The sequence below is a fragment of the Coptis chinensis genome, chromosome 7 (assembly GCF_015680905.1).
Source record: "Coptis chinensis isolate HL-2020 chromosome 7, ASM1568090v1, whole genome shotgun sequence".
Taxonomy (NCBI): Eukaryota; Viridiplantae; Streptophyta; class Magnoliopsida; order Ranunculales; family Ranunculaceae; genus Coptis; species Coptis chinensis.
Window position 1 is genome coordinate 26,852,584 of NC_141462.1, and position 72,089 is coordinate 26,924,672.

The 72,089-nt window shown below is 36.2% G+C and overlaps 1 protein-coding gene, 2 long non-coding RNA genes and 1 pseudogene across 3 annotated transcripts; all 4 read right to left on the minus strand.

Annotated features, from left to right (window-relative positions):
- Positions 1–19,530: 19,530 nt before the first annotated feature.
- On the minus strand, positions 19,531–20,053 carry LOC147486866 (cyclin-dependent protein kinase inhibitor SMR4-like). The gene has a single exon (XM_086574997.1). The coding sequence runs from the start codon at positions 19,908–19,910 to the stop codon at positions 19,698–19,700; it is 213 nt and encodes a 70-aa protein (XP_086431123.1). The 5' UTR covers positions 19,911–20,053; the 3' UTR covers positions 19,531–19,697.
- Positions 20,054–24,346: 4,293 nt separating this feature from the next.
- Positions 24,347–25,885, minus strand: LOC147486867 (uncharacterized). The gene is made up of 3 exons (XR_015202452.1): positions 25,790–25,885; positions 24,728–24,827; positions 24,347–24,541 (listed from the first exon to the last, which is right to left on the minus strand). It is a non-coding gene; the product is annotated as an uncharacterized LOC147486867 (long non-coding RNA).
- A 155-nt stretch (positions 25,886–26,040) lies between these two features.
- On the minus strand, positions 26,041–29,599 carry LOC147486868 (uncharacterized). The gene is made up of 3 exons (XR_015202451.1): positions 29,307–29,599; positions 27,292–27,361; positions 26,041–26,814 (listed from the first exon to the last, which is right to left on the minus strand). It is a non-coding gene; the product is annotated as an uncharacterized LOC147486868 (long non-coding RNA).
- A 16,781-nt stretch (positions 29,600–46,380) lies between these two features.
- On the minus strand, positions 46,381–47,985 carry LOC147486869 (uncharacterized; annotated as a pseudogene).
- Between the last annotated feature and the right edge of the window lie 24,104 nt (positions 47,986–72,089).

Genomic DNA, 72,089 nt, shown 5'->3' on the forward strand with positions numbered 1-72,089 from the left:
GCTTAACTAATAGCAACGAATATCGAACTATAAAGCATGCGTGACATACTATATGAAAGATATAAGCTAGCTATCAATACATGAAACTAGAAGAATATAGCAATTTAAACTAACTGGAAATCATCGAAATTAATCCCAAAAAAATACAAACATTAGCCCAAGGTTTCATCTGCCCTAGACTTGGAGTTCAGCTGTACATAACAATGAACGAAAAAACGAAATTAAAAGAAGAGATAATCATCGCAAAATCGTAGTCCAGCAGTGGTGTCGTCTTCTCCCAATTCGGTTTGCCCAAGCTTCAATTCCGCCGGTGCTAACTCGAGTTTCTCCTCCCCCAAGATCTGATTTTCTGGATATTCTGGAGCGCCCCCTTCTCTTTATTTCCCCTTGTATATATAGAGGTTTGGTTAGAGCACTGTTTGATTTCGAATGGAATTCGAAGTCGGTCGCAAGAGTTTCAGTTTCGATCCATTCGGAGAATAACTAGTTGCTGTCTTATTAAGATTCTGTTTTCGTAAGAATCATAGTCGGTGATCGGGTGGGATTGGATGTATGGATTGCTAGACAGATGGTTTGGTTTCATTCGGTATTCCATTTCCATCACCGGAATTATCGGGATCTTTTCTTCTCTATTCGGTACTCCTGTTCGTGAGAAATGGGAGAGAAATATAAGTGTTGCTACGGTGCATCTCAGGTGGACTTGAACTGGTACAACCATTAGTTATTAACTGGTTTGGTCCAATCTTTATGTCTCGGTTCTTGTCTTTAACCCACTTGGTATTTAGCTAATGGGCCAACTCTTAGGCCCATATTCCACAAACAGATCCTGGGCGTGGCTCATTAACTATTTGATGGAAAGCAAGCCTCACAATTTTAACATCGATCAACTTCCCGTCCTTTTTAGCACTTTCCCGTAATCAAGTCGATTTCTGCAAAAACCATAAAACACACTAATCAATCGAAAAATATTTAAGATAAATAGACTAACTCATACAGATTTGGGTATAAATATGTAACAATTAGACGCTTATCAAGTATCCTCCCACAAAGACTGCAAAACAATAAAAGATCCTTCAATAAAACAAAACCTAAAATAATGCATGTAATAAAAATACCAAATTACTATATATAAGCCCTGACAATGGTGAGATTGCGTATTTCTGGATAATAAGATATTCTCTGTACTGAAAAAAAAAAAAGCTTGACTGAAGCTTTGAAGGTCTCAAATTAACATTGTAAGTGTTAAATAAACATTAAACCAAAACACTTCTTCACTAATTAGTTGACAATTTTTAATTGTTCCCATTCAAACTACAGAACATTTTGTTGTCATTACTATCACATTCCAAATCATTAACTATTGTAAGTTTTAAAATGCAGCTCATGGAGTATGAAACCAAACACAATATTTCACTCAAGACAACGTTGAGGGAAATTCTAACCAAGGAAAAAATTCAGGGAGAACAAGTTTACATATCAAAGATTGAAAACAATCAATACACTGCAAATGTCATAATAGATTTGCCGATAATGAGAGAAATCTTCAAAAATCCAAATTATCCAATAAGCCAATCATTCCCGGGGACATATCAAACTAAGAAAGTGGACTCAGAAAATGCGGCTGCAGGAAACGCTATCCGCTTTCTACAGCATATATACAAATTTGAGGTTTTAGACATCAACCACAAAGAAGTCATTACTAAACGTGAAAAGCTACATGAAGCAAATACTAGAGAAAAAAAACTTCATCAATAAATTGAACACTTGAGAAAAGAAATTGCCTATTTGAAGTCAATAAATGAAGCATTGCTTATCGGAGGACAATTGGGAAATGGACTACCTAAGCATCTCAAATAATTCATCAGATTTGGATGAAGATTAACATAGTGTTTTCAAGCTGAATTCTATATTGGATGAGGATTAGCACAGTGTTAGATCCATCAAATTTATGTTTTTGTTTTTTTCAATTTGAATTATCTATAGTTCATCATAACTTAATGAAATATTTATTTTTCTCTACATTTGCATTTACTTTTACAAAAAAATTAAGTTTCTATTTTAGATGCAAACACTAGAGACGTAGGCCAGAGTCCCAGACATACTCTTAAACTGTGTTTTGCTGGTACTGCAAAATGGAAGTCTTACCCAAGTCGGACACTCCATATTTTAACTGAAAATGTTGTATATCTGGAGTGTCCCCGGTGTGTCTCAGCCATACCTGTGCAACACAGCTCTTAAACCATTTTTACCAAACACAGATCAGGGAAATGTAAGAAGTACTGCACATTCAGGATTGGGTCATATGAGCATATAACTCTTATGCTCCATCTTTTTAATTTGTGTCAGTACAATGTGCATGTATGGATATAATAAACTGAACAAAAATGTGTTCAAATAACCATGTCCAAGGATCAGGTCGTGAAGGTCCACTGTTTGAGATTGAAAGTTTTCCACCTATGGATTATAAAGTATAAACCACCACAAGTTTCTAGGTAACTAATTAAAACCTATAAATCAGAAAAACGATGCTTACAGTCCTCATGAAGATAAGCAATACATCCACTGAAAGAAAAGCCATCACCAATAGAAACAAGTGCATCAATCAAATAATCCTGACACAAAATCAATAGCAATTTCAGTTTCAACAGCAGTAATAATAAAAATGAGTGAAAACAAATACTTCTTTGTCTTCTTTTTTCGCTTTAGAATTCAGTGTGGGCTTTTTCCTCTAAAACTTAAATTTCAATGGAGAAGCTGAGAATGAATGGAGAAGGAAACGATACATTAGCTTGAGCTTGAAACGCCATAAATGCTGAAACTTAAAGAGTCATGACGTTTCAAAAAATAGAGAATGAATTTTCATAGATAGAGGTGTTGTTGGAGCAATTTAGTGTGAAAAAGAGGTAGCATGTCAAATTTGAATAGAATTTGAAATACAATACCCGCTTAAAACATATGTTACCAAATTTGTTGGGCCTAGGCCCAACAGTAATAGTAAACTTAGAGGTTTCTAAAACCCAAAAGCTTCTACATAATTTTAAAAAAAATCTAATTTAAAATAAGGTGATTTAGCTTTAGGTCGTCCCAATAATATGGGTATTTGCGTTGGACCCACATTTTTACATTTCTTAGCTTTAGGTAACCCTATCGTTAGTTGACCATCATTTACCAAGTTTGACCGTCTATTGTGGTGTGTCTGGTGTTATGCCCTTTCAAAATGCCACAACTACACCTCACACGTTTTGCACGTGCCCACACCATAAAACTCAAAATCCACATTTCAAATTACCCAACATGTGTCATAATCGTGGGTCCTAATAGAGTGGACGCTGCAAAAAAGGAGAAGCTCGTTGTTCCAAAATATCAAAATTTAAGATATATACAAAACTAGAATCCTACAAAAAGTGAACTTCCAATCACTTAGTAAAACATAATCTATTAACCTAAAAAAAAAGAATTGAACTACACATATCGAAAAACCAGGTAGCCTATTTTCTTCCTCTTCCTCCATTATTTACAATTATTTATTGACTTCATTTTATTATGTCTATTGCAGATAATGGCGTATGAAAATTACAGCTTATGTAAAAAAAAATGTTAAAGGAAATTCTAGAAGCAGGACCTAACATTCAACAAGATCCGGTCTACAACACAAAATTAGAGAGCGGACGATTCAAAAGCACTATAACATTAAAGGTACCGAAAGACTTATTCTTTAACAATGAAGACATCATAGTTAAAGAAATTGATGGAAGCACCACATATTCTGTTGCAAAAGCAGAGGATTCAGCAACTTTTCACGCAATACAGTTTAAAAAGGATGAACGTGATATGGAAATTGAAGACTTTAATTTCAAAGAACTTATGAAGAAAAGAATAGAAGTTGAAGAGAAACAGAATCAACTCGACATCCTCAAAAATATTATGCTAGATTGTTTGGTTGATGATAAACATAACAAAGATAAAATATATTATCTCGAAGAAAAAATTAAAGGAATGAAGGGCATGGAAAGTTCCATAATAAACAAAAGAAAACCATGAGGATTAGTACTTGAATACCAAAATTTTATTATGTTGGTCACATAGTATTTTTTCTGTTAAACGCTTATTTTAAACTTTAGATATGCATTAATTTCATTTATTTACTTCATTTGTAGCAAAATAATGTTGTTTTGAAATATATTTGTAGTTAATGTGCTATTCGAACTGCAGCATTACAAAAGAAGTCTTCTGATTTCATTGAAGTTCATGCCTGAAACGAATGAACCTAAAAATAGACGAACATTAATCCAAATTTATTGGAGGAAGCATTGAAAAATTAAATCTTATAATGAGTAGTTAAGTGGGTCAAACAGTGCATACTTGAGGATTCCGAACATCATCTCCCAATAACTAAAAAAATAACATATTTAGAAATATATATGGGCCTAAAATAATGCCTAAATATCAAGAATAGTGCTCTTTTATCTGTTTCGTCTTCAAAGATCCTGAGCAAACCATTTCCCATATACTTTACCAGTAGCCAAGCTATATCCAATAATATAAGCATATGCCATGGTATAAGTTTTTTTCAAACTTGCAAAGTATCAAGACATATTACATTTCAAAACATAAAAAAGTGCCCTCAAAAAACATAAAAACTAACACCAACTTTTTAAAACTAACAAAATAGCAGTTAGTATTTCTTAACAATATCCAAAGCTAGCATATGTACTTCAGCATTGGACTTTGCTATCCATTTTTGTGTTTGCAAAGCCACACAGTTGTCTTCCAAATCCATAATCTGAAATATTACTCCTGATGCAGGTCCACTACTAAACCTATCAAATCAAATATAAAATATTCAATTCAGCCAAAACATAAATTAGGATAAAGATAACACCCAAGTCCCCAACACATGCACATATAGAACTCAGCCCATTTTGTCTCTTAAGTATCTTAAGCAATTGGACTAAAACAATATTTGATTAAAGAAACTTACCCATCCATGGCGTCTACGGTAGTAGATAAGTAAGACTACAAAAAGATGATTAATTGTTTGGTATAAACTTCTATTAGGTATAACTTTCATATTTACGAACAAGCAAAAAAAAATGAAATAGATGCCACCACACTCACTCGAACTTGCTGAGGCAATGCACTTAGTCCAAAATCTAAGACTTTAAGAGCTCTGTTAGAATCGAGTAACAGATTCTCCGGCTGCAATAACCAAATAATGGAAAAGATGTCTAACTATGTTCCAACTAATCAAGTTTGTGAAAGGGAGGATCACAAGAAAAAAACAAGGGATAATATGGAAGGCACTAGAATCCAAAAAAAAATTCACCTTGAGGTCCCTATGAAAAACACCTCTGCTGTGGCAGTAATCCACGACATTGATGAGCATTAAACCAAACTGCTGAAGGGACCAAATGTATTGAACCAAGAGCTTACAATTTTGTCAAAGAGTTCACCACCAGTCACAAATTCCATAACACTGTATATCTTTGTCTTGCTAGCCATAACCTACACAAACAGCAGTCAACTATGGTAGCTAGAAGTAGAAGTAGAGTAAAACATTCTACAATCAAAATCTTCAACATGTAGAAACAAATGACTGAATTTAGCAAAAGAGTGCGGACTCAGGCAATGCAGTGAATTCCCAATCTACACACTAAAGAACGCACAACTATTGGTCACAGTTCACTAATGAAACAATGAACTTGTTTCGACAAGATTTGCCTAAACACACCAATTGGGTCGGAAGTGATCTTTTTCGGAGGAGATTGCGAAAGAGATGGTTGTTGGGGAGAATTGAGACTTGACTTCGGTTTTGAAGTTGCCTACATACCCAAATGTATTGCTTGGGATCAAGTCTCGATGGCGTAGTTCTAGGAAAATGACGAAGGTTGGATTTTATAGGTAGGATTGGTGATAGTTACTTTCTCGTTCTCTAATATTCCAATCGTGGGATGAAGTTGGAGAACTGTTCAATCGTGGGATGAAGTTGGTGAACTGGCGGGAGAACTGTCCAATCGTGGGATGAAGTTGGAGAATTGGCGAGAGAACTGTCTAATTGTAGGATGAAGTTGGAGAACTGTCTAATCATGGGATGAAGTTGGAGAATTGGCGGAAGAACTGTCACACGATATGAAGTTGATGGAAGTGAATCTTGATGTGGACGAAGTTGTAGAAGTTGTTTGACTCGCAAAACATGTGCGCAATTGATATTGATTTTACGTGTAGGTATGTAGGCTTTGAGTATAGGCTTTGAATATGTGCTCTGAGTGTGGGCTTTATTGTAGATAAGTTCTGAGTATGGGCTCTGAGCGTGGGCTTTTTTGTAGATAAACTATAGGTGTGACATTTTTGGTATCAGAGCCTAGGTTAGCCTAGAATGAGAAGGTCTAGGTGATTCTCGGATTGTGGTAATGGGTGGTAAGAGTGTTTTTATTGGTGTTAATTTTCCTTGTTGTTTTCCTGTTTGTTTTGTTCTTATTTTGGATTTTGGTCTTATACATTGTTTTTAAAGGGTAGTGTATCTCATTATATAGTTTGTATCTACGTATGTCTACATGTCAGATTATACAATATTGTATACGTGTATTCCTTTTAAAGTGTGTATACTTGGGTATACACTTATATCTCATTTCTGATATTTTATTATCATGACCGTTTTGTGCAAGCTGTAAATGAAGTGTAATTAATCTTGCTGGCATGTTTTAGATTATCACATAAATTTCAGTCGTTGAGATATGATCAATTACTTAGAAGAATTATTGATTGGCACATGTTTGTTTGGTTAATCTACTCTCTTTCCTAAATCTCGGGACGAGATTTCTTTAAGGTGTGTATATTATAACACCCCGTATTTTAATTTAATATTTTCTTAGTACAATAAATAATAATAATAATAAATAAAATAAAATAAAAATAATAATTATTAGAAAGAGATAGGATAAAGAGGATAAACCTCATTCCCTATTTTTTTGGGGGTTTTGATAAAAAGAAAAGAAAAGGGAGAGTTTTACGAAGAAAAAATAAATAGAGGCTTCTAGAGATACGGAGAGCGTATAACCGTTTTCTACGATTTGTTGGGTTTAAGGGTGTTTACACGAAGGGGGCTGTGGCTGTCTTGGAGATGCTGTTGTGGAAATGTGGTAAGTAAACTCATCGACAATGTTAAAGCCGACTTTGATCTATCTCTTCTGTCACATCATTGTTGCTCAGAAAATACTATGTTAGGACACGTACTTGCCAGTTCCTCAAGGTATGTCACGAATGCTGCTTATTTATTTTTGTGAAGTCGAAACTGGATCAGCAGGACCAATAGGAGTTTTACATGTGATTTGTGTAACACCGTTTGTATTAGTGTATTCCCATGAGACCATCTAAGATCTAACATTAAACTTTGTCATAACTGCTGTGTGAAATCGATTCCAATTTCTAACGTTTGGTATTTTCTACTAATATTCACCCTTTAAGACCATACTTCAAGACCTTAGTCGAATGATTATCGAAAATATAAAAAAAAGGGACTTTAGTTGAATATTCTCAACAATGCTTTATCCCACTTTATAAAACGTTGTATAAAATTGTTGTAAACAGTTTGGTAACGTTTGTAAACCTACCCCTATGTCTATATTCTTTCTGTTTTTGCTTGTAGAGTATGTGAGAAGACATAGTATAAGTCAGAACACTAGGAAGGACTGGGTTTTTCTAGCTTGTTCAGTCTGTTGTTAAATTATTAGCATTGCACATTTTAGTGTCGTTTTGTGGGATATATTTGTGGAAGATGGGTTTAATCAGTGGTGTTGGGTGGTTTATCTTGTAAGAGGACTTATTTGGAAGTCTTACTGAGAACAAACACTATTTCGTTCCTTGATGTGGTGTCATGGCCGGTAAAATTATTCCTTCTCTGTTGTGCTTTAAGACTCCTTAGACACTTGGTTTCTAGAAACAATATAGGCCAGAACTTATCAGAACCTCTGTTAGGTAAGGAAGGTAAAAAAATAAAATTCAATCACATTTGGGAAAGTCCAGTTTCATTAACCAGTTGACATTTTCTTGGTTGATAACGCTTCTTATCCAATTATATTGGTAGTCTGGTATAATAAGGATAAGTGTATAATAGATTAGTGGAACTAGTCCTTACCATGACTAATGGCGTGCCCATTAGTCTTTTATCCGACGTAGTGAGCCTCACTTAATTTGGATGAGTGACGGAAAAGATATGACTTCGAAAATTTTATGCATCAGAAATTCTATTTGTTAGAAAACAGTTTTGTGCATAGGGTTTGATCACAAATTTCATAAAGGTAGGGGGAGAGTTAGAGTTTTTGTAAAACATGAAAAAGTGAGTTTTATGAGTCTTCTTTCTAACTCAATTGGCCTTGTCCAATTCCGAGTCCTGTGGAGACAGCTATGGTGTGCGGACGTTTTGGTTGACAGAAAACAAATGTGGCAGAATTCAGTTTATGTGCACTGTGTTCAAGTCCAGTTTTAAAATAGTTAGACTGAGAGTTAGAATTTTTATAAAACATAAAAAAAATAATATTTGGAAGTCTGCTTTCTATTCCAATTGGCCTCATCGCATTCCGAGGCCTGTGGAATTAATTATGGTGTTTGGAAGTTTGACTGGTAGAAAATAGTGCGTCAGAAATCAGTTTATACGCACTGTGTTCGAGCTTAGTTATCGAACATTTAGAATGAGATTGAGTATTTTTGTAAAATATAAGAAAGTAAGTTCTGTGTGCTAGCTTTTTAACGCAAAAAGCCTTGATGCATTTGGACACATGTGGAAAGCGTTGTGTCATTCGGAAGATAGTCCGTCAGAAATCTAGTTTGCTGAAAATTAGGATTTTTACCGTTTTCAACTTAAGTTTTCTTCTAGATAGGTTGAGGTTGGGACTTCAAGTTCTACATGAAAAAGCATTTCTACATACCCTAGTTTCTAAATAATTAAGTTACATGTCATTTGGATGAATGTAGGAAAAACTATAGCATTGACTATGTGGCTGGTAAGAACTACGAAGGCTTGATTCCAATCTTAAAAGATTTGGATACATAGGCAGCTTTGAGCAAAAGTGTAGCCACTATACTACACTATATCTATAATTTATATATTAGTTTGTGTGATAACTATGTGATTGTGTTAGAAATTACTGTTGTTTTGAGACTACATAAATATATATATATATGTGAGATAGAAGTTGTATATGAATATAGACTTTAGTATATGTGGATATGTTTTGGACATTAGTGTGTGTGGACTTGAATTTGGGCTAATGAATTATTTGTTTACGATATTGTATATATGAGTGTGGTTAGATAAATTGTATTTGTTTGATTATATATGCATTTTACATTCAATGATATTTAAGTGCTTGATTTGCCTTGATCTTTAAAAAAAAAATGACTCTCTGCATGTGTGGTCTATTTTGACATGAGTAATGCTAGTATAATTATAAGTGATAATAATGTTTTAATGTGTCGCCCACATCTTTAGAACTCTCCATGCCTCAGGATTTGGTAATGAGATATTATGACTTGTGATGTCATGTGATAGATGGGTATTCATTGAATGTGCCATGAATGACCCGGGTATTCATTGAATGTACCATGAATGACCCAATAGTTTGGACTGCCCTAGAGAGGAACTAAGGTATTCGCCTTGCGGGTTGGTCGTATTCCTTGAATGTACGGGAATGTAGGTTTGGGTATTCCTTGAATGTGGCGGGAATGACTCAGGGTATTCATTGAATGTGCCATGAATGACCCATTAGTGTTATGATGGGTATTCCTTGAATGTGGCGGGAATGACCCAAGGTATTCATTGAATGTGCCATGAATGACCTGATATTTTGTTATGCCCAAAGGAGGCTTTATGATTATGTGTATGGAAAGCCCAGAGATGGCTGTGACTCACAAGTTACGAGTTTACAAGATGAAAGTATGTTTCCTGGAGGCGATATCCCGCTTGGGACATATGTCTTGTAGTGGTACTCGGTGTGAGTGAGGCGCACGGATATGTGTGATTTGGCAAATGTGTGTAGTGCAAATTGTGGAGTAGGAACTAAAGGTTGGGCTGTGTCTTTGAATAAAGGAGTCAACAAGATAATTAATAAGCAAAGTAAAAATATTGATTTTACGTGTGATGGAGTTATTGTATGTGATGTATATGATTTCTTATGATAAATATATACATGGTTTGTATAAGTTGATACTCACAAGGGATGAATGTACTCCTTGGTTGTGACTTTTCCTCGTTCTCATAAGTAGACAAGTGATACTAAAGTAAAAGTATATGAATTGTGTGATGTTATGGATATGAAGTGTGACGGTGAATAATACTAGTAAATGATTGTGAGTTCTAGGTGACCGTGAATTGACTATAACTTGATATGTTATTACGAAACTATTAATGACTTGTGATAGTTTGAGATCTATGATTATGCACGCAGAAACTTTATGACGTAATGATGTCATATGAATGACTACCCTTGCTATAAGCCGGTATTATGATAAGTGGTATTTCCCGAATATGCGGGACGAACCAGGTTATATCAATTAGACTTAAATGTCTTAAATGAGGTTTAGTTATGAATGGAGATTTGACTGGCTGAGATAAATCCTTTTATTGTGATGTCTAACTCTGTTTTGCAGGAGGGTAGGATCTATTAATCTTTTCTGCAGGGACGTAAATATCCTACCCTAAGACGACGTGTTGGTTTAAAGGTAAGGTATACCAAACTCAGATTTAATTAGGTTATCATATGTGCATTTAATAAATGAAATGTAAGTGGTATTTATGTTGTGAGTTATTTTGGAAAGTGGGAATGATGAATACTGTTATATGAGATATTTTTTGGAATTCGTATATTGGGGGTGAAATCTTACTTGGAAAGAAACTACACGCCGTTTTGGAAAACGGAACTATATTGTCTTCCAAGTTGAAATGGTGTGGTTTGTTTCACCCTGGGTTTCTAGATAATTAAATATAATTGTTTTAAATATTGTCTGGAAATTTGGGGTGTGACATTTTTGAGCGTGAGTTTGTATTGAATTGGGCTTTTATTGGGCCACATTTGTGGGGGCCAGAATAGGACTCATAAACAAGAGATCAATATATGGTGAAGATATATTATTGTGAAAACAATGTGATAGCCATCTTACCTCATACATTCGTATAACATTTAGGTATCTGATCACATGGTTGAAAATCCATTTTAAAATTCAAATTTTTAGCAATCCTTAAGTAAAGCCCAAAAAAAATATGAAACCATTTCTTCATTTTAGTCCCATATAGAATTTTGTAAAATTTTTTACTTCTCAAGGCAAGTTGGTATGGGTGGTAAGTCACTAAAAGTTCTCCGTAAGGCGTGGTTTCTTCATTTTAGTTTGGGGTGTTTTTCCTAAGGCTTGATTTGAATAGAAGTTCGATCATTTGATTACAAATGTGGTCTTAAAATATATATTATAAAATTTGTTAAAATATATATTATAAAATTTGTTGGGCAGAGGCCCAATAGTACACGACGTTTCAAAACAATAACTTCTACTAATTGAAAAAAAAAAAATCTAATTTAAGATATTTACAAATCACGTAGTACGTATTTTCAATTCTTTTCTGACTTCATTTCATAGTTTTTTTTTTTTTTTTTTTTTTGTTATAATAAAGAGTATTGGATCAAGTTATAAATTTCATTATGTATATTTCAGATAATGGCGTATGAAAATTACAACTTATGTAAAAAAAAAAATTGCTAAAGGAAATTCTAAAAGCAGGACTTAACGTTCAACAAGATCCAGTCTACAACACAGAATTAGAGGATGGGCGATTCAAAAGCACTGTAACACTAAAGGTACCAAAAGACTTATTCTTTAACAATGAAGACGTCGTAGTTAAAGAAATTGATGGAAACACTACATATTCTGTTGCAAAAGCAGAGGATTCAGCAGCTTTTAACGCAATACAGTTTATAAAGGATGAACGTGATATAGAAATTGAAGACTTCAATTTCAAAGAACTTATGAAGAAACGAAAAGAGGTTGAAGAAAAACAAAATCAACTCAACCTCCTCAGAAATATTATGCTAGATTGTTTGGTTGATGATAAACACAACAAAGATAAAATATATTGTCTCGAAGAAAAAATTAAAGAAATGAAGGACATGGAGAAAAACCAAAACAAGGACAAAACAAAAAAGAGAACAAGAACGGTTTTAGAATAAAGAAAAGAAAACCATGAGGATTAGTACATAATTTGGTTTGGTTTTGTTAGGATCGGATCCTGGTTTCGTGTTTTTTTTTTCAATTGTGTATGATGTGAAAGTTATTCACAAAGATGTTTAGAAGTAGGAACTTTCTATCATATTGTTTGCTACTATAGATATTTATGTTATTGGTTTATGCATTTTAACCCTCGATTATACCTCTTGTTTAGCCATCTTAGTAGACTAATAATGTTTGTAAGTTATGTTTTATGATTCTACAGGTGAAAGAGAGAGTTTTGTGGAATATTAGAGAAAAAGTGGTAAAATGGAGCAATTCGGAGCATTAAGGATCACATGGGAAGCTCGTGGACAATCATGGAGAAGGCCAAGGAATTGAAGCTATTAAAGATGCGACTTGGACCTATTTTAAAGCCTATTTGGAAGCCCAAGGCCAAAGGATTCGTTGCTTGGACCAAAGCCCGCAAAAGAGGATAGAAGGATAGAGCAGAAGAGACAAAATCGGCTAACGCGTCTGGGACGCATGGATCGAGCGTCCAGACGCATTGCTTGCGTCTGAGACACATGAATAGTGCATCCAGATGCATGAATCAATACTGTAGCCAATTCCTTCTCAGTTTTGGAGACGAAGTTGGACTCTGAAAGAAGTCTATTTGTATTAGGAAACAAATGACGGGTTGGAATGCTTCTAGAGCTCATTATAACCTCTATAAATAGAGGACCTAAGTGCTTCATGTAATTTGCTAATTCACTTATACCCTTATCTCCAGAACTTGAGGCAGAGAGAGATTAATAATAAAAGATCGGTTTTAACTAGCTGAGTCTTAATAAATTAGTCTTTCTAGTCTTATGTTCTTCGACTCTTCTTCTTCTCGTTCTTCGTGCTCTTCCTTCTTTATGGAAGGCTAATCTTCTCCTTCAAGGGAGGAGATGAAGCTAGTGCTTAAGGTTTAATGATTCTTCTGGTTCATGGTGTTCTTCAATCAGGTTACTTCTTTATGTTTTTAGTTATTAGTTTCATTGCCCAAACCAGGGAATGGAAGTATAGAATAATGTTTTTATTTATTACAATCGAATATCATGCTAGTTTAGGGTTTTATTTATTGCAATTAAATATTTGCTAGTGACATGCTTTTATTTATTGCAATTGAATATAATGCGACAATAGGGTTTTATTTATTGTAATTGAATATTATACTATTATTCTCTACTTTTCTTCTAGTTGTGTAGTATTTTAAAGTAAGGGAAATATTCATTGTGTTTGCCTTAGATGGTGATTCATTGAATAGCTGCCCAAGCTCACATAAAAGGAAAGAAGATACTAGTAACATGAACATAGGAACAACCTTAAGTAGAGTTAATTTGTTAATGATGTTTCATCCAAGAGGGCATCGGCACTCGCTCGATTGCCTAATTGTAGTCTACTTGTGAGAACAACCATGAAGTAAAAGGTCATTAAATCAAAAGTATTGGTGGATTCTAATCTCTTGAATTCCCTCTCTTATAAATTATCAATAGTTTAGTTTAGTTTAGTTTAGCATTAGAATCTACAATATCTATAATAATAGTTTTTAATCCCTCAAACCCCTTTTCCAGTCCTGTCCTTCATATAAACATACACTTAAAAGTAAAATGATACCCTACTCATCTTTTACTTATTGAGGGATAATTAGGTTTTGATACGCTTTTATTTTGTTCAACGACCATCATCTATCTACATCATCCATATACCATCTACATAACACAAAAAAGAATCTTGTCAGACAACATGGCAGATTGGCAGTGAACTTGTAACATAAGGACTAACGACTGAGATTATGAAATTTCCATCATTGAAATAAACAATTATTCGTTGTCAATATTTTTACTGCTATCTTTCATATTGAATTTTGGCTTTTTAACCAAAAACTAAAATAACCTACTCATTGAAAGGGAAAGCAATAAGCCCCAAGAGCAATCACTTGGTTTAGCATCAACCCCATGTGAAAAAGGTTATGATCGACTTAGCTTATGAGTAAGGCTGTAAGGACATCACTACAAAGGAACCAAAACTAACTAGAGTTTTTTGGCATGATGAATGCTTAATTGTGTAAAGTGTGTGATTTGTGTACAATGAGGAAATGATGTGGTTTTAGATACACTCTTGATTTACAACTAAGTAAAACTTTAATCAATTATATAATGGTAAGTCTACAGAGACAATGCTGCTTGAAATCAAACACACATTAATCCAAAATAAGTGGAGAAGAAAAAAAATTACTTCGTTGGGTTTAAATTGTTAAACTACAACATAAATTAAATAACTAAGTTTATGAATCAAGAGAGAAAGGATCGACATATGAAAGAAACGGTGGCTTCATCTCTCTCCTTGACAAGGAGAAAGCAAGGAGAAATTAGCTTTAATTTCCAAGGGAATAGTTATATGAACTCCATCTTATAGTGGCTCCAAAATTACTCCACTCTGAAAATCAGACTTTCAAGATTAATTGACGGCTAATATTTTTGGGAGAGATACATCACATGATGGAGTACATACACCCGTACAAAAAAATCAGCTCAATTGAATTTGTCAAAAGTTGTTATGAAATTAAAAAAATTCTTGGCCGTTGGATAATTTCATAACATTCTAATCGATTTTTGACGAGGTTGTACATCTTCAAATGAACCAATTTTTTGTGAAGATGATCTCTACTGTATGGAGAACATCTCCACCAAAAATAAGCTTCTAATTCATTGTATTTAGTAGTGGAGTAACTTTGGAGTCACTTTAAGTTGAGTTCATATAACCGTCCCCGTTTCCGAAAGACCAACCTTGAACGAAAATGTATGTAATTATTTCTAAGAGAAAAAATTACACTCTCTCAAACTCTCCTCTCTCCTTTTGCAATAATTCAAAACTAAAAAAATCAAGATTTGATATTGTTCTCTCTCATACTCTCAGACACAGTACAAAATATCACGATATATTACAATTTCTATCGAGAAATTGACAAAAAATACAATATGAGATTATCCAGGATATACAGGGGGCATTTTCTCATGTAAAAATCATCGTATACTGCGATAAATTCATAAAAAAAAAACACAAAAATTGATATATATATATATATCAATTTAGAAAACGTTTGTTTTTTTTTTTTTTTTTTTTTTTTTTTTAGCCTCAATGGTGTCTTGAATTACATACTCAAAACAAATCAAAATTAGTTAGTAGCACATAAAAAAGGTAAAATGGTATAAGAAAAACTATCAGGATTGTGATTGACTAAAAAGTAATTTTAGTCACATGTGAGCAAAAATAATTTCTACGCTACTATTTGAAAGGAAATGATATTTTTTCAACTAATATTCCTTTTAAGTTTTAATTATCATTAAAAGTTTATTAAATTAATTTTTAGTTAAATAATCCTTTTTTTTTTAGTAACCAGTTAAACAATCCTCTATAAACTTATTTTTTGTATAATCTTCTATAAATAATCTTCGTGAAGAATGTGTTTACAAAGTGGGACCCAAAGTTTAAGAAAAAGTATGTAAAAATATCCAAATTTAGGTGATTCTATTTTTGTAAGAAAGTATTAATCAATGAAATTGAATTGAATTCTTTGAACACACAATATGAAAAGCAAATCCTTTTAAATTAAATGGCATCGATTATTTTTAATTTCCATTAAATATGATTTTTTTTTTAAACATTGACATAATTCAATTTTTTGAATTGAGAGTTTTACTTTACTGAATTCTTAATTACTTATTTTAACCACAAAATATATTTTTGAATAATACAATACATTTGGATAAGATTGTGTTTACGGTATATATAAAAATCCTTGCAAAAACATTTTACACTTTTGTTATTTCAAATAAAAGAAATCAAGATCAAATAATGCGAAGTAGATTGAGGTGTAATGAAAAGGGTGAGAAATTATAACTAATGAAGAATTAGAGTGCTTCATGGCCTCATTGGCATGATTTTAAATTATAAGAGGAAAGAAATTATGGAATTGGTGCTTCGTAGTGTGGTCTTAATATGTTGATATTTGTGAATATTTGTGGGTATATTACAATATATCCACGATATTTGCAGTCATAAATAACCACACACAATCTATTGATATTTGTCGATATATCCACGATCTTTACAGATAACCTAATATAAAATATCCCCATATAGAAAAATATCTACAATATATATCCATAAATTAGAAGTCGATATATCGTCCTATACCGATATTTTGTACTATGCTCTCAAATACAACTCTCCCCAACCAAAAATATCACTGATTGGCTAAACGAAAATATTGATCCAACACGGCATTTTGTACTTTTGTAATATGTTTTTAACGTTTGAGATATTTAAAGTGGAGAATCATCATTTTCGCTTACTACAACGTTCGGGAGAATCTTGGCATCGTTAATGAGCTTTGACACAATGCTTGCACTGCATGAACTTGCAAAACTTGCTAGGACTGAACTTTGATAATTTCCAAATTCCAACCGTCCATACATAAACCAAAACGTAAAGAAAACCGAGATTTTATGGTTGTTAAATTTCTGCAAGGTTTTGAAGAACATAGAAAGAATTCTCTTCATCTATCTAATAAGATAGGGTGTTTTTTTTCGCTATAGGACAAAATTATAATAAAGAACGGTTGGGATCATTTCTATCACCATCCCACGGCTACTGAGTAGTGATTAACCTCGAGATACGAGTTCTAATTAGAATTTTGAAACAGGACACTGCCAGGAACAGATCCCATTTGGTTTTTATGGGCTTTTCGCACACAAGTCGCGGGTTCGAGCCGAGAGAACACTGACGAGTTTCGGTTTTTTTTTTATTCAAATCTTCTTAAAACACACAGTTGACTCCACTACTTACCCTCCACTCCGTCACCATCAACAAAAAAAAAACCCTCCACTCCAAAAGTGAGTATCATGCAGCATGTAGGTATCAATTTTATATACTTAATTAAATAAAGTTTAGCTCAATAGCTCTCAAAAGTTTTAGTCAACATTAGTTAAGACTTAAGAGTTTGCAGACCCGCACGAATTTCTTTCACTCCAAAGACATCACTTTCTATAAATTTTACTTCAGCAATTTGAAACAATGTTATTAAAATGTCTTAAATATCAATGTGAGTTTGTTATCTCAGTTTTTACAATTGCTTATCACTTAAGGATTTTCGATGTCAGGCAAGCTATTGAAGGGTTGATGGAGAGGCAAGCTATTGAAGAGTTGATGAAGACCAGCAGTGGTATGTGTACTGCAGGTCAGCTATAGGATTGTTGATCATTTTTTTTCCGCTAAACACAGGATTGTTGATCACACCATCTCGATAATCAAAGTTTTTCTTAGCTATATGCCTATAGGGGCTCAGCACCACAAATCCTGTTTGCAAGTTCAAGTCTGGTTTGAGCCACATTTAAATAACTCATATGACTTATTAACTCAGTTCATGCCTATGTAAGCCATTTGAATGTGGGAAATTGGGAATTATTCAACAGAGAATGGAATCTTATTTGTTAGTTGATTTTGGTGGGAGCGTTTGCCATTACTTTCATACTAACCCTAATCACCTCCTTCATTCGATGAGCCAGTGTGTTTCAGAAATATGTTAATATATTTTCTACATTCAATCGACCCTTTTATAATATTCTTTAGTGATTAAAATGCATATTTTTAATATTTATTCTCTTTTTTTTTCCAATGTTTAAACTCCTATAAGCGTGTATGAGATTACAGGTTATTAATCATCCTTGTAACACAAAGTCAATGTATACTAAAGCTGAATAATAGACTTAATTGAATTAGAATTTTATATGTTAATTCCTAAATATATATGAAAGTCAATATATTTCAATGTTTTTCAATTAGGTGTTCTACTATTTACTATTTTGAGTCTTCGCCGTGCTCTTTGATTAGAACTCCGTTTTGATTCTTTAACTTTGTGTGTTTCCAAATTTTTGTGGATCCTCAAGATAAGGGTTCGAATTTAATTGTTGGAATATGACATTAACGGGAAAGAATCCCACTTCGTTTTTACGGGCTTTTCTCACACCAAGTCGTGGGTTCGAGTTAGAGCCCAACATCAATTTCGTTTTTTTTTTTGCACTCCTTTTTTTTCACTCACTAGAAATATAAAAAATTTCCCTCAAACAAAAAAACACCTCCTGATATCCAAGCTTTGTTACAAAGTTTCAGGACTATTTGTTTGAGAATATTCAAGGGGTTGTAGCTAATGAGGCTAATAAGGTTAAGGTTTATGGGAAGGACTTTATAAGGTTGGCAACGGAGGAGGCGGCGGATGATTTTTTATTTGGGAGGGTGTAGAAGATGGGGGTGGGTCGGCGAGGCTACTCAAAATTTGATAAAGGAGTTTGAGGAGGCAGCACAAGGAGGAGGAATACAGAGTTTGGCATTGGGTGCTTGGAGAATAGTTTTTTGGTTGGTGGTTCTGGTGTTGAGGTTGTTAAGAATTTTAGTGATGGGATTCAAGGGAAGGGTGTTTATGTGAAGTTTAATAATGGGAGTTCTAGATTTGGTTCACATTTTGGCCATTCGGTTTCAACACCGAAATTAATACGCTGCATATGAATTCGACTATGGGTGAGGTTAGTTCTCATTCGACTGGGCTTCATCAGCTTGACATTGAAATGAGGAGGATAGTTTTGGAATGGAAGTTTGAGAAAGACGGGACTGATATTACAATGAGTGATATAACTAACAATAGTAAGGGGTCTCAGTTGGACCCTTCAGCATCGATATTCTTGGGTTTGGATGATAGGATTTGTAGGTGGGACAAGCGTGATCGAAAATATATGATTTAGAATCTCGCAAGTGAGAGTACATCCGTCGGACATCAGTTTTCTAGAGGGACGAACTTTCAGTGTTTTTCCATTATTGGTGGTGGTTCAATTGTGGTTGGATCTTTTAGTGGTAAAATTAGATTGTATTTGCCATTACTGGTGGTGGTTCAGTGTGTCATGAGTGCCGTCTGGCACGGGCATCAACTAGTAGTACAACATCCTGAAGTAAAAATTACCAATTGTCAAGCAAACATACCAATAAATACGTGAGCAATTGGAGGAAATATGCTACCGAAATAAAAGTTCACCACTACATACACCACAAAAATTGCAATTTGCCCACTATGATTTGGCATGAAGAATTGGGCAATGCCGAATAGAACCTTACCCATATTAGCTCAAGCCCAAGCTAAGTTGGGCCTCCAAAATCCAGCCCCGCCAAAGATGCTTCCTAAATGCAAACACCATAGAAGTGGTGTCAGGGCATTTTTTTTTTTAAGTTTCTAACATGGAGAAAGAAGGCAAGTTGTACCAATTCATTCAACTCCTCTAATTGCATTTCATAATACAAATAGTAAATTTGACAAAAACTAAACCAAGATGAAACAGATCTACGAAAAATTCAAAGACACAAAACTAAAAGTAGACTATTTACAGAAAAATGAAGTCCATTCTGACTCCTTTTTACGCAAAAGCTTCCGGTCTCGGCCGTATAGAAAACACGACTTCAAGATCAGGCGGCTGAAAATATCCACTCTTAGGCGGATCACGCTTTTTCCCATACAAGAATTTCTTCTTCTTTGGTGGTGGTGGGCAAACTAAATTACTTTGAATCTGATATTCACCATGTCTTGGCGTTCTACATCCTTCCTCGATAAACTCATACGCATCTCCCATCTTGAAATAGAAATTTAAGTAGGAGTGTGAGTTGCAAGTTTAGAAAGAGAAGTGAAGTGTGGGTGGGTTTTAAAATGAGGGGGGAGAATTCGTAGCTTGTTCGAGAAGGTGGTAGTGGGTAATGGGGATTAGTGGTGGAGCCGTGCACAACTCAAGAAGGCGTGTAGACACACGTGTCTTAAAAGTTATTTTAGAAGAAGTTACTTACGTGGGAAGACTTCTTGGTCCATGTTCGACCGCGTTTTTATAATTTTCAAATAAGACGGCGTGTTAGTTTGGCGGGAAAACTAGAAGCACTTATTTATTCGATATTTCGATGCTTCTCAAAAAGCCACTCTTCTCAAAATTTATAATTGGGCCCACTATGGGTATGTGGTTTGGACTAGGGGAATCTTATTCAAGAAGTGACAGATGTCACGCAGTTGTACACAACGAAAATGTGACACGTGTACATCCAACAACCAAAAACAAAATCAGAAAACTGGTACTGTTTCGAAATTATAAACTCTCCATCTTGCCCCTGCTTTCCACCTCCACTGCCTCCCACCAGTCTCCACCACCACCTCTTCTTTTTTTGCCGGTAAGAAAAATATAATTTTTTCTTCTCCTCCCTACCATTGCTCTCCTATAGTTAGTCCAGTAGCCAAATCTTTTTTCAAGTGCCAATTCGAAGCTTGACACACCTGTCTCCCAATTGACAATTTAATAAAAAAATCATCTTAATTCCATGAAGAGAAATCAATACCCGTTTTCTGGATAATTCATGCACCATGCAAGACTTCTAGAGGCTAACTTAGTTAACTATACCAAAGATAGAAAATCAAATTGTACATTCATTAATCGCTATGGAGAATTGAATTTTGAAGAACCAAATTGGACGAACCATTATTTGGGGTTTTGGGTATTTTAAAGTTGATGATGTAAATCTATTAAATGGGTTTCATTTTATAATTGGAGAGAATGAAAAAATGGGTGATGGTGGATGATAGTTGGGTTTTGAGGTGGAGGTGGAAGAAGAAAGCAAAAGAAGAATGTAAGTACCCTCCGTTCTGCACTACAGTACACGTGTCCACACACCAAGTCGTATCTCTATCGGTTAAGTACTACTGAGCCAAGACGTAAAAGCGAATCTGAGCATTCGTGTCGTCTCAAATCTCGATTCTGACCATAAATGGAAGTAAATAATCTAGCGCAATCCTGGAACTCAGTCAACGCACCAATCAATGAGACATTAACTTTGTAACATCTAGGAGTAATTACGAATCATCAAGATAGCACACAATGTGGATCTAGACCTGATAACGGCCTGGAGCAAATATGGAAGGTCAGCTTAAACATCTATAAGTATAGAGAGATGAACTACGTGAGGCTTGATTCAAGTTTACCCCAAGAAACTTGATACGTAGGCAACTCTTAACCCAAGAAGAGTGCAGTTATTCCCTATCAAACAGAACATCAGGTTGTTATCCCATAAACACCAAATCTCTACAAGGAAGAAGGGTAATTAAGAATAGTACTCGTTTTTGTTTCACTTTTTGGTTTTGTTGAATGTACACGTGGCGTGTATTGATTTGGCCAAAAAGCAAACTAAGCATTATAAAGATTGCAACAAAAATGAATTAGGGGCGGCAGTTTTAGACAGGACTTGCTAACCCGACACGTCAATAACGGGTTTCAGTTGGCCAAAATAGAATTCAGGTCAATTAAGGGTTGACCCGCAATACCCGTTATACAAACGGGTTGGGTTAGGATTCAAAAGGTTAACCAATAACTATACATGTTTAGTTGTGGGGGTCAAACGGGTTATGTCATCAACCCGACTACCCGTATAATATGTTTAGTTGCATATCATACGTATTTTGGACTTTAATTTCCGTTTCTTTGCCTCAAGAGGTTTAAATTCTTTTTTATTCTGGAATTATCTTGCAGTAGAGTTTGAAAAACAATTGCTATTATTTCTTCTATTGGTGAAATAGAATTATATTAAAAGTTATAGGTTGTTTAGATACAAGTCAAATAGTTCAAAAGTACATGTCTTAGAGTTTCATACTCAATTATGTATCGTTATTCAATTTTCATTGATATGTAATTCAATTATAGATGGTTTTTAAGACTTGATAAATGTTTTTTTTAATCTATTGTAAAGAAAATTGTAAAATACTACAAATTTTGCATACGGGTTATCTATGAACCCCCAATCCGAAATTGACCCATTGGCTTAGTGGGTCACCTGTTGGGTAACCCGTTATATAGGCGGGTCGGGTTTGGGTTTGAAAAATTCAACACGATTAGTAATTGGATCGGGTTTGAGTTTGATTTACTTACACGTGGCCCGAATATGACATGACACGAATGTAACTGATTGCCACCTCATAACTAAGTTTTAATAGATGTAAAAATAGTGTTTCTACAGTACTAAATCATGCATATCAAGTTATTATAATACTCTTTAAATATGTTGATATTGAGGAGCAATCGTGTTCTTCACTCTTGATTGCACGTACTTAAAACTTGTCTAGACTAAACTAACTATTGCATTAATGAGAGAGTAACATGATTTATGAAAATAGTATAAATAAGTGCTAAAATAGTAGATATAATGATGATAAAAAGGATTAGAGAGGGGAAATTCCACCACGCGATTCGATTGACTATTAGTTAGTTATTGAGTCGCTTATTTGATCCCTAGTGAACACCAAGTCATCTCGGATCAAGACTTCACTAGCATGAGAGTTTAGCTCCACCACAAATCACTTTGATAGTGTCTCTAAACTCTAGTTTTTCGTTATGAGCTCTATCTCTAGACACTTACAACGAAAAACTTGAAGTTCTTATACAAAATAATAATTAAATTATTAACAAATCATCCTCATGTGGCTTCATTAACCCCTTTTAATGGAGGTTTTAGCTTTGTGTCACTGGATTAATTAAACTAAGACAATAAAGTAATGACATTAAAGTAAAAAGAATAATTGAATTGAAGAACTAAAGGCTTTTATTGAAAGGTTTTAATGGTGGCTACAAACTAAACCCTAATTACTTAACTAAACTAAAGAAAGGGGAGATAGACCTAAATTACAACTAAACTAATGAGGGGAGTAGCCAAGTTTTGTTTAGCTTTAACCCTCTTTATATCTCTTTATATAGGAGAGGGTTAGGGTTACATTTTCGTGCATAAGAGGAACTTTGGGCCTCTAATGTGAGCCCAAAGTCTATTAGCTTAAGTCTACAGAGGCCACAATTGTTAGAAATTACTTCAGTGCCCTTTTCGTCCACTTTTGTAGCTTTGATTGGGGCAAGGCTAGGTCAATTGAAAAGCTTATTCCGAGCCGGTCGTTTTGACATAAAGTAGGCCCAATTACGAAGCCCGACTCCAAAGATACGCTTATTTGAAGTTCTGTTAACTTTTCTGTTCTTTTTATACCCGAATTGATTTTGACGTCCCAGCTTTGACTGGGCTTGAAAAAGCTTTTTCTTCTTGATTCTTGGGCATTAAACATAGAACTCTTCTAGCAATCATTTTGACTCGTTTTTCATGCAAAATGACATCTTTAAGCACATAAACAGCTTTAAGACCTGAAATACACAAAAACACATAAACTATACTAACTCTTATTTATTATAAACATAATTGGCCTAAATGTAATACTATTAAGGGGTTTAAATTGCATTTTTGGGTGCTTATCACCATCCCTACTTTCAGGTACTTGATGTCATCAGCCCCATTGAGTATTTGAATCATTGATTGATGGCACTACATTCTACACTTAGTACTATACATGTCTACTGCACAACTTAAAAGTACCAAATCTTATCACTCAAATTGAAATATGCTTGCATTATGCAAATCGAAACTTTAACATTATTACACACGTCGTACTTGATAAGCACATAAATGCTACACATTTGTGTTCATATTTGTATTAAGTTGTCTAGTTAATTGATATAAGTTCCTCTGATTAGTTTATTTCATTGGTTTTACAAAAATCAACATGAATGCGATGAAACAAGCTGATGAGCCCTACACCATAACAGGCTATTTGCAAACTGCAAAAACCGTTGCTAATAATTTTCGCAACGCTTTTTAAGCGTTGCAAATATGGCGTGGGTAAAGTGTTGAAAATGTTTGCAACAGTTAAAAAGCGTTGCAAACCAAATTTTCCAACGGTTATTAACCGTTGCAAAGTGACAACTACTAACGGTTAAAAAGCGTTGCATAGTTTGATTTGTAATGATTATTGATGATGTTTTAATATTTATTTTTTGCTTCAAGCGGTTTACAACCGTTACTAATGTGTTGATATGGTAAAAAAATTATTTTATTTATTTTTTTCGGTCCTAAACCTGCACCTCCTAGTTTCATATATAAGCAAATAAAATTACCAATGCTTTTTCATACCATTTAACAAGTAAAATAAACACCAAAGAAGCGCCTAAAAAAAAGTATTATATTCATTGAACCATATATATAACTTCAAAAGAGTTTTGAAGATTACAAATTCAGATTTACTAAGGGTTACAAATTTCTATACGATTTTCCAAACAATCCCGAATCTTCAAAATGCAATAACAAGCATTAGTGACGATGGCTTCAGTCAATATAAATCCTAGTGCCGCTCCACAAAGCTCATCTAATTCCAAAAAATTCACAAAATAAATAATGAATTCAGAAAAACAATCATACTAATTAAATTCATGCAATTAATTAAATACTTGACCACCACCACCCTCCCCTAAAGATAGAGCATTTGTTGTCTACTCCCATATCTCGACGACATAAACAATGATTACATAAAATTGGTGCTTAAAAAGAAAACCTTGTAGTAACTTGACGAGGAGCTTGAGGTGAGCATGACTCATCCGATTAGGAAGCAATTTTTTTGGCGTTCTTGTTTTTCTCTTCATAAAATTGATACCCTACACAATACACCGAACGACAACAAAATGATCTATCAAGCTAAGAAAGAACTTGCCCAACATTTCCCATACCTACCTATATATGATTCCTATCTCTTGAGAATTGCACTAAAATGTGGGATTCAATGGTGCAAATTCCCTCATGCAATCAAACACACCCTAATTCTCAAGCCACTTCATAAACAAATCAGGAGAGAATGACACAAAAGCAAGTAGATTTCTATATCGACTCATTGTATATTTAGAACATACCACTTTTTACCTTCAAACATAACTTCTCATAAGTCATACCAAACAACGTGTAACATTCATTCAATAAGCTCCTAGTGACTTTCCTTGTTATATATATATGCTTGTGTATATATTCAACTAGTTACTTCATGTTCCATATAACCATCAACTATGAGACCAGTAACACATCTAAATGCAAGCCATTGGCTTGAATCAATCCCATCCCACGTTTCGGTATCTTGAGGAGATAATATAGTTCCAAGTATCTACAAAAGAAGAAGACGTAGTCGATCACCAATCAAGAGAAGTCTTTCTAACTTGAGCCATAAAACTCTACTGTATCGAGTATTGACATGGACATTATTAGGATGATCTTTTGGAATTGCTACTGTTTCGGCCATGTTTATGTTAGTATTTTTATTTTCAGTTCTCAAAAACAGAATCGAAAATGTTAGCATAACGGATTAGGTATGTGGCTATATTTGTTATTTCCCTTCCTATTATGGAGTTAAATATCACTTGTGGATATAAAAACCAACTATACTTCCAAAGTAAAGACTATCAAGATTCCAAGTTAGAAAAATTCTAACACTCTTACAGATTCTTTATCAAACAACATTTATGCAAACATTTTAAAAATTATCTCAAGTGAAACCTTCCCTAAGGCATTAAATTCACAACAACGCCAATTGAAAACTTAAATTAACATAATAATGTAAAGAGTGGCATACCCGAACAATCTCCTCATAGGTTTCATCGTCTATCTCCACTATCATGATAGTTTCTTCAACATCCCCCGAGTATCATATTCAAATGCGGTCATAGGCCTGAAAATTAAAACCACCACCAAACCAGTGAAAGATAGTTAGTAAACCTCATGAGAGAGAATCATAAGTTTTGAGCAGAGTTCCCACGCTGCTTCTTTCATTTGTTCCTTAAAGAACCAATGATAAATGCACAAAAGGAGTAAGGGAGGAGCTGGTGAGAAGATAACACTCCAATTATATAAAGAAAACAATAAACAGCATAAAAAATGCCAAAAATAAAAACCCAGCACCTGATCTAACAGTCTTCCAAATGTATAAACCATACTCTCTATGTCATAAGACTTCTAACACCATTAAGCAAAAAAAAAAAAAAAAAAAAACTTTCTTTTAAACTATGGAGGATAGTATGCTAAACCAAAGACGGTTTATCTCTAAGAACCTTATCAAGTAATGATGCCAAAAAACAACATAAAGTAGTATAACTCCAACGCTCTCGAGACCATACAGGGGTTGTGGAACTTGCATAGGAGGTGGCTGACCTTTGACTTGATATCCAGTAGGAAGAGCTCCAAATTGAGGTGGTGCTGCCATTCCACCTTGTGGGCTGTACCCACCATGTCCTTGAGGACCGCCAGCGTATCCTTCTCAGCCCCCTTGTTAAGGTTGAAAAGGGGCACCGCCTTGAGGGCCACCAGCATATCCTCCTCAGCCTCCTTGCTGAGGTCCTCCCTGAGGGCCACCACTGTATCCTCCTCGCCCCCCCTGTTGAGGTTGAGAAGGTCCCCAACCTCTTCCACCTTGTTGCCCTGCACCATGACCACCTCCTTGCTGGAGTGGTGGATAATGTTGTTGCACTGGTGGTCCTTGACGTCCACCACCACTCGAAGGCGGTGCTTGGGCACCACCACGTCCACCACCGCTCGAGGATTGTCCCTCTTAGCTCTCCTCACCACGAGTAGCCTCAGTCCTCTTCTTTCTCACCATGATTGCTGCATAAAATCAACAAATTAAAATTCACAATGTGTATAGCCCCAATGGCTCAGCTACATTTAATCGCCAACTCATTCATGATTTAGTTCCCTCATATCCTCTATCACAAATTATAATACCAAAACCAACCTAGAAAATTCTCTAAATAAAACAAAACTCCTCCATAATTAAAGTCTAATTTGTAGTTTCATCCTAAATACTAAAAAAATAAATAAACAAAAACAAACCTCGTTACTGAAATAAGTTCTCCGACATGAAAAGACTTAACAGGTATAAAATTAGTAGAAGCTCTTAAATTCCCCGCCCTAAAATTAGCAGAAGCTCTTAAATTCCTCGCCCTAAAATTAGCAGGTATATCATCTAACAAATATTAGCTTCAAGGTATGTTATTATGATTCTGTTCACCTAACTTCTTTTTTTATTGGCTTATTCTAAATAAAACCCCGTGAAACGAAAATAAAGTACAATAAACATACCAGGCACCATTGGCCCTGATCTAAGATCACTTTCATAGTCAGGAAATAATGCTCCTTCTACAGGCCCAAACTGCAAGGGAGATGCAAAAGAGCTATTGAGAATTGAAAGACAGAACATAATGTTACCAACATTAAAGGTTCCAAAAAATGTTTCGATGACGGATGATCAAGACAGAGATAGCCTAAATGTATGCTTCTTAAACTCTGTTTGACAAACATATGACTACCACTTCATAAATAAGTCTAAACATAAGTTAATAGCTACTGCACATCATCCACAATATACAGAGTGCATGAACCACTGAAAAGGTTAGTCAATATCAGATAACATCAAGGGCACTAAGAACGCAAGAAGGATGTATGACAGCATGAACGAATGGAAAAGGTCAGTTAATGCTGATAACACAAAGGGCAGTAACTAGCAAAAACCTCTAATATAATCAATCATCGTGTTAGAATAGAGGAAAACCAAATACAAGAAGATAAAGACAACAAATTCATGGATTCTGATTAAAAAATGAGAAAAGTATACTGGTTTTCGTAACTCTAATGATCAATTCCACATTATTTTCCATCTATCCAAATAATAATCAATCAATAGACCATATATGTCAGTGTAAAAGAGTGTTCAAAGAAAATCACAGCTAAAAATTACACGCAGATACAAATACAAGTATGTACACATAGGTTCATAGACTTTAAGGTGTTAGTATAGTAGTAAATACAAAACAGATTACGTGTCAATGCTGATTCTACATGACTCGAGGAAAATAAGTAATAATAATAAAGACAGGATCAACCTTGAATGCATTCCTAAACATCGGAGTACTGTTGGTGATAACTCATAATATTAACCAGGTGAATAAAACCATGTAAACTGCAAGGAAACGCCACAATGAATAAACAGATGTAAAAAGTAAGGCGGGTAATCCAATATGAAAGCATGCAAGATTGGAAAGCAAAGGACACTAGGGTGACAGCTAAGATATTTACAACTTATTCGTGGTTACCTCACTTTCATGTCATGGGAACTTCCAAGTTCCAACACACACCAAGTTATGTCATAAGTGAACACAGGCTTGGATACAACAAAAGAAACCCAAACAGCAGTAGGTATAACACAAAAAGAATGGAACTAATACTAAACCTTTTGTTAAATGGTGATAATGAGGTTCTTTACAATTTATATCAATCCTACAGTTCTATCAAGGCCAATATATTATAGGTGACCAAAATCCTGTGCTTCACCAATAATTAGCAATAACTTCTTTATTTCTAGCTCGTGGAAAATTTGTATGTGATATCCATCAACAACCAGTTTTAAATCTAACTCGTTAAAGATAAACATCATTTGCATGAAAACAGGTGAATCACGTACAACAAACTAAATGATTATAAAGTCTTAAGCATTAATTTGATAATCACATATTCACAAACATCAATAACATGGAATAGCTCACAACAACATACACATAATAAGTTCAATAAATTTCAATCAAATAATTGGCGTGCAACTTCATCCAGTAGCTAGCCTCTTAATTATATATATATATATATATATATATATATATATATATATATATATATATATTATATATATATATATATATATTTTTTTTTTAACTAAGCAAACATCAATTGTACACCCCCAATCAAACAAGTAATCACAAATAAGCACCTACTAAAATTTTTAAATTTCAGTTCTTGCATAACAACCCAAAGATTTATCACAAACAAGAACTCACTAAACTTCACAATTTTTCAGTTCTTGCAGAGAAAACCCTGGGATTTATCACAAATAAACACATCAAACTCAATTTCCCAAAAAAGACGCAAATTTTGCAATTCATCAAACAAAAAAAGATATATACAAGTTGTACTTGTTAATTCAATAATTGAGTGAGGGAGAGAGACGTGTAGGATCTTTGGAAGAACCAAACCTGATAGCAAAAATTGAGAAAAATCTCCAGCGTCGAACGAATGATTGAAGGTGCAGAGAGAAAGAGAAAGATTACCTGATCGAAAAACTGGAGCTAAAACTGACGATATATCGAAGTGAGAGCGAGAATATTAATCGATTTTTTCTGCCCTAGAACATACAGTTTGGTCTTTCCCCTCACATTTCTGTTTTTCTCCCTCAAAACTAAGCGCAGCATATTTTAAGTTTTCCCACCAGCAAATAGAGTTAGGGTTCTTACAGTGAGAGTGCGTGGGCAGAGATAGAGAGAGAAGGAGGAGACTGGAGAGTGTAGCGGCGGTGAGAGAGAGAGAAGAGAGAAAGTAAAATTATGTTTTATATTTCAAAGTTTTTAATTTGCAACACTTCTCAAACGATTTTTAAGCGTTAGCAATTAATTCCTGAAATTCATCAAAATAAAGTAACGCTCTACAACATTGCTAACGCTTATATAGCGTTGGCAACTTACTAACGGTAAATAACTGTTGCAAATAAAAAAAGGTCAGTATTACAAATATCCTATTATGGTGTAGTGCGAAGTTTTTAAAAGGATTGTAAAATCTTCATGGTTTGATTACAGGTAGAATGCTCAATACAAGTTAGAAAATAACCTGATGAGAACTTCCTGAAACTACTGTGAAAGTTCGAAGTTTTGCAGCCAAAGTCAGAGGGCGCTCGCCTTCTATTATGCCTAGTTTGAAGGGTGTGCGCCCCTGCTTCGTAATACCTACAGAAACAGTAGATCACAGTACTGATTCACACGCAATTTAGAACTCGAATTAGACAGTTCCAATTGGAATCAAACACCAAAGGAAACCTTCCTAAATCAGTTCCAACTTGTGCATGTCTAAAACCAAACCCTATATATAACAAGGAAAACCAAGAAGAAAGGAGCCTCCACACACATTAAAAGATGACACATCTTGGAGAGGTTAAAGCTTTGGAGAGTTGGAGAAGAAGACGAAGTGTGAAGAAGACAGACGCCACAACAGGATTTCGGATTTGTTTATGGATTATTTCTCTTCTAATTTTGTAGTTCTATATATGATGTCTAGCTAAACAATAAGTTTGGGCTTAGATGAAGCCCTAGACTTGCGTAGGTTTTTTAGGTTGAATTAGTTTATTGTTCTCTGACTTCGAATTAATTATAAAACTTGGTTGATTTCTCTAATATTAATAGGATTACTTTCATTAATTATATCTTGCATGTTAAATTTCATGTCTTGACTAGTTAATATAATAGTTAGATTATTCTCTTGTTGATATAAAAGCATCGCTTGTAAAGTTAAATAAATCTGTAAAAGGTTATGCCTTAATCACACAACTTTTGCTAGGGATTTATATTGTTGTTTGCTGAAATTCAATCACTACTATTTGTTATAATTGTTAAGAGTTACACGTTCACATCTTTGAGCAAGTAAGGTTCCCTCGTGCTACTCGTAATAAAAAGAGAACTTTAAATTAGTTAAACTAAGATAATCTATTACGATCTAGAGTGGATTATGCCTTAGAAATTTCTCCATTGATAGTTTAAATTTAAGTTTTATTGCTTTCATAGAATATTTAATTAAATAGCTTTAGTTATTAGTAATCCACCTCTTTATAAAACAAACATGGTTCAGATTAGGTTAAGTAGAATTATATATATATAACACTCAATTGTCCCCAACACGCATTCTCTGTGGGATTGATAAACTCCCAAATGTGCATTTTATTATTATTATATTACTGCATTACAACCCTTCTTACGCATAATGAAAAGACAACTCATAACTTTCATTATCTTTTTCAGGTTACAGAGCATTACAGACCACTTATTATAAAAGTTGCATCTGAGCACCAAAAGGAGCCTTATTTACGCTTATTATGAAGACTCGAAGTTGCTATGAAAAAGTCCTGAAAAAGTCAAAGGTCAAAGGTCAAAGGTCAAGGACTCATAACCAGAGAACTGAAAGTCACGTCCTTAACTCAGAAGACTAAAGATGGATATCCTTGATATGAAAGAAGGCTTGCTCTAAACCTAGCTTGATAAAGAAGAAATGAAAAAGCAAAAGCAAAAAGCAAAAAGGAAAAGCATAAAGCAACCATGGTGATCGAGGTGTCTTGGTTGTAGAAGGAGATGGTAAATCAGACTTTTGTAAAAGTAGAGGTATAAGAACTAAAAAATAGGAGGAGAGAAAGCACCTAGGCTTATTCTAGTGTCATCTAGTAGTAGTGTAGGATTTATTTTTCAAGTCATTTACATTCAAGTTGTTTTACTTTTTGTTCTTCATTTCAATTAAGTTATTTCCTTCAAGTTTATGTTTTCAATCATTCAATCAACAAAGTCTTTTCAAGTTTTCTTCAATCATTAAAGTTGTTTCTTTCTAATGTTTCTTCAATACAACTAGAGTTAACAAAAACAAGTCCTAAAAGCTAAGAAATCTACCTTTTCTCCTTCTTCACTCCCATTCATCCAAGTTCTAAACAATTTATGGTGAGCCTCACTCAAATCTTTGATATTACCTCTATACAACTAACATCAAATGGCCTCACCATCGTGGATTGAAAGAGCATGGATGTTTGGTTGAGCACCTAAGGAGGGAAACATCACTCTATCCCTTTCATTTCTTTATTTTAAATTTTCGTTGATATATTTAGTTATTTTTCAATACTGGTGTGCGCAACCGCCCAGCCACCTCAACACAGTTGCATCACATTTGTTCACAGTTTGTTCATTTTTAGTATGCGTGGTTGTAACTAAGGATTCGGATTTTGTAATAAAGTATTATACATTAGTTGACTTTGTTGTAATAGATAGAGAAAAAAATGAAAAAAAGAAGAAAAATGAAAAAAAGAGAAAAAAATAAGTTTTTGATTGATTATGTGGATGAACATGAGTAGAGCACTTGGTTGAAGTTGTGAAACTTACCAAGAGTTAGAGTTTTCATTGTCTTGGGAAGTTCAAGTGTGCGAGGCGAGTCGTGAATCATACGCTTACGCACTTTGAATCAACTTGGTAATCAACACTCTAATTACGATTGACTTTAGTTAATCTAGGTAATCTAGTTAATCTATTAGTCTTAGTAGTAGTGCTAGTATACTTTTATGTTTTGGCCCCTTAAAGGCAAAGTTGTTTAATTATTAAAAACCCAGATTGTGGGCTTTTTAAGTGGACCTTTTTTGTAACCTAAAACAAGGAACGCTCCAATGGTTGGGCCTGATTCTCAGATCACCTGCCAACTAACATAGTCTTCTCCTCAAACAACATGTAAGCACGACTTGAGAGGTAAATTCTAAACCTCCTTAAAGCCTATATAAGAGGATATCTTGTATGTTCAAGCATGCTTACGTGATTGTTTGAATTTTAATTTCCACACTTCAATTTAAATTCAAGCATAAGGCTGAACCCGAGCCACATAACAACCATTGGGAAGTCATTCCCCAATGTAGATAAATCGGACGTTACTTGGTTCTTGAAGCACTAGACCAAACAAATAAATTAAAATCAATCAACTAGAGCCTAAAGTAGTCATGCTCCACCAGAAAATGACAAAAATATAGCCATGAAGATTTAGAGTAATCAGTTACCAGATTTCGGTAGACCAACTACCATCCTCTGCCCGAGATTCATCATGAGTGGATTCTTGGTAGCACACCACTTGGTGAAGTGATTGCTTACTCTTATGAGCCGTGAAGTAGACCCATCCTAGTCTCGCGCCCAATTGTTCCTTTGAATAGGGCATAGTAAATTATAAACCAACAAAGATTTTCAAAACTCCAAACTTGCAAAAATGAATTTTGATTGCTTGAGCATACATTGCATAGTTTGCACATGTTAGGATAGTTTTGCTATCTTGCTAAAAGTGCATGATACTACGTTCAAGCACTACAAAGTTTAGCGAGAATAAAACTTACTCACATAGGAGAGCACGTCGTCCGAGACAATCTCCAATTTCTCATCCTCCATGGCTCCACCTACTAAGATGGCCGATAAAGTAGTACAAGCTGAAGAGCCTCTCTCCAACTTCTACACACCATTGCAAGATGGGCCTCCATCTTGTATACGACTCACACCGCTCACGAGCGATTTTTGCATTCCACCAAACGTGTTCAATTTTCTACCCATATTTCACGGGTTTGAACACGAGTTACCATACGAACATCTACGCCGGATACATGAAGTATGCAATATTTTCCACCATCCAGGTGTCACCAACGATCAAGTGAAGCTATGAGTGTTTCCTTTCACTCTAGCTGGTAAGAGTCACGCATGACTTCTTTCTCAGAAGCCCGATTCTTTTAATACATAGGAAAATGTTGTGTTCTCCTTCATGAAGAAGTATTTTTTGCCGAAGAAAATAGAAGAGATAAGAAATAAGATACAATTATTCAGACAGAGTCCGAGTTAGACATTTTCCGAAGCATGGGATAGATTTTCTAACCTATTCAATTCATGTCCTCACCATAAACTAGAAAAATCCACTCTTGTCCAATGTTTCTTCAAAGGTTTTCTCCAAGAACACAAATTAACCCTCGACATCATGAGTAATGGTAATTTTTTTGATAGAGTTGCAATCGAAGCTTTAACCTTTCATGAAATCCAAGCTGAAAAGAGTACCCATTGGGGTGATATAAACAATTCCAGAACAGCCCAACCCAGTACATCTACGACTAGCAGTATTTTTGAGGTGAAATCCGATCTAGAAATCAAAACTTTAATCGAAACCCTCACAAGAAAGATAGATGCCCTCACAACCGAACAAAAAAACCAAACTCCTCATCCTATCATGAACATAAATACCTCACCATGCAATTTTAGTTTAAGCTTAAATCATATAGATGCCACCTGTCTCTTGATTACAAACCTATCATCACTTTAATTAGAAGAAGTATGTGCTTTCAATGTACCAAATGCACCATAGAAACAACATCCAAACTTCGCATGAACTAATAATCCACAAACCCAACCACCTCCAGGTTTCAATAAACCACTGAATACATTCCGACAAGGACAAAGTACCTATAACAATTAGAATAGAGCATTGGTTCCATCCCATTTTAACCAGAACTATCAAAATCCACCTATCAACAGCCAAACAGACCTAGTTCTAGTTACTCCATCAACTAGTGTCCAAACAGATAAGCCCAACGAGATAATGCTATTTGTCATGCAACAACAAACCCAAATTCTAACATCCATGCAATAATCTCTAAACTTGTTAGCCCAAGACAAAACCCAAAAAGGTGTGTTCTCAGGACAAGCTACTCCAAACCCTAAACCAATAAGCATAGCCTTTGAAGCAACAAGTGATGTGAACGAAGCTGGAGTGCTAAAAATTCTTTCATGTCCTTCCTATCTATGAGGATTAAATTATCGTTTCCATGATGTATTCCTTCCCCATTCCATTCCACCTTTTTCTTTAAAGGGAATACATCAACAATGTAACCGAACCCTTCATTTGGAGTGTGTGGTTGTAAGTATCAGAGCATTAGTCCACGTATATCTTGTATATTCTTTGTAACACATTTTTTACTCGTCATTTGAGTAAGTGTGAACCTGTGGAGTGAGTATACAATTTTTCTTTTCTGTATTTTACATTTCTTTTTCAAAACAGTTGTTTTTTCTCTGTTCTATTAATGCTAGATTCTCGATACATTAATAGTCATGTGATTTTTCAAAAACAAAATGGGCAATGGATTCTACACCGACCAACCTCTAGAACAACACAATCTAAGGGCGGTTTGAGATAAGTTTTGTTTATTAAGGGTCGCCTATATCACCGCGCTATTCACACGGGTCAGGATATTATTCCATGTCTTGAGCAGTAAATCCCCAAACTTGCACAACTGAAGCTCTGTATGTCTAGATTACGTTCGCCCTAGAACCGACACGAAAGTTTCTTGAGATTACCTATTATGGTTTGTTTTCAAAAATTAGCGGTTAGAATCACAGCTTTTGAATATGAGTATCTTAAAAGAGTTTATGACTATTTAGTACCACGTACTTTCATTTTTTTTCCTAAATGGTACCTGTACTTTGTTTCTTGCCTATTACTACTACGAACTCTTAATTTGGTTCAATTTAGTACCTCCATCTATTTTCCATCCCAATCCATCAAATTTGTCTAACAGGGACCTCACGTGTTTAACCACGTGACCTGGGTTTCTCTAATTAGCACCAATAACCTAATTAGTTAGTTACGAATAGACAAACCCATTTACTCTCCTCTTTCACCCGTTTCCATCAACCAAACTCATATTCCTACCTTCTAAACATCCAAACACATGAAAACACACTCATACATACCCATCAACCAACTCATATGTACACACTCATACGTACCCACCAACCAACACATGAGTGTGTACGTATGAGTTGGTTGGTGGGTACGTATGAGTATGTTTTCATGTGTTTAGATGTTTAGAAGGTAAGAATATGAGTTTGGTTGATGGAAACTGGTGAAAGAGGAGAGTAATGGGTTTGTCTGTTCGTAACTAACTAATTGGGTTATTTGCGCTAATTAGAGAAACCCAGGTCACGTGGTTAAACACGTGAGGCCCCCGTTAGACAAATTTGACGGATTGGGATGGAAAATAGACGGAGGTACTAAATTGAACCAAATTAAGAGTTTGTGCTACTAATAGGCAAGAAACAAAGTACAAGTACCATTTAGAAAAAAAAAAAAAATGAAAAATGCGTGTTACTAAATAGTCATAAACTCTATCTTAAAACATCTTTGCATAGTTTCAAAACTAGAAGATATAAAAATAAAAATTATACGCCCTGGAGTAACCAAAATGATACCGGATTCACATATAATTTTATCTTATTTTCAAAACCTCTATATGGTCAGAGATATCTTTTGCTTGAGAAAATCAACTAATAAAAAAAATATTAAAAAACATTAAAAAAAAATGATACGTCTCTAAACAAGAATTAAACAAATAGAGTAACCCAAAGTGATATTATTCTATGTTTAATTCTATCTTTTGCCTCTACCTCTCTATTTGTCTCGAGAATCTCACGTTAAAAGACTCAAACTTGTACAAATTTTCAAAAAGTCTCCTTTCTTCTCAAAATCTTTCCCCTTCGCAATCTCTCTCTTTCTAAAAAACTTTAAATTTTTTTCCAAAATATCTTTTGTTACGAACAAAAACCCTTCACCTAGCAAGACTAGATAGACCAGGTTCAATGATCGTGTGTGTAGGGGGGATTTCCCGTCACTGAATAAATAACACATGTATGGGAAATAACCAAAGACTATAGATGACCAGAATGAGACGAGGACCATCGGATCAATTCTATGAGTAAGTAATCTCGTGCCTAGCACGAGTGTTTAGTGGACATGTGCCAGGCACATGACCGACCACCTTCAAACATAATAGTGATGATAGACAGTTCCTGAACAGAAGGAAACTGAAGATGGCGATCTTTGATGATAAGGAAGGAATCGTGATGGCATATATATCTTGGATAATTACCTTTTAGATATAATCTTCTCATAAATGATGGGACATTATGATCAGCAAGGAAACTTACCTCTCATAAGATATATATGGTCTAGATTCAAACTTCCATAAATATGGAATTCCTAATAGGAAGATAGAGTCCAAAGATGGAAGAGAACTCACAAGCGGTGAAGACAGCCCTAACCCTAGGACTCTCAAAGCTCTTCTTATATAAATCATATAGGGATTTTGCTCTTAGGAACTACGCAAAATAGGGTTTGATTTTCCATAATAAACAAGGAGATACATAGGTAGCCATAAGATAGTTCAACCCTAAACTCACAATTAACTCATCCCTTCTCCATTCATTTAAAGGTTCCAAGATCACAAGGCACAGAGGAAGATCAGGGAAAACTCGAAAAATCCCCTACATCTAGTGGCACAGTCTGTGGGGCCGAAAACATGTAAATATTCGTTTCAGATGATTGATTTAGCCTAAAAACTCTTACTGTTGTGATGGCAGGAGCAAAGAAAATAAAGGGTGGCGCTACCAAACGCAGCGTCGCTGTGAGAGAAGAAAAACATGAGACATGATAAAACGTTCATTTCACGTTTTGGTTTTATACTTATGTCCGAAGTCCACAGCCCGAAGTCCGAGGACCAAAGTCCAAAGTCCAAAGTCCGTATAGTCGTCCGTTTAGTCAAATTACCTTACTTATGTGGGTTTGGTAGGATAGGTCGAGTAAGAGATCGTCCAAACCTTAAGGCTCGGCAAGGGTTACAACTAGATTTACAACTTTTGATGAGTAAGATTTTAGGTTATTTAGTTGATTTAAGTAAATTAACAATAATGCAAGTAATGTAAATAAATAATGGTGATTTCGACGTAAATAAACAAAGATAAAGAAATAGAGAGAGGGTTAATCATACTTATACAAGAATAATTTTTCAACAGTTTATATTACCACATCACTACAGCTCTAATTCATCTCGAATTCATAGACAAACTCGAGATGACGCCGAGTATCGATCCCTAACGAAATGCCTGCATCTCTGAGTCGTATCGCACTAGCATAAGGAGTTGAACTAATATTTCATCTCTGGAATATTATTTTAGCTCCTGGTTCGATTCTACATCAGCTGGACAAATTGGAGAGCTATCTGACACTAGAGAGTCGCGCGCGAGACATTTTGGGTCTCTCGCGAGAGTGTTCTAGAGCATCAGTACTCAAAATTTGTACAGTCTCAATCATTTTGAGACCGGATGTATAATCTACACCTAATTCCTAAGCAGTGATTCTAGAACATTAAAGTGTCAATCCGGATTCTCACACGAAGATAAAGATCCCGGCGGGGGATTAGCTCATGGTCATTGGAGGAATAATTAAACTTGTTGTATACAATAAATAAGTAAATGCAGGACAGGAATTAAATTTAAAAAGAAATGGCTTTTATTAAGAAGAAATAACTTACAGTATTGAAGCTGCTGGAAGAGAAAATGACGGAATATGAAGTACCTACTAGAATGAAGCTACAGACGATAAACTAAATGCTGAAGACCATGAGCTAATGAGCAAGGCTAAAGCATAAAATGCTGAAGGAGAAATATTGAAGACCCCCTTCTCATATATATAGGATGGTCTCCCCTCGTGAAGCCATTTAATTTGGTTTTGTCCTTTTCTCCAATTGAGACATTCAAAACTTTGAAATACAAAGTTTTGGCTTCATATGAATTAATTTGGTTCTTTGTCTTTTTGTACCTTATGTTTTGTCCTTTGCCCAATTCAATTCAAAACATTGAATTGGTACGTGTCTTTTCCTTTTGCAAGGTGGCACACAATTGTGACCACCACTTGCCACCTGCCTATGCTGACTCATCATGCCTTTTGGGCCCGTAGAGTGGGTCCATGTGGTGTGTGCAGTGGTGGCGCCAATTTTGGCATTTTTACAACTTTCGTCGCTGCGTAGAGAGTTAAAGCCTCTAGTTGCTATGGCAGTTCACTAGCCGAAGTCGGCGTCCAGGTTTGAAAGATATGAGCTTCGGAAGTTTGCTGCTTCTTTATATGTGGACCAGTTCTGCACTGGTTTTGTTCCTTTGGAAATTTTGGCTCTAGTCAGGCTTTGTTGGGCTTCACTTGGGTTGAGTGGGAAGACTTCAAGAAATCTAGTATTTCTGTACTTCGATGCATGTTTTATTATCATATTCACGTTAACTGCGGAAAACCTACAAAAGTACAAAAATATAATTATTAGATGATTATTAAACACATAATTGACCAAAATGCAATTTTCTCGGGGTTTAATATTACAGTTTTGGGTGCTTATCACACCACCCCCAAATAACACTTTGTTTGTCCTCAAGCAAAGAAGAGACATTAAAATGATAAGTGGCCAAAAATGTGTTGTCCTAAGCTAAGTCTCATTTCGCAGAGTGCAGTTGCATTGACTGTATGCAACAAGGCCTTGAACCACTAGGAATTCCCTAGTGGACGAGTTATAGCCTCGTGAGAGTTTTCCAGAGAAGATACTCACAAACTTCATTTATACTACAACGACTCAGTAATAAAGGGCCGTTTCCTTAATTAATCTCAGGTATTTATACATCTCACTAGCGGGTGAAACAAGAATGAATTCTTTTGAAATTTAAGTTAATATACATACAATAATCAAAACATCTACATATGAGCATGCATGCAGTGATCTTTTACAATGAAATGTACGAGCAGGGCCGTTTCTGGATCCTTTGGATAGCGTCCTTAAGTAGGTTCTCACAGGTATGTGTCGAAACACAATTTCTTTCTTATTTTTCCACTCAAGTTTTGCGAACTCCAGTGTGCAGTAGGCACACATTTCCTCACATACTCAATGACAGTCAGAGGAGCCGAGGTCGAGAATTCACATCTACTACTTATTATCACACTATCCTGCTCCTAAATGAGCTAGAGGTCTTTATTAGGTTTTATAGGAATTAGGTGGTAGTGTAGAAGAAATTGGAATGGAAAATTCAAAAATGATAAGTATGAGAGAATAAGGTGTTCGAGATATTTATACTAGAGAAATCCTTATTTTCTTTCCTGCTTCTAACATGGGTTTCCATACTTGGCTTTTTTAAGCTTTTGTATTCCCTTTTGATTTGATTTTGGGGGAAGTTCTAACTTTGATAATTCTTTTGATTTTTGGAAACATATTTATATTTTTTTTTTCTTTTCTTCTGAAGCAGGTAACTGATTTTGATTTGTGACAAGTTTTTCTCTTCATTTTTCCGCACTTCATCCTATTTCTCATACTCATCATCTAGGTAGGCTTATTTATTTGTGGTTAATAGATGGGTAATAAATTTTTGGTGAAATAGAAAGGGTTAATGAAAGGTTCAATGGGGTGACTAGCAATAAATTTTTTTTTACATGTGTGAATTTTTGGCCATATCGATCCAAAGAAGGCCTAAATTCTCGCCTAGGATTTATTTAGTGATAAAGTAAGTAGATGTGTGAACTTCTCTATTCGGAAAAACTACTCTTCTGTGTCATTACTCACATATCACATATTTTGAGGCTTTTTGGTTAGATTCTTACAGGATATAGAAACTAAGTTGTCTAATCGTGGGTCCCAGAAATTTACTGTTGTGTACATTCACTACATCAGATAAGAGTTTTAGCGATGAAAAAAAGTGTCGGTAAAAATAATAAAAACGTCAGTAATTGTTATTAGCGACGTTTATATGGTCGTCGCTCGGTCGTCGCAAGAGGTATAGTCGCTAAAGATCGGAAACTACAAAAAAAAAAGCGTCGGTGAATGGACAATATCAACGACATTTTATAATGTTGGTAGTGCCCAAAATAATGTCGGTATATATATTTTTATTTGATTATTTAAAACGTGGCAAAAACTCTATTCTGGCGACGATTTAAGAAAACGTTGGTAATGATGAGCACCACCGGCATTCTATATAGTGGCAAGAACACCTATTTTTCGTTATTAAAATTGGTATTACGACGTTATATCGTTACTAAAGATAGATTACTAGCGACGTTTTCAAAATCGTCGGTAATATTCAATACTACCGACATTCTATTTCATGGCAAGAACACTAATTTTTCGTTACTTTAATTACTATTGCGACGTTATTTACCGTTGCTAAAGATTAACTTGTAGCGATGTTGTATATCTCGTCGTTGTAATCTTATACTACCGATGTTTTGTTTCGTGGCAACAACACCAAATTTTTGTTGCTAAATCCATATAGCGACAATATTTACTGTCGCTGAAAATGAATCTGTAGCGACGCTTTTTAAATTTGTCGCAAATTATATGCTTATAGGAACGCTTGTTTTCACACTATAAATTTATTTTTAGCGACGCTTTAACAAAGCGTTGATTTTTTTTTTTTTTTAATCCGGTTTTTGTTCAATTACATATTTACATTACTTCGTTTCTTTCAATCACAAAACCTAAAAGAATAATATAAATAACTTCAATTCAACCACATTAAATTTAACCAACAACATTTCCAAAAGTAATTTATAAAGATCGCTCTCTCCATGTTTAAAAGTAATATGATTCATTATATATATATATATATACAATAGTCTTATAAACAACAAAACATCAAAAGAAATTGTCTGAACATCTAATATCTATCGCATAGTACTTTATATCCCAAAAGAAGAATGCCCAAACAAACCCATATAAATTGTTTCTTTCAAACCGCATGAGAACCTGTAAACAAAATATAACAACATTTAGTTCACATCAACTGAAATATGTCAAATCAAAATATGGCAACATGTATTTAAAGATAATCCAAATAATCCAACACCAGACATGTAATCTAAATAACAAACTATACCCCTCATTGGCTCCTAGAATTCACATACACATAATTAAAATCTAAGAATTAATCAGTTATAATGATATTTATTTAACGTAGAAATATGGAATATGTTAGTACGTATAACGATAAAAAAAAATGAGATACTAAATGCTAACACTAATCTAATTAGTGTTTTAATTTACTCTCCATTTTAGTATAATTTAACTCGTAGGCTGCTATAAGCCATCCCCCAGGCCATTGACAGGCCATCTTTTGACATATCTTTGGCTAGCTATAACACCCCCCCTTTACTCCATAGTTTGTTATAAAAAATTTAGCACAAATAGGCAGCAAGCATATCCACCTCCAACACTGCTGCAAGCTAAAAATATCTCCATTCACCAAACTAAAAAAATTTCTTACCAATTCAGCAAGGTAACTCCATTATTGCACCCTCTCCTTTAATTCTTCAAGCCATTACTTATCTTATACTATAGCGCCCTAATTTCTCAGACACTTGAATATTCAAATAAAAGAGCTCGATCCAAATATTCAACAATCTAATAAACCAAGACGTGAGCGGGTTTGACTCACATGAGTCCAAAGTAGAACTAAAATATAAAACAACCTCTGCACATCGCATTCTAAAAAAAAATCAGCAGAGTTTCCTCTGTATTTCTAACATTTCATAAATTTAAAACCTGTCATAACCTAAAATTCAAATAATATACTTCCATTTAATATAAAAAATACCTCAGCCATAAACCCGACTACTAAAAGATACATTGATTCGTGGAACCGGCCACTTAATCATCTCGACAAGTGCTAGTTAAATCAAGTAGCTACAGCGCCACGAAACCGATCTTTTACCCAATATCTCTGAATGCTAAATATCGTCATCATTTCTAAATAATGAATGCAGTATAATAGTGTTTCATAATTCAATAATGTGAAAACATAGCTAAATTATTACAAAATAAGTTAAAAAGAATCAATTTGAACTAAAGAATGAAGGTTCCTTATCCTAGCGGAAGCTACAGTTATGGTGAGGAAGCTTGCATGGTTGATACTTATCAAACAAACTTGTACGTCTCTGTCATTTATTCTCAAATGACCAACGTTAGTCACTTAGTCAATGCATGTATATAATAATTAAACAAGGTTAATTACTTGGTGCTTGCATTGTATTAGTCTAGCAACCTATATTCTAGTTCTCTATGTAGAACGGTAGGTACCTGTTCATCCTCTTTCAGCTACTTGACAATTCTTATTACATTTTGTTTATATAAATCTTTGTACAGATAATGATTAACGAAGTTTCAAAATAAACACGTTAGCAATACGCAATATAATCAATATTATCAAAGGATTTAGATCATGTTTAACACGTTCGAAAACATAATTAACCAAAATTTATCAATAATAAAACATGTTAAACACTCGACTTCCTTGTACAAGGGGTAGGGGTTTTCCTATGGAGCGGCTGAGCTGTGTAGTTGCCTACGTACCCATTTAGGGATCAAGCCAATCATAGTTCCCCTATTGATAGGGTGTTTCTATACAAATGGATTAAGTCATTTCCGATGAGAAAGGCGGTATAGGTTCCTCACTCATGTTCTAATTATGTAACGCCACTAATTAACCAATTCCCAACCTTGAATCTATATTCCACATGGTATTTCACTTCACTTCTACTCATTCAAGGTTTTTCCCGAATCTCAAGCAAACGAACAAAAATCTCAATACCAATAAGAGAAGATTAATTCATTACTAATCTAAGTAACATATATAGCTATGGGCGAGAAAAATCAAACGATAACTAATTAACTAGATAAGAGAATAGTAAACAGGAAATGGCCTACGGTGGTTTGGCACGTGGCCTATAACTGTTGGAGACGACCTGACGCGTCTAAGCAAATGGCCTGCAACGGCCCTGAGACAATCTGTCCCTCTTAAAACTCATCCACAGTTATATCTTTGAGACAACTAACATACAATATCTTAAGAAAAAAGCTATACAAGGAGGACCATCTCTCCATATACTTGTTTTTTTTTGAGAAATCCCAGCTAAAATCTAAAACCAAAGGCCTTTTCTACACAACTGGGGTCGGTGAAGTCAACTAATAAGAGAAAGAAGGTATCAGATTACTTAGCTAGTCATTGAGGTGGAAATAGTAAAATGAAGCTGTGTCTGTTTTTTTGTTTGTCGGAACAAAAATAAAGTTATCTTTTTGTAGATGCAAAGACATATATAACAAGTGGGTACCTTTTTCTACTGCTGTGAAGGCATCTATGGCAATGGTGTCGCAGTAATAAGGTGCAGACCCACCACCAAGTGAAAGTGAAAGCACATCAACACCATCTAATATTGCACGATCCATCCCAGCAAGTATATCAGACCCAAAACACCCAGTTTTCCAACACACTTTATATGCAACAATTCTGGCCTAGATGGCCATACCATGAGCCGTACCTCTAGTATATCCCAGAAGGCTTGCATTGGCCACGTGTGATTCTGCGACCGTACTTGCTGTATGCATCCCGTGACCGTCTTGGTCACAGGGCGACTCATTTTCTTCTAATGGTTTCTTTGTAGTGCTTCCACTACTTGCCATTTTGAATCCTTTAGAGAAACTATGAGCGCCAATTAGTTTCTTGTTACAAAGTGAGGAACTAAAATCAGGCCCCGACTCACATTCTCCTTTCCAATGACTCGGTACAGGTTCCATTTTTGAATCATCAAAACTTTTCCATTCAGGCCAAACGCCCGATGTCGAAAGCACCCTAATAATCACATCCATTGGCCTTTGATCGATATCTTTTGATCGGTCAATTGTTGGTAAACCCATATTTGTTTGAAGGCCAAGGAACCGAGGGGTACGAGTAGTATGGAGAGTGTAAATGGTGTCTTCATAGACGCCGAAAACTGAGTCAGATAGAGGAAGGGACTCGACTTGTTCAGAGTCAAGTGAAGCGGCATAGCCATGGTAGCATTAGTGTAAGTGTAGAGAATAGAAGTTATGAGATCTTAAGAGGCAGTTGTTAGGGACTGAAGGTGTGCAATGTACCAGTCATGGTGGGTGGCATAGGATAAGGGCTTATAGTGATGGTTCATGTGCACTATGTAAGTTTGTTTTGCAAAGACATTGTAAGTAGGAAGAATAAGAAGAACAAGGAAGCAGGACCAGAACAGAGAAGCCATGACTTCTGTTGCTTGAGACATGAGACCACATATCTAACTTCTTTATATGCTTTTTCTTAACAGAAAAGTAGTTAGTAATAAGTGGGTGCTTTTTCTTACCATTTCCAAAGAGAGACAGGTTATACCATTTGTTTAAGAAACTAAAAACATAATTATCTAAGTAATAAGAAATCCTATATACATACCATATCTGCAAGAGCCCGGATAAAAGACTTTGAACCACCACGGTGGCTAGTTGTTAAGCACGAGCGACTATACTTGGTCTTCTCACTGACATTCTACATCCAAACAAATGCATTTTAATTTGTATTAGGAATCGAATGAATGAAAGTACTTATTATCCTATCTTGTAGGCTAGCAAGAAGGGAAGCAAGGAAGAAGGGAGTTCCTCCATAGTATGTTTTTTCCTCTTGAAAAGTCTTCAAGTAGTTAATAAAGAAAGTTCGCTGCAATGAGGCCAATCCTTATAGTTCAAATTAGATAGATCATTAAAGTGCAGATCGTTACCTTGAACTTTTCAGTTTCCCAGAAATCACACCAAGTTTCCCATGCATCTTGTGAAATACTGTTGTATGGGTGTTCACGTTTGTTTACATTATTGGGTAGGTTCACATAGTGCATGTGAAGGCTGCACCTTAAAGCGGTCCCTTAAATATCCATTTACAGCTCCACATGTGGTTGACTCATATCCATATCAAACTTATCCTACAAAAAATATTAAAAAAAAAAAGAAAGGAAAAGAGAAAGAACAAAGAAAAAACATAAGCTAGACAAAAATAAACAACTTAACTAACACAAAAGTTTGACCAATGAAATTGTCATTTTATATAGACAATTTAAATGAACTAATGCAAGGCATCTACCAATTAGTTAGTAAGCAATAATCTCACTCTCATAATTAACTCATTTGAAAAACATACCACATTTAAGCTCTTGAAATAGTAGTAATATAATAAACTCGCAAAGCTAAGAGATGAAATGCAATAATTAATATGTATTACTCATTTACCAAAACTTTTTCATGAAGAAGTGTTCTTGCATCATCATCCACATCCTTCCACTTATGGGCAAAAGGGGGCATGTCATCCTTAGCTATCATGCCAAGCTCATTAATCCATTCTTGGCCCCAATCGCCTATAGGCCTTGCTTTCCCAGGAAGAATCTCTATTCTTGGTTTCCCGCCACCCTGCTTGATGTGTTTTGTAAGATATTTATTTGACCTATTTAGAACCTAAAAAAAAAAAAAAAGTCACAAGGAAGGTTAGTTATTTGTAAGTAATAAAAAAGTAAAACAAATTAAAAGAATGAGTTTATCTCCCATACAAGAACCACCCTGACTGGATTGAGGTTGCTCACTAGCATATGGGCGTCGAGGACGACCAGGTGCCATAACTACACAAGAGACATGAAGGGTTAATCACAAATAATAAAACCACAATGTTAAATAGAACAAAAAATTAGGGCGAGAAATATAGATTAGTTCAATAAGTGTCAGTAATGCAATCCCATAATATCAATAAGCAATAAATTGACAAATAACAATGATATACATTCAAAATGGATAATTATTTATTGAAAACCATAAATGGTAAATAAAAAGAAGAATAACTAAAAGAAAATTAATATTATAAGAAAACTTAGAAGTGATACTTTACTCATTCATGATTTATAATGTTATTACATGAACTTCTAATCAATGTCGGTATCACTATCACTAGAAGCATTCCCTTCTTCTTCACTGTAATAGTCTAGTAATGTATCATCTTCTTCAACCTCAGAATCATCATCAATGAAGTCATTGCCTACAACCATCAAATTTTGATTTACCACATTCTCATCAACTTCATCAGGCTCCACATCCTCCCTGTTTAATTGTAAAAGTGTAACATCTTCGCTTTGGATTTCTTCCCTTCCAAGCTGCTCTTCTTGTTGATAAGCATCATCATCATTCTCTGGAGCAGTCACTTCATCTTTCTCTAGAACGTCATACATATTTCGATGAGTTACCTTTTGCACAACTTGCCAAGTACCACGCAATTTGGTATCTTCCAAATAGAAAACTTGAGTTGCTTGGGTCGCCAACACAAATGAGTCATCACTATACCACTTCTTTGAGACATTAACACTAGTGAAATTGTCATCTATATTTATTCCCATCCTATTTCCAACATCCCACCAGTCACACTTGAAAAGAAAAACCCGGTTTCCAAATAGGTAATTTAGCTCTAAAACATCTGTTAGGACACCATAAAAGTCCATTTCTTTTGACTGGTGTTCTCCATTTACAACCACGCCACTATTCTGGGTTCAGAGTGTTGCCTCACGGTCCTTGGTATGAAATCTAACTCCGTTAATAATGCAGCCACTATACCGAGTCACACGACGATGAGGCCCACATGCTAATGAATCTGGTTAAATTAAGCTTGCTTTAGAAGATTTCTCTCTACGCATTACTTGCATCTATATTGATAAAAAAAAATTTAATGCAAATACAAAATTCTCAAACTCAAGTAAAGGAACTACTTGAAAAACTCACCCAATACTTATGCGTTTTTTAAACCATTCAAAAAAGTGTCGTTCTTGCCTTTTCGCCTAATTCATGCGAACTTTGTCTTTTTAAGCTCAACCATGTGTTATTTGTGTATTTAAAATAAAATATTACATATATGTTCATATATAATAAATACAATGTCGGAGAACTAAGTTGGGGACTTACTCAAAATGTGAAGATATTTCTTCTGAATTATTCAACACATAGTATTGAGCCTTATTGAAATCCTTCGCACTAAGTTCGATAATTTGGGGACCTCCTAATGATCGAACCTTCTGTGTGAAAACATGCAACCCTTTGACTTGTTTAGAATGATCACCATCATAATTCCGCTCTTCACGATTGAAACGTGTTTCAATTCCTTCTAGATACATTGAACAGAATGTGAGACATTCAGTGTCAATGTAGGCTTCAGCAATGGATCCTTCTGGGTGTGCTTTATTACGAACATATTGCTTGAGAGTTTTCAAAAACCTATTTAGACTTTAAACAAGTGAATTCCAAGTAGAAATATATAAGTGCAAACAAATTAAATTATAGCTAACAAACATTGACCTCTCAATTGGATACATCCACCGATAGTGAACTGGTCCTCCAAGTATCGCCTCATATGGCAAGTGTACTGCTAAGTGGACCATGACATCAAAGAACACTGGAGGAAATATTAACTCAAGCTTACAAAGTATCACAGCATATCCTTTTCTAATCTCTAGAGCATTTCCAGCTTTAATGTCTTGCAACATAGTTCTCGAAAAAACAAACCCAACTCGGTTAATGCACTTGATACATCACTAGCCAAGAAACCACGAAGTGCAACTGGGAGAATTCGTTGTAAAAGAACATGGCAATCATGACTCTTCATTCTAGATACTTTGCATTCTTTAACATTGACACATCGAGAAATCTTTGATGCATAACCATCAGGAAATTTTACCGTCTTCAACCATTCGCAGAAGCTCTTTCTCTCGGCAGGTGACAACGTATAACAAGAAGGGGGTATAACAAACTTATTACCCCTAGGACTCAGATGTAACTCTGGTCTAATACCCAATGCTTCCAAGTTCATTCGAGCTTTCACTGAATCATTTGTTTTTTCTAGGTGTAACAACGTTGCCATAACACTCTCACAAACGTTCTTTCCAATGTGCATAACATCGAGGTTGTGCCGCAGATTAAGGCTTCGCCAATAAGGTAAACGAAAAAAAATGCTCCTCTTTGTCTAATTATACTCAGCCTCAGTACGCTTTCTCTTCTTGTTATTTGGATGTTTTCCAAATGTTTGTTCTTCGACATGCAGAAGTTGTAACCTCACATCTTCCTAATTTAATTTCTTTGGTTCAAATTTGCTACCACTAATTCCACCAGGTAATTGCTTGAGACGCTTTCTCAAAGGATGTCTTGGCTGCAAAAATCGGCTGTGGTTCATGTAACATTGCTTATGCCCGTTCTTCAAGTACAAAGATAATGTATCCTTGTTACAATTCGGGCAAGCCATCTTACCTTTGGTGGACCAACCGGACAAATTTCCGTATGCAGGAAAGTCATTTATTGTCCACAATACTGTTGCATGCATTACAAACATTTTATTTGTCGCCGCATCAAATGTCTCCACCCCATTTTGCCACAAGTCCAATAATTCTTCTATCAATGGTTGTATGTAAACATCAATATCATTTCCAGGTGCTTTGCGTCTAGGTATAAGTAGAGACATGAAAAGGAATGGTTCTTTCATACATTTCCAAGGCGGCAAATTATACGGCATAATCATTACAGGCCACATGCTGTAAGTACTGCTCATGTCACCAAAAGGTTTAAACCCATCACTTGCAAGACCAAGCCGAACATTGCGAGGATCAGCAGCAAACCATGGATGTTCCTTGTCAAGGTCTTCCCAAACTTTTGAATCTGCTGGATGCCTAAGTACATTGTCCTCCCGAACTCGTTTGTCTTTGTGCCATCTCATGTCTTCAGCAGTCATTCTAGACATAAACAATCTCTGAAGCCTTGGTTTTAGTGGAAGTGCTTCAAGACTTTCTGTGGTATCTTTTTACATTTCCCTTGATTAATTTTGTACCTCGGTTCACCACAAATTGAACAACTTTCAAGATCTTGGTCTTCCTTCCAAAAGAGCATACAATCATTGATGCAAGCATGTATACAAACATAACCAAGTCCTAAGCCTCGCAATAACGTCTTGGCCTCGTAATGGGACTTTGGGAGTGTTTCACCATCTGGTAATGCATCCTTAAATAACTTGAGAACCATGTCAAATGATTTATTGCTCCAACGGTTAATTATCTTCAGATGAAACAACTTTACGAGAAAATCCAACGTACTATATTTCTTGCAACTAGGAAACAAAGGCTTTTAAGCTTCATGCAAAAGTTCAGCAAATGGTTATGGATTTCCATCTCTTGTAGTAGGAACAGCAAATGCTTCTAAATGTTGCACTCTAGGCTCCAAAATATCCCTAGGAATCGGTGCTACATCTGTGAGCAAGTCGTCCAACCCATGAAAATGTCCACCCGAACCATCATCATCATCATCATCATCATCATCATCATCACTCATTACTTCAAAAGGTTCACCATGATGCACCCATCGAGTGTAATCTTTGTCTATACCCGAATCAAATAAATGATCTTTTACTACATCAATGTGCAGGTAATACCTATTATTGCACTTCTTGCATGGACACCGACATCTACGTTTTTTGTCTAAATGATTGGTGGCAAGCGTAATAAAATCTTTAAGACCTTGAAAGTATTCAGGCCTATGCGGCATATTCATCCAACTTTTATCCATATATGTTCCTATGCACAAAAAGTATTAAAACAACTTAATTAATAAGTTAAGTAGAAAATTGAGTACGTACTCAGCCAAGGAAAGTGAACCCAAAATCCAAATTGTGTAGAAACTAAAAAGCAGCTACTCACTTCCCATGGAATCTGAACTCCATGAAGGTAGCCCAGCTTGTTGCTTAACTAACCTATATACTTTCCAAATATTCAGCTACCACTTCAAATAACCACGCAAATAACATGATAAAAAAGTAAATATTCGTAGGCCCAACAAGCAAAAAAAAAATACCTGAACTGAAGCTAGCAAAAATGAAGTATATTCACAGAGTCCAATAAGTGACCGAATGTTATTAGGCGTTATGGATAGCAAAAGAGAGACATAATTGCTTGGATGTGTATGATTGCGTCATTAAAGCATTGTTAAGTAGAGGAGTGTAGGACTAGTGAACTAACTACTCATTATTATTGATATTAATAATCCTTTAGTTTAAGAAACAAACAAAGACAGATTTGTACCAAAAAGTTAATTGACGTGGGATGACATTTTATATCAAACTGATGTTAGTATAAATGTATAATAACAACTTCCCATGGAATGAATGAAAATATCCCAACATCTTGCTTGTTAGTTGTTACAGACTTACAGCTATCATAAAGTATATGATCCTTATGATCTCACTACCAAAAAGAATATTACAATTTCATTCCTCAAATGAATGCTTCGAGGGATAGTCTTACTATGCTACCTATAAAAAAAAATAGTCTTACTATGCTCTGCAATGAATTCACCAATAATGTTCTAATCTAAACAACCTTGACGTGAGGTTCCCTTATAGATAGCAAATTCTTGCAGTACAGTACAATAAAACCAATGTTTATCTTCTAACAAAATTTATGCACTTTCACGCATTTGTTCATAATATTGCTTCCTAATACCAGAAAAAAGTTGCTTCTTTAATTTCTACAAACAAGTTTGATTAAAAATTCTTGCTTCCAAACAAAAACAGCTTCAACGTTGTAGAAACAAAAAGAAAAATCATAGGTTTTATCGATTTTATCGGTAAACAAGTTCAAAGAATGATTTTTGCTTCATAACTTACCAAAAATTTGACTTGCTTTCTCTCAATGAAGGATGAAGGAGAAGGCAAAACTGAACCCGAAATAAAGGGCCTACAACAAAAGAGTTGAACTTGCAACAATTATAGAAGGTAGGAAGAGAAAGGGGGGTAAGAACAATCACAAAAAAAATTAAGAAAGGAGTACTTGGAAAGTAAATTGGAATTCGGAAGTGAGGAGAGAAACTATGAGGTCTCCATCTTTTGTTCTTTTGTTTCCTTTTTTAGTTTAGGGTTCTTTCCTTTCTAATTATTTTTCCCGAAAGTTTCTTCCCTCTTTTTTTTTTGTGAAAAATCAAAGTATTTGGCGCTGGTTTTTACCGAAATTGCGCCCAAACGAAAACACAATTTCTGACGGTATACAATGTCGGTATAAAATACCAATTCCCACGATAGTTTGAAATATCACTACTTTGATATCAGTACCGACGAAATAAATCATCACCCTATGTAGAAACCTATTTCTGACATTTTTATCGTCGGCACTACACAGTTTCAACTCTAAAAAAAAAATAAATAAAAAAAAAAAAAAAATAAATAAAAAAAATAATAAATAATAAATAAATAAATCATGAGAACACAATTTCCGACGAAAAAAATGTCGCAAAAACTACTTTTCCCAGCTGAAACCAACAGACTATTAGGGATGATGTAAACGTGCCAAAAGGGGCATTTCAGGGACGAAATATAAAACGTCGGTAAAAATTTTGTCGCTAAAAAACCTGTTTGTTGTAGTGATTTATTGATAGTCAGTGCATGAATACTCATGAAAAGATGTAAACACTATTGCATACGTATTAACTCAAGTTTCTAAGAACAAGTCCTAATTCAAATGCTAGGGTGAGATTTCTAAATATTTTTATCACAGAAAAGGAAACGAGAATTTGTCACTAAATACGTTTATTTAGACATAAAATAATACTATATACAACTATGAATGCTTAATTTTTGCAAAAGGTTCTCGCCACCCCCAAACAGTCAGACACTGTGTCCTCAAAGTGTTAAAGTGTTAAGAGGAAGAAAGAATATACTTGAGAGGCTTTGAGCAAAAATATAGCTGACATCTTCCACATAAATTTATTGTAACACACTATATATTATACATCATAAAAGTGAAAGCACACTGTTAGGTTATTTATTTTTCATATCAAAACGTAAAACAAATATGTACATCAACTCACATTGCCCCTATTACGAACTGGGGGATGGTCCATCCTTGCTTCGTCTCTGTAGAAATGTCATTCCTTTGCGTCACGCCAATCTATCATAGCCTTCCAGACTTCGCTCCACTTCCTCTTCCTTGAAGTGTCTAGATGAGCTATCATTTTATCGTCATCAGGGAAGCAACGAACTTTCTTTAGATACCTTGCAGGGCGCCGCCATACCCGAAATCGCAAAGAACGAATTATCTTGTTTGTTGGACACATAAAATCTACCTTTACCCAGTCTTGAAATATGGCCGCAAACTGTGGGAAGTACGTCCTCATTATCCTGCATGTTATAACTGGCAAAGTGATATAGTGTTGCCGAAAAGCCCGAGCCCTCTTAAGGTTCTCAATTACTAGATTTGTGATATCGAAGGCGGTATGTTGCTGGGCCAGGGCATGGAACGTCTTACAAGCTTATTTTGAGGTAGTGGAAAAATGCCAATCTCCCATGATGTTCAGAAGAATAAATAACATGGAAGTTCCGACATTCATGGTCATACTGGCTAGTGGAATAGTGTTGTCTGGCCATCGGCCAGCTTCTGCACATTCAATGACCTGGGCAAGGCCATCGCCATAATGGGCGACAAAATTTTCCTAAGAATAGTCATTAAAGTTGTTTTCTATCATGTATTGAATGGGGATGTCTAGCTGAAAAGGAGGAAAGTCCAAAGCCATAGCAACTGCTGGCTCATAAAAAGGGTGGCGGTTGTTACCAATACGGATTGCAAATCTATTCGACATGAAACCATCAGCAAGTAGATCCTCTATATGATTGTAAAAATAAGTTGCCAAACCTGGTGAGTATGTCCGCTCAGGGTGTAGTATCAAGGAGTTCCAACCAACTCGGGTGATGAAGTATATGAAAAGATGTCCATATGCAGGAGAATTCAGCAACGAATGGAAAGATTGTTCTGGAATAATCTTTGGAGATGCCATCGTAAAAGACTTGTGAAGAAAGATACCACCTGTAGACAAAGATAACAAAAATGAGAATATGATGGAAATGACTAATTAAAACAAATTACATTTATTTATCATAGGAAAATTGCACTATATTTAAAAACTAAAAAGAAAATGACAAAGAATATAAAATTGCAAAATTTAAATTGTGTCATGGGCCCAAGTAACGGCAAGGGTCCTTTTGTGAGAGAAATCCATTTATAAGATTCTCGATGCTGTCAATCCGTGCAATAGCCCGTTGCAACATTTCACTATGTGTCTGGTAAATCTCGGCGTGGTTCTCCATTATGAGAGTGTGATTTGCCAAGAACTGGTTGTGGCTGTGCAAGAATTGTGCTTGTTCCTCTTCTTGTATTGTCCGCAGGTCATGAAATTCAAGAAGACTGGTGATGATAATGTTCTGACGTTTGTATAATGTCATTAGTCTTTGGTGAATTAAACGAAGGCCTTCCATAGGATTAAATACGTTGCATAATGCATTTTCAGTGAAGATGTTGTCACCGAAAAACTTCATCGGGTTTCGACCGGCGTGGTTCTTTTGCAACGCCGGGGATTCGTAAACCGTTCCTACAAATTGAGTGAATTTTGAGAATGTTAGCTATTCTGAGAGGTGTATTAGGAGCAGTAATAGAAAAACCACAATGCATCATGATAAGTGTCACAATGGTTAGCAAATGAGCTACCTTTTTCCTGGCATGTGTGATAGTGTTCCAGAGAAATTTAATAATGCAAAAATCATTGTAGTTAGTCTGCAAGACCCAGAGTAGATGGAGGAGGGGTTTTGTTATTTCGGAAGTCTTAAATGTGCCAAACACATTATGAGCTAGCCATTGGATCATAGATAATATATTAGTTTCTTTGCAAGGATCGCTGGTAAACAATACGGTTTTTCCGGTTGTATTCGCTGTGAAGGATAGTTGCAAACATTAGATGCCTGATATTGTCGAATGGTAAATCATGAAGGTGTACCCCCTGGTTCGTAACAGGAATTTAAAGTACCTCGGAGATGATTTCCATAGTCAATTCATGCTCACATCCGTTTGCACGAACAAAGAATTGCCCGTTTTGGAAATAACCTTGTTTATAGAATAGCAGGACCAATTCTCTGGAATAAAATGCCTGGTTATGATGTAATAGAGGGAACCATCCTCGATGTAAAATTTCTGTGTCAAAAAATGGATGAAAAAGACCGTTTTGGAAATTTTCCATAAAATTTTGCTCGGGCATGAAAATTCGAGTGAGGGCCATTAAAGATGGATTGGTGAAGAAAATTTAGTGGAAAGGGGAAGTTGAATTTTTAGAGGTGTCTATCCTTGCTATAAATAGGCACAAATCCGAAGATACAAAAAATACGAATCGAGGTGTCACAGGGTAGTTATACCACGTGTATCTTCTTAAACATGGCGCAAAAGTGGATGTAGTGTGGATGGGAAGAATGGGGCATGTGACTACAAGGAGTGCCTTTTTTTTTTTTTTTTTAAACGTAAATAGCGTAAGTAGAAGGACAAGGAAGATGTAGATATAATATAACAATAAGATCTAACAACGTACATATATGTGAAAATACACCATAATGTCACAGAAATAAAATACAAACTTAAATATTAGATAGGACTATATGCCACATTAACAACATTACTAAAATAAAACAACCGAGCATGAAGACTTGAGTAGCATATTCAATCTGCTGCTGCTCAAACTTCTCTAGTGCATCCATGAAGCTTGAAATTTGTAGCGAACTAAAAAAATGATATTTAGAATAAGAAGTGTAGAGGGAAGAAGATGAAAGGAGTGAATATGAAGGATGTGTTGAACGTTTTTATAGAACGAAAATTGAGCCATTTTCTGACTATTTTCTGGATGTGATTTCATGACCGTTTTGCAAAACGTTGGTTGACGGTAAAATTTGCCGTTAAGTGTGACGCTCAAAATAATATAATATAATATATATATATATATATATATATATATATATATATATATATATATATATATATATATATATATATATATATATCTATATAAATTATTTTTACTAATATTATTATAAATATTTCTACCTATATAATATAATATTGGAGATAACTAATATACTATTTGACAAGGCAGAAATTTTGGAACATGTAGGAAATAACAAACATCCTAGGTTGGAAAATAAAAATGTAAACACGTAAATAAAATATCCGACATAAATAATATACAAGACCAGGAAAATAAACTGTCTACTGAGAATCCTCGGGGGCTACAGAAGAAGAACCAGGAGTCCTGCGACGGCGTGCAGGACGAGCTCTCGTGGAGGCTAACTGCTCCTGGATATCACCTAGAGTATCCATCACCTGAGCTTGAAACTGATGCTGGTTCGCCATGAGCATTCGCTGGAACTGGTTTTGGCGAGTAGTCATATGGTCCTGAAATGCATTCTTGGAAGCTCGCATTTCCTGCTGAAATTCGCCCATGCTGTCTGTCAGCAACTTGTGGCGAGTGGTCATATCCGTCCTTAACTCGCCCAAGGTATGTTCCATCGATACCTGGAGAGTGTACATGTCTCTCATGCCACTGTTCATAGCACGTAAGGCATCCATAGGATGGCTCATCTTACTCATAGCAGTCTCATCAAAGAAGGGTTGGTGGGATGGACCTACGTTAGCGTGCTCAGCTGCCATTAGTGATGTGGGCTCCCAGGGGGCCAATATGCATTTCTTGAAAACAAGCATATTCTCATATAGTGGCATAGGGAGTAATGGGGTGGTAGACAAGAAACCCAAATTAATCATAATTTGCGTTACAAGAACGGCAAGAGGGGCTGACTTGAGGGTGGCATGCGTAATGATATCGAAAAGAAAGGTGACTATGCAGAAGTTACCCTTGCGCTCCTGGAGGATCTAGAGTAGGTGGAGGAATGTCTTGTTGATGTCCGAGGGCTTTGAGGTGCCAATGACGTTTTGTCCCAGCCATTGAGTAACAGCCAGCTGGTTTCATCGCACCGAGTGTTGATATGCACATTTCCCATCCATATTGTACTCGCCTTCGATTAGCGTGTCGAGTATTAGGTCGTAAGTCCGTGAGTACATGGCGTGCTGCTGAGTCAGCACATGGTCGACCAGAGGTATACCTGTTATCCCGGAGATCAAAGTGGGTGTGACTTCGTGGCGCACACCATCAACGGTAACCCAAAATGGTCGCCATTAAAGCTACCATTGTCGTAAAATTTCATCACCAAATCTTTTGAATATAACCCGCCATTGGCATACAACAAGTACTCCCAACCTCTAGAGTGTATTTCCGTATCGAAGAATGGAGCAAACATCCCATTTTCAAATAGTGAACCAAAATTTTTCTCCACCGAAATCCGCCTGTTTTCGGCCATTGGTGATCGTATGAAGAAGATGGATATTGATTTGAGATGAGGGGGAGAATTTGGAGTTGTTGACGGAAGGGAATTAAATTCGGAGCTGTGGTTGTCATGCGCGAGACCGGGATATAACGTGGGCCTGTCTCGTGCGAGACTAAATCGAGAGGGAACAAGATCCGATTTTTAAGGGAGACGAAGGTAGGAATTGTGACGCGTGCATTGTCACCAAGTATGGTACGGGTTTAAAATGGTGTACATGAAAAAAACCTAGTTCGTGTTTTAAACGGAACGTATCGGGAAAAAAAACAAAAAAAAAAAGCGTAAAAAAACGTAGGGCATAAAAAACGGGTTTAAAACGGTAAAACGGGTTTAAAACGTATAATACGTAAAATAAACGATAAAAACCGATGATAAAGAATATAATAGATAAGGAGTTTGATTTTTTATAAGAGTGGAAAAAAAATAGGTACATAAAATAAAAATAATAATAATACAAATAAAAGAAAATTCAAATACATGAAAGTATCAAATTATAATTACTCGCGCAAATACTAGAAGTTTTAGATTCAGTACCAAAACACGACTCTAAATAAGATACTACTAATTACCAACCATAATGGCATAATCAAGTACTACAAATAAGTTAATAACTTTAAAATTTCCAATTATTAATAGTCCAAAGCAAAATAGAACTGTCTCAATAAGTCAATCGTTAGCTCACTCCAAAACCCCTTTTTCTTCTCGCATTTTCTTTTAGATTTAAAAAAATAAAAAATAATAATAATAATAATAAACAGGAGATTTTCAAAATCTCGGGTTTTAAACGGTTTTTAAGTTTAAAACGCGTTTTTTTGAAAAACCCGGGTTTTAAACTGGGACAAGACGCCTTGCCAATATCTCGGGTTTAAACACGTTTTTTTTCAAAAAAATGCCAAATTTGGTGACAATGGACGTGTGTGGTTGTGTGTCTTGAGTTTAAATGGGCCGAGAATACGGGATTTGGTTGGGCCCAAAAAAATTCCCTAAGCCCAAATCAAGCCTAAAGCCCAATTTAAGCATAAAAAATCTAAATGCTCACCCACGACTCGTTCGGACTCTGAATTAGATGAATGAGCTATCGAAATGATCAGCATGAAAAATGTCATCCAATTATATGAGTCATTCTCAAAAGTCACACCAGTTTTTGAAAAGAAGAAAAACAGAGTTTTTATTTATATACAAGGGAGATTAATGTGAATCAACACTGGATGTCCAGAAGAGTCACCATCTAAATTCATAGGCAACTGTCATGTCGGCTCTGGAGCGAACCTAATCCAACCAGACTGTGGCTTTACCTCTATGTATTATGGGGTTAGGGGCAGGACGGTACCATCATGGACCATGCACGCTATGGTCTAATAATATTGCCCTTATTACATACGGCTATCCTCAAACCGCCCCAACGTGAACTCAAAGTCCAACTCTAGGGGTTCGTCTGGTGGAATCCATTGCCCGTACGATTTCCAAGTATGCAACATCCGAAGTTGAACACGAATCTCTATTTGCACAACTTAATGCAAGGGGAATTTTTAAAAGGCAACAATATATATATATATATATATCTACAAGGTGAGTCTTTTAACGTCAGATCCTCAAGACGAATTGAGTCTTTTAACGTCAGATTCTCAAGACGTTTGTGAGTCCTTTAACGTTAGATTCTCAAGACGATTCCCAACCTATGGGAGAAACGGCGCGGCGACAAAGTTTATCCTGCGCAGCTGGTGTTAGACAAAAATATACCTTATACTGGCTAGTATCGGATAGGAAGTCAAGACCTGGACAGAAGGGTGTTTGACAATGCATACACCATCCCATTCTTCGCGCACGTCATTTACGAGCAAAAGTACTACGACCATTACCTATACGTGATGGGTGAAACTTATACCAAATGATTAACTGAAGTTCACGAGGCAGAGAGTAGAAAAGGGAAGAGAATGAAGGAGGTGAAATTTTTGGTACGCATCGTTTACCAGCAGGAACGTTTGCTCATGTTGCAGAAGACATTTATACTCAGTTCTGAATTAGAGTTTTTTTGGACTACGATTCCGGCGCTTGCAACCACATACTTCAAAGAACTTTTGAGATAATAAAATAGAAAATGGCCCGGCTACCAAAATGGCATACCCTTTACAGAAACAAGATTGAGTACGCCAAACGAAACATCTAGTCTATGTAGATCGGATCTTGAAGAAGAGTTTGTTCAACATTTGGAGAGCGTAATTTGTGGTAATGTTTGAGGCATTGTCCATTTACTTGAAATTCACTGTTATCTTGTGGATTAAGCAAAGAGATTGCCCCATAATGGGTCACAGCTGACACAATAAAAGGACCAGACCATCGTGTTTTCAATTTACCAGGAAAAATGTGTAATATGGAGTTGTACAATAAAACTTTTTGGCCAATTTTGAAATCTTTACGCAAAATGTGCTTGTCATGAACACTTTTCACATTAGCTTTGTAGGATTTTGAGAGATCATAAGCATCACTCCAAATCTCCTCAAGCTTATTTAATTGCAGTATTCACTTCTCGCCTGCCACTTTGATATTGTAATTGAGGCTTTTGATGGCCCAAAGGGCACGATGCTCAAGTTCAACTGGCAGATGACAAGGTTTTCCAAAAAAACAATGCGGTAAGGAGACATTCCTATAGGTATCTTAAATGCTGTTCGGTATGCCCACAAGGCATCCGATAAGTGGAGAGACCAGTCTTTTATTGATGGATTGACAGTTTTCTCCATAATGGACTTTATCTCTCTGTTGGATACTTCCACTTGGCCACTCGTTTGTGGGTGATATGGAGTAGTAACTTTGTGAGTAACTCCATATTTCTTCATTAAAAACCCAAAAATTTTATTACAAAAATGTGTACCCCCATCACTGATGATAGCTTTGGGGACACCAAAATGAGAGAAAATGTTTTCTTTTACAAATTTCATGACAGTCTTATGATAATTTGAGCGATATGCGAGTGCCTCAATCTATTTGGACACATAGTCTATAGCGACTAGAATGTAGAAAAAACCTTGAGAAATAGGGAAGGGTCCCATAAAATCAATGCCCCAAACATCAAAAATATCCACAATCAAGATAGGATTTAGAGGCATCATATTGCGTTTGGTAATTCGACCTAGGTGCTGACAACGAATGCAAGCTATGCAATGTTCGTGTGTATCACGAAAAAGGGTAGGCCAGTAAAAACCACATTGTAACACTTTGGCCACAGTTTTCTTCCCATTGAAATGACCTCCGCAAGATTGTTTATGGCAAAAGGATAATATGTCGGTGTGCTCCCAGTCGGGAATGCAGCGACGAATGAGTTAGTCTGAACAATACTTAAAGAGGTAGGGGTCATTCTAGAAATAATATTTTACAGTGGATAAGAACTTTTTACGATCAGGATGTGACCAAGAGGAAGAAACTTCCTCAGTAACTAGGTAGTTAACGATATCCGCGTACCATGGAGAGGAGAAAATGGAGTACAAATACTCATCTGGGAAGGAATCACAGATAGATTCAGAATCACTATCAATGTCACCAACCAACCTTGATAAATGGTTGGCCATGACATTTTCGGTTCCTTTCTTGTATTTGATTTCCAGGGTGAATTCTTGCAAGAGAAGGATCCAGCAGAACAATTGCTGTTTCACGTCCTTTTTCGCAAGTAAGTACTGAAGTGCGGCATGGTCAGTATATACGATGGTGGATGATCCAACTAAGTAAGGGCGAAACTTATTCAAAGCATAGACAACAGCTAGGAACTCTTTCTCAATGGTTATGTAATTACATTGAGCATCATTAAGAGTTTTATTAATGTAGTAAATGACAATAGGTTTGTCATCACGAAGAGTTGAGACTAATTAGGGGGTTGAATGATAGGAGCGGTAGTCAGAGTATTTTTTTGAGTATCAAAAGCTTGTTTGCAATTGAAATTGAAGTCGAATACCGAATCCTTAAGCAAGAGATTGGTTATGGATCGAGCAACTTTAGAAAAATAGTGAATGAATCGCCCTTAAAACCCAGCATGGTCTAAAAGGGCACGGATATCACGAACTATTCGTGGCAAAGGTAGGGAAGCAATTTTAACAATTTTAGCTTTATCAACCTCTATCCTATCTTTCGAAACAATATTCCTTTGGTAACCATGAAATGACACTTCTCCTAATTAAGTACCAGATTTTTCTCTTCGCAACGTGTTAACACTTTAGAAATGTTGGATAGGAAGTCATCAAAGGAATTTCCATAAATGGAAAAGTCGTCCATGAAGACTTCCATATAACGTTCCACCATATTACTAAAAATGTGAAGCATGCAGCGTTGGAAGGTACCTGAGGCATCGCAAATACCAAAAGGCATTCGTCTGTATGCAAAGGTTCTAAAGGGACATGTGAAAGTTGTCTTTTCTTGATCGGTAGGATCAATGACAATTTGGAAGTAGCCGGAATAGCCATCAAGAAAAGAGTAGTAGGCATGACCGGCTAAACGTTCTAGCATCTGGTCAATGAATGGGAGAGGGAAATGATCTTTACGTGTTCTGGCATTAAGTTTGTGATAGTCAATGCAAATTCTCCATTTTAATGGAATGCGAGTGGAGATGCATTCACCATTTTCATTTTGTACAACTTGAATGCCGGACTTTTTGGGAACAACGTGGATAGGACTAACCCAGTCACTATCAGAGATAGGGTATATGATACCCGCATCAAGTAAACATAAAACTTCCTCTCTCACCACCTCCTTCATGGCGGGGTGAAGGCGACGTTGCGGTTCTCGCGATGTCTTTGAGACGTCATAGAGATATACACGATGCGTGCATACGCTAGGGTCTATTCCCTTGATATCATCTAAGGACCACCCGATAGCGGAGCGGTGTTCACGAATGACACGAATCAAACGTGCTTCTTCGTCGGTAGTTAAGTGAGCAGAAATTATTATGGGGTGACTACCATCGGGATCGAGATGCACGTACTTCAAATAAGAGGGTAAAGGTTTTAAATCTGGAGTTAGAGGATTATGGATTAAGGATTCATGAGCGACCGTCTCTTTAATGGAAAAGATCGAGTCCGGTTCTTCTGGATCAGTTAGTACCACAGTAGTAGGATCAAATAGTGGTACTGACTCTAATAATGCGTGGACATCCTTGATGTACGAGTCATCGTCAAAATCAGGATTATCAAAAGAAAGAAATCGGTGTACCTCGTCTTCGGGAAAAAAGTTTGTGAAATAATTGTGTGCCAGACTATCAACCAAGCTAATCTCACCCTCTATTATAGGATCGGGAAATTGTTTCATTAATTTGAACACGTTGACTTAGACAGAAAGGTTCCCGAAAGACAATGTCATTGAACCGTCCCGACAATTTATGAGAGCATTAGCAGTTGCAAGAAATGGACATCCCAAAATGATAGGAATGGATTCACAGGCTACTTCGGTCTGGGTAGTAAAAATCTTGGACCTTGACTATGACGTTTTCTACTATGCCTTTTGGGTATTGATGGAGCGATCCGCGAGTTGCAGAGTCATATTGGTAGGTTTTAATTCATGAAGACCTAACTGCTTAAATAAGTAGTAGGGAAGTAGGTTAACACTGGCGCCTAGGTTTAAAAGTGCGGTAGCGGTATACTTGTCGCCCAACGTGCATGGTACAGTTGGTCGACCTGGGTCTTTGTATTTAACCACACCATTGGTAGTAGTAATCGAAGGAAACTTCTTAGTGAGGAATGCTTGTTGAGGAACAGTCGTACGTCGTTTGTTGGTGCACATGTCCTTGAAAAACTTGGCATGCTTGGGCAAATGCTTAAGCGCATCTAGAAAAGGTAGGTTTATGGTCAAAATTTTGAAGGTTTCACGGATCTTATCAAAATGTTTGTTAGGTTTGTTCTTTGCCAAACGGGTAGGGAATGGAGCTTTTGGGCAGAATTGCGCATATAAATCAATGGCGTCTTTCCCTCGGGACTTGGATGTAGATTTGGAAGGAACAACTTCGTCCGCTATAGGTTGCGAGGTAAGAGTTGGAAGGAAGTCAGCCGCGGCTTCTGTCGATTCGATGTCTGGCATACGTATGTGATTGTCGATAGTTCGGCCAGAACGAAGAGTGGTGATGAAATTTACATAACCCTGGCTGGGATTACTTGATCCTTGTGCATTGTTAAGTTCAAAGGCATTGTTGGTGGGCTTAGGGTTTGGAACTGCTTAGCCGGGAAACACACCCTTTTGACTTTTATCCTGTGCTAACAGCTGAAGAGACTGTTGGATAGATGCTAAGATTTGATTCTGTTGATTCATGTAGGTCAGAAAAGTTTCAGCTGTTTTATCGGTAGTGGATTATACTTGTGGAGCAACAGGAACAAGTTCACGGTTATTGTTTACGGGTTGATTTTGGTAGCCATATCCTTGATTAGCGGGAACAAGGCTGCGGTTGTTTTGGTACCCTATATTTGCGTTGTTGGGAAAATTACTTTGCCCTTGCTAGAATTGCGGAGGATTTCCTTGACGGTAGGAATTGTAGTTCGCGGGTGGTTGTACAGGGCGTTGTTGACACTCGAAGAGCTTGTTGTTGAGCAGGGGGGCCCCAAGCCAAATTCGGATGTTATCACCAAGGTGCATTAGGGATGTTGAAAGCCCAAGCCTCTTCAAATGGTTGGGAAGGGCACTCGTATACCAAAGGACAATAAGAATCGGCGTGCTCAGGACTTAAGCAAAGAGGACATGGGGAAGTGTCGGCATCCATGACTTGTTTGGGTTTTCGATCATTTACTTGAACCGAAATAGCATCAACCTTTTTGTTTAGGGACTTGATCAGAGTTTTTAATTCCGGATCGGGTTTTACCTCGAACATAGACGTAACTTTGTTTGGGTGCTTCGTGAAGCCTGTTTCTCAAGAAAAGTGTATGCTTCAGTAGTGCCTTTCTCCATGAAACAACCGCCGTTCATGATATCTAATGTTTTATTTTGATGGTCATAGAGACCATTAAAGAATGAATGGACTAAGATCAGCGGTGCCGAGTTGATGATGGGGACATTCGAGAAGCATATCAGTAAATCTGCTCTATACTTCCGAAAAGGATTCCTGGGGGTGCTGGCGAAAGAATTGAATCTTCTGAAGCATTTCTGTAGTTTTCTTCTGAGTATAGAACTTTATCATGAATGCTTGTCCGAGTTTGGCCCATGTGTCAATGGATTGCGGCGCTTTGCCTGCGAGCCAAATTGAAGCTTTATCAGCTAAGGTGAAGGGAAACAACCTAAGCAAGACTTGTTCGTTGGTAACGGTTGGATGGCGGAAAGTTTTGACTACTTGTTGCATTCAACGAAGGTGATTGTATGGTTTTTCATAGTCTAGACCATGGTAAACAGGTAACAAACCGAAAATGTTTGGTGGAATGCGAAAATCTCCTGCAATCTCATCGAGTTTAATGCAGGAAGCAGGTCCTTCTTGTAAGACAGTATAGAAATCCAAAAGGGGTTTCTCGACTGTGGGATTTTCCTGGGCCATAATTAAGGGAGATAATGGCAATGGATGAGGTTGGTTTACGGAGGAAAAACGATGTCTAGGAGATAACTTAAGCAGTTGTTTATTGTATTTCCGACGACAATATTTAAGTTCTAATTCCTTATTAGTACCAGACCGTAGTCTCATACAAACACGAGTTTTAATTCTAGGCTCATAAGGAACAACTTATGATAGGAGGATTTAGAATTAAGGAAGGAGGGAGGTGAAGCACGTCTTCCTGAGCTGTTGCTAACTTTAGCAGGTAAGCTAGGATAACGTGTGAATATTCCAGTAGGCAGGTCACTTGAGAGAATTGAGGGAGGTTGTTCGTGCTAGCACGTTCCTTAATTAGGCAACCTCAATTTTTCAAGTTTCCTAGACACTGATGGAATAGGATGATGATTTATGATGGTGTATTATGCGGGGTATTATTAAGATGATTATGATGAAATTTTAATTATTAGGATTTTTTATTTTTAATTTTATTTTTATTATTTTTTTGTTTTATTTTTAATTTTTTAATTTTTTATTTAATTTTTTTATTTTTTTTAGTTTACGTAAATAATGTATTATGGAGACGTGATTACAGAACATGCAATTAAAAACGATAGATGCCAAAATAGAAACTAAACATACAATTAACACATACTAGTTTTACACAGGAAGTCTACACATGCAACTCTATATTACTTATACGTGAATAGAAATATATCCTACATATGCAATAATCAATAGCTACCGATACGTGCAACTATATGTAAGCTAGGGGAATGTCGAGAACGAACTCATGCAAATGAATACCGCGTATGTGAATTGATGTAACATACACATACAAAAATATTCTAAGCATGTGGTTTGAAATTACGCATACATCCAAATATATTCGAATCATATTAATCGTATTAACGTGAAAATGTAATGACGAACCACATTTACATGCAAAGAGTTTTAATGCCAACACACAAACATGAGAGGTAAAATAGGTTATAGCAAACAACCAAATAATATCCTCGACAAAGTTTGAGGAGTTTAAGAATTCAAAACTTGGCGTCCCGCGATTTCTCGTATAACGATCGAATTAACTCCCGAGCTCGTGAACTTACTGGATGGTGGATAAACAGGACTAGAGAGTCCAAAATAGTACTGAGAAAGAAAGTGGCCTGTACCTGAAAATCGGAGTGTTGATACTCTATGTTAGTCTCTCGCGCTACTAATTTAGTCTCGTCCGAGACTGTTTTATCAGTTTAGTACTTCAACTTCCTACGGAATACTTAGACTGTGCTAATAAAAATAAACAAGATATGGTTCACAGATATCTGTTAGTAGAAAAATTGGGGCAAACAGGTACGTAACACGTTAGTATCGCAAAAGAAATGAAAATAAAAAAGATGAGGTACGTAACATGTTAGTAACACGTTTGTTTGATGTATTCCAGTTATTACGTTTAAATGTCCAGAGTCCTTCGGTGTGCAGCGGCGCCATTTGATAAAATGTTTATTTCATGTTTTGGTTTTATACTTAAGTCCAAAGTCAGAAGTCCGAGGACCAAAGTCCAAAGTCCGTATAGTCGTCCGTTTAGTCAAGTTACCTTACTCACGTAGGTTTGGTAGGATAGGTCGAGTAAGGGATCGTCCAAACCTTAGGGCTCGGCAAGGGTTACAACTGGATTTACAATTTTTGGTAAGTAAAATTTTAGGTTATTTAGTTGATTTAAGTAAATTAACGATAATGCAAGTAATATAAATAAATAACGGTGATTTCGACGTAAATAAACAAAGATAGAGAAATAGAGAGAGAGTTAATCATACTCATACAAGAATAATTTTTCAACAGTTTATATTACCATATCACTACAGCTCTAATTCGTCTCGAGTTCATAGACAAACCCGAGAGGACGTCGAGTATCGATCCCTAGCGAAATGCCTACATCTCTGAGTCGCATCACACTAGCATAATGAGTTGAACTAATATTTCATCTCTGGAATATCATTTCAGCTCCTGGTTCGATTCTACATTAGCTGGACAAATTGGAGAGTCGTTCGACAAAAAAGAGTCTTTTGAGATATTTTGGGTCTCTCGCGAGACTGTTCTGGAGCATCAGCATTCCAAATTTGTACAGTCTCAATCATTTTGGGACCAGATGTATAATCTACACCTAATTCCTAAGAAGTGATTCTAGAACATTAAAGTGTCAATCCGGATTCTCACATGAGCAGCATAACCTTCCCCGGGGGGAGGGATTAGCTCATGGTCATTGGAGGAATAATTAAACTTGTTGTATACAATAAATAAGTAAATGCAGGATAGGAATTAAACTTGAAAAGAAATTACTTTTATTAAAAAGAAATAACTTACAGTATTGAAGCTGCTGGAAGAGAAAATGACGGAATATAAAGTACCTACTAGAATGAAGCTACAAACGATAAACTAAAGCTAACTAACTAATGAGCAAGGCTAAAGCATAAAATGCTGAAGGAGAAATATTGAAGACCCCCCTCTCATATATATAGGATGGTCTCCCCTCGTGAAGCCATTTAATTTGGTTTTGTCGTTTTCTCCAATTGGGACATTCAAAACTTTGAAATACAAAGTTTTGGCTTCATATGAATTAATTTGGTTATTTGTCTTTTTGTACCTTATGTTTTGTCCTTTGCCCAATTCAATTCAAAACATTGAATTGGTATGTGTCTTTTCCTTTTGCAAGGTGGCACACAATTGTGACCACCACTTGCCACCTGCCTATGCTAACTCATCATGCCTTTTGGGCCTGCAGAGTGGGTCCACGTGGTGTGTCCAATGGCGGCACCAATTTTGGCATTTATACAACTTTCTGTCCTTACGTAGAGTTCGTCGCCCTGGTTGCTCTAGCAGTTCACTACCCGAAGTCGGTGTCCAGGTTTGAAAGATGTGAGCTTCGGAAGTTTGTTGTTTCTTTATATGTGAACCCGTTCTGTACTGGTTTTGTTCCTTTGAAAACTTCGGCTCTAGTCAAACTTTGTTGGGCTTCATTGGGGCTGAGTGGGAAGACTTCAAGAATTCTAGTATTCCCGTACTTCGATGCATGTTTTATTATCATATTCACGTTAACTGTGGAAACCTGCAAAAGTACAAAAATATAATTATTACATGATTATTAAACACATAATTGACCAAAATACTATGTTTCTCGGGGTTTAATATTACAGTTTTGGGTGCTTAACAAGACACCTGAAGGGGGGGGGGACAACGTTGGTCACCACGACTCGAACAACCCTCTCAAAAGACCCATGACCAACACCAACGCACCAGCAATTCCCAGTGCAGGCCCGACAAATAACGCTCAAGAAGAGCATCAAGATGGTGAGAATGTTGTCCTCACCAACCCAGTCCGTTTCGAGCAAACTAGGCAAGATGTGCTCGAACAAAGAAAGGAGCAATCTTGAACGAGAAGTACAGTTGCTGAGGCATTTGTATCAATCTGACATAGGGAAGGAGCCACTCATCAATCTCGATGATGACGACCTTCTAGAAAGTGGTCGTGCAAAGAACCCAAGGCGTGGGGGTCTAGCTTGACGCGAGACATCTGAGTCAGAATACAGCAACTCAGATGAGGACTCGGATACAACATCTGAACCATAGTCAACCGACCAGGATCGTGATGTCGACCCTCGACACAGAAAAAGAGCTCAGACCAATAAGCATTCTACCAAAGAAGCTGCTTGGGAAACTGAGAAGAATGACCTGATTCGTCAGATGCATCGAATGACAGGCAAGGGGAGAAAAATGCAAGACTGCCTTGTTCAATCCGCTATAATAGAGGCAGGCAGATCTCCTTTTGCATCACGGGAGATGAGGAAACCATATCCCCGTGGTTACAGACAATCGAAGTTCAGTGTCTTTAGTGGCGAGTCAAATCCGGTGGATCATGTATTCAGGTATCATGCCATTATGGGATAATATGAGAGATATTACCATGTCATGTGTCAGAAATTCAAAGCCTCCTTGTCTGGATCTACGCTCCAGTGGTACCACGGATTACCTGAGCGTCAGATCAGGTCCTTAGAAGAACTATTTAGAACTTCATAGATAGGTACTCATGCAACAAGCATCAACCTAAACAAATCGATGCACTGTTCAACATCAAGAAAAAGGATGGAGAGGCATTGAGATCTTACATGCAATGGTTTATGGAAATTTAAATCCAAATAGAGTCTTGTGATGAACAGACTGCTATAATAGCTTTTAAACAAGGGTTGGATGAAAACAACGTCTTATTCAGATCTCTCTCTAGGAAACCACCCTGTGATTTAGAGGAACTCCTTGACAGGGTTGAAACTCATGCGGGGTGGGAAAAAGATGTCCTGAACAGATGTCAAGAAGCGAAGAAAACTAGTCAGCAAGTTCCTGGAGTTCCTCAAGAAGGGAATGAAAATTCTTCCCCTCAAAAATCATTAAGAGACCGTAATCGTGGTCGCCAAAGGGCCGAATCCCCATCAAAGGGACGAATCCCTATAAGGCAATACCAAAATGTAGCCAGTAATGCAGATGGAAAGCAACAAAAAAATCCACGTGTGGAAGGAGCTAAAGAAGCTCTTCCCTCAATGGACAGAAACTTCACCTCTCTAAACAAAATGCCAGATGAGGTTCTGGACTCGATAAAAAATCAGAGTTACCTCAAATGGCTAGCTCCACTTAAGCCAGGTTCCCTGGGTACCTGATAAGAGCCCAAAAATGTAGTTTTAACCCCTTAACAATCATACTTTTAGACCAGTTATGTGAATAATAAGTAAGAGTTAATACTGATTACGTGTTTTTATGCATTTCAAGCTTCAAAGTCCATTATGTGCAGAAATGTGCCACTTTAGCGAGATAAAGGAGCAAAGGTCGGTTGCTAAGGAGTTCTGTGATTAAAGGCCAATTTTCAAGAAGACAAAGCCTCTGTAAAGCCCGGTCAAAAGATGAAAAGTCAAAGTCCACGCGGGAGAAACTTGATTGCACAAAGTCAACAGATTTCGAAGACCATATCTTTGGACTCAGACCTCGGAATTGGGCCTACCTTACGTCAAAATGACCGGCTCGGAAAGAGCTTTCCAATGGTCTAAGCCTTGGCCCAATCAGAGGAGCAAAATGGATGAAAAGTCTATCGAAGTCAACTGCAGCTGAAGAGGCCTTTTTGGACTGAAAGTATTGGGTTTTGGGCCTGATTCTCTGGCCCAAAATGTGGCTCCAAGCCCATGCACGATTTTTGGATCTGAATGTATAAAAACCAAAGCTTCACTCTTTGTTAATGGTAGATAGTTAGACCTAGATTAAAGATTAGATTAGTAGCCTCCATTAATTAATTCTAGATCTAGTTTTCCTTAGATTTAATTAGTTTAATTTAATTAGTTTCATATCTTGTTTTTATTTAATTCCTTGAATGATTGTTCGTCATTTAATTAGATAAATAAAATAGTTATTATTATTCAATTTCGATTTTTGTCATTTGCATTTATAGATCTAGTTTAAATTCTTGTTCTTATTTCATTCTTAGTTAATTAATTAGCTAGATTTCAATTATTGTTAAATTTAGATTAGTAAAGTTAGAATTTTGATATGATGTGTAGTTATAATTCAATGGGAAATGATGGGTTGATGATTCGAGGCTAAAACCTCCATTAGAGGGGTTGATGAAGCTTTGATGAAAACTTAGTGGTATAGTGTAGAAGCATTGTAGAATCTATTCCACTCTAGAAGGTCGTGATTCGCCATGAGAATGGGTGGACGACCTCACATGCTAGTTAGTATTTGGTAGAAATGCCATGAACACTAGGGATTAGAACTCGAAATTCTTGCCGTAAGAACGTAAGAATCGAGATACAAGAACCTATGCTAGGTTATCAAGTTGGATTCGAGGTGGATTCAATTCCCCTCTAATCCTTTATCTAGATTCAAAAACAATCATATTTCCATAGCATTCGTAGTTTAAATTCAAATAATCAATTTCATATTGCATCGTAGTATAATTCCCCCTCGTAAAACTCTCATTAAACTTAAGACCGACTAATTAGATTAGAAAACATTCCATGCTAGAGAACTAAGAGTGGAACGAATTTGTTACTCCACTCTATTTCGATAGAATTGAGAGTAGAAACTTTGATAAATATAGACACGTAAATTATCGTTTAGTTTTACTTACGTTTAGAGTTTCATCGCTTTATTCATTAGTAAAATTATTCAATTTTATCATTATCAAATGGCGCCGCTGCCATCTTAGTTGCACTTTAGCATTATTTTCATAGTAGAATTAGTCATTTTTAAGTCCCATTAAACCCACCCACCCTTGTTTGATTCATACTGTGGTTATCCGTTTCAGCGTTGAAAAATTCTGCGAAAAATTACACCGAAGGCCGATCAAGCGCTTATAAGGAGCGACTGCGCCTCTATAGCTGGAACACGGATGACCACCCGACCGCCATACCGAAGCGCCGACCCGCTAAGTTATCGGAACATGGATGGAGCGACCCGCTTAAGTTATCGAACACGGAGCACCATCACGCTTCTATGCGCGCTGACGGGCTGCGCCCTAAGCAAAATTTTCCGGATTTCTACAGGTTTGTTTCGAACTTCGATTTTTTAAGTTTTTCAGTGTTCTAACTTGTTAATTACACTGAACACGCGTAAACAAGACGCTATTCATAAGCGAAGCAAGGACGCTATCAGGTATTCCTTTCTTCCATACCTCGCATCTCCAGTTAGAGGTTCATACTAATATATCAAGATTGTTTGGATTGTTGTCGTGTTTAGACTTAGACTTGCATGAGATTAAGGTCTGACCGGAGAAAAACACCGAACGTAATTAACCGTCAACGTCAACAAACAAATCTATCGAGTATACCAATCACTACACCTCTAACTACTATCCCACCAACCACACCTGACACAATGGCTGAAGAAAGAGAGACTCCTCTCTCCGACTTTTACAAAGCCTTGAGCGATAGCCCTAAATCTTACATCATTCTAGCAGACCCAGTGGGGGATTTTCGAATTCCCCCAAACATATTTATTTAGACCATGAAAAACCTTATCAGCACATGCGTAGGATTGAACAAGTCCTTACAACATTCCACCATCCTACGGTTGGTGCGGAACAAATTAAATTGAGGGTATTCCCTTTCACCTTAGCTGATAAGGCGGCGTCTTGGTTAACTGCCCAAGCGCCTAATTCTCGTGGACTCGTGGGCCAAACTTGTTCAATTTGTTTATGGAACATTTTTACCCACCCCTAAAGACGGATGAAATGCTTTCCAAGATTCACTTCTTTTCACGTAATCCTCATGAATCATTTTCGAGGCTTGGAATCGTTTCACCGATCTCCTTATAGAGTGTCCACACCATCACCTAGCAAAAGACACGTTAGTTCGTGCCTTTTTCAAAGGACTTCTACACCACCATAAAGAAGTCCTAGACATAATGAATGGGGTAGTTTCCTAAGTAAAGGAGCCGAGGAGGCATATAAATTTTTGGAAGATCGGACTAAAGCGTAATAATAATTGGGGGTAGTGACGATTACTCCCGCCGCGCTAGTTCTTCTTCAACAGCTTAAGGCTACCAAGATGTTTGAGGTTAAATCAGATCCCGAGCTTAAAACTCTAATGAATCCCTCACAAAAAGGTAGAGGCCATTTCAGTACAACAAAAGCCTATCCCTCAGAATGAATGTAAATTCAAATCCATGTAGTTTTCATTTGGAGTCCCGAAGCATCCCGACTCCCATCGTCCCTATAGCCTATGAACATTCTTGTTCCATTAATAGTGAACCTAACGCCTTGGAGACAAAATCCCAACAACCGGTTGGAGAAATAACCAACAAGTCACACCATGTGGTACAATAATCAATATGTTAGGCCAACGACGCTTATAACCAAG

Bases quoted from the DNA above. Each gene is read 5' to 3' on its own strand.
- LOC147486866 (XM_086574997.1), bottom strand. From the start codon at position 19,910: ATGGGAGATGCGTATGAGTTTATCGAGGAAGGATGTAGAACGCCAAGA.